Below are 71,213 nucleotides of genomic sequence, written 5' to 3' on the forward strand. Positions count from 1 at the left end.
AGCAAAATTGAGCTGGCGAGGTTAGTCATGTGACTTCACTGTAGTTTAAAACACTCTAAAGACAGCAAACAAGAACTGAGTAAAATACATGAAACCTACATACAAAAACCACAGAACAAGGACACAGAGGCTGCAGAACTAAGAAGCTCTATGCAATCTCTATGGTATGAGTCAATGTGAATTCCAGTAAGGTGGATATTGCAGACAATAGAAGGTTTGGCATGAAAAAGCATTTTATTGAAACAAAAAAACAACATATCACAATTTTTACTCTATTTTTCCTAAGTTTTTACATAATGGCTATCAAGTGAATATTACAGCAGTAGATATTTCTTGGATCACTCAATCAAATGTGATCCGAAAACTGCGTTCCTGTTCCTTTCGGCGGCTCTCACAAACCTTCGTCACCTCCTCCACTTTCCTCTGCAGCAGGGCTGTGGGAAGAGGGGAAAAAACATAATACACACATGAGGATCACATGAACATCATAAGAGCCAGCCCTAGGCAGTACAGGTCTGGAGGAGAGACGAGTGTCTCAGAAAGAGTAAAGATCAATGATTAAGATAGGTTTGGGAACAGAAGGGGAGAGAAAAACCCAACACAAGACACTGCTGAACTACAAAAGGCTCATTGGATGGCTTTGATGGGAGAAACTCCAGCAACACCCAGAAACAAGTGGACGAGCCCAAGAGGACATTTTAGACATCACACCAATCTTCCTTGCTGATTTATGTTATTTCATTTACATTTTCAACAAAAGTTTTACAAAGTTAGAACCTAAACACTTGCTGAACATGAGTAGTTGGAACAGGCTCCATATTTTGGAAATATGCAAATCACACACACACACAAGCCGCTCTGCCCTCTTCATGACCTATAATCCATTCTCAATTATTGTCTGTAAAATTTCTGTAATAGTTCTGTATGCTGTAGGCACTGCACTGAAAAAGCCTACTCTTTCTGAAAGCCTGTAAGTGACTCCTCCGGAATCATTTCACCAATCTTTATCATAAAGCTGCACTATGGGTCTGTATTACAGAGACATTCTAGTCCATTTAAGTTTTTGTAATACATCATGTGATATCAGAGTGTCTTCCAGGAGTACATTAAGTGACCTGACTAGCATTTGGGATGTTTTCTTTCTTCTTAAAGGGAAAATTATATATGGGTTTATTATATACACATTTTAATGAACGTAAGATACACTATGCGTTTTTGTAAATGAAGGCAGGTTGAAATGCATTTTGCACTTGGAATAGAAAGCAGCATGTTTTGTGTTAATACTTCGAGTCTGCAGGAGTTCATTCCAATCTTAAGTCAGACTCCAGGAAAGCCCTCTCCTGGACAAACAAGCTTTCCCTTTGCAGTTAACATGTATTAGAAGTGTTAAAACACATGCAATAGCCCATATTTTCAAGAACAAATAACTCAGCAAACTTAAATACCCTTTCAAAGCTCCATATTATGCAGGGCACTCTGTGTACAGTGAGTTTTAGCCCCACCATCAGCTACAAATATATGCATCTCAAAACTTAATAGTCCCATTACAAACAGAGCTCTCACCAGTGTCCGGTCAGCTATGGTAACCCTCAAACATTTAATAAGAGAAACAGGAAGAAAGTAAAATTCCGTGGAGTTATTTTGGCAAGAGGAGAGACTTAAGATTTTCTAGACTATACCCGTGTTCCGCCAGCTAAGCTCTTGTCATTTTAAGGTGCTATGATGGGCCGAGAAGGAGCAGACTCATTGGAAATGGGAAGCAGATTAGCCTAAAGGTGTGTTTACAGATCTTACCAATGTGAGAGTTTGGAATCTAGTAGGTGCCTGTTCCATATTTTAAAAAACCCACACATTTACTAGGCTAATACAGCTCTCTGGATGCAAATGTTAAAGTTACATAAGTCTTATTAAGAAACCCCTCAGACAAAATAACAGATGTAACTATTATCTAGAAGAGCTCCTTTGCTTTTATGAAGTGGCTCTAAAGGTGTTTTAAGGGAATGGGATTTAGAAACTTGTGAACAATCTATGTTTTACATTTTTAAAATCAAGAAAAATATAATCTTAGAAGCTCCACTTCTCCCAGTCCTGCCAATGGGACAAGCCATTCTGGCTGTTGCAGAAGGGGGCACATGATGGGGAAGTGTACATAAGAACAGGGACTCTTATATTTGCTAAACACCCTAAGGGAACAAAGGAAGCACATGAATCATTTAGGGAAAAAAGTACATTTTGTAACATCAACTGCTCCAACCCCTGCTTTAGGGACTAGCCCTGTCATACTAAAGTTGACAGGTTCCTCTTTGAAACTTGCATATCCCCTAAAAATAGACATTGGACTATTCAATTCATCTAGTGATCTAATTAACTGGCTGAATAGCCATGATTTACAATTAGGACCCTACCAAATTCAGCCATGAAAAACACGTCATGGACTGTGAAATCTGGTCTTGTGTGCTTTTACCGTATACTATACAGATGTCACGGGGGAGACCAGAGTGTCTCAAATTGGGAGTCCTAACCCAAAAGGGAGTTGCAGGGGGGTCACAAGGTTATTTTAGGGGGGAATCGTGGTATTGCCACCCTTATTTCTGCACTGCCTTCAGAGCTAGGCAGCTGGAGAGCGGCAACTGTTGGCCAGGTGCCCAGCTCTGAAGGCAGCGCCCTGCCAACAGCAGCGTAAAAGTAAGATTAGCACAATACCATGCCATCCTTACTTCTGCCCTGCTGCTGACGGTGGCTCTGCCTTCAAAGCTGGGATCCCGGCCAGCAGTCACCGCTCTCCAGCTGCCCAGCTCTGAAAGCAGCCACCGGCTGCAGCAGCATAGAAGTAAGAGTAGCAGTACCACAACCCCCACACCATTATAACCTTGCAAACCCTCCTCCCCCTCCCCAACCCCTTTCCCCCTCCTTTTTGGGTCAGGACCCCTACAATTACAACACCATGAAATTTCAAATTTAAATAGCTGAAATAATGAAATTTACTATTTTAAAAATTTTATGACCATGAAATTGACCAAAACTGACCATGAATTTGGTAGCGTCCTATTTGTAATACAAGAAAAATTCTCACACTGAGGGAACAAATTGCAACCCCTTTAATAATCATCTTCAAAAGAAACAGGCAACTGCTTTACACAAGGTTAACGTTTCCAGATACTTTCTGCAACTGGACCCACAGATCTGCTGCTATAGGCGACATCCCAGAAGCTGTCAAGTCTCATCATGATGACAAGCACTGGGTACTGAGAAGTTAACACCTTTTAGGAATCTGGAAGCCAAATACAGCTCTGGTATAAGGAGACACAAGTCTATTTAAATCAAGGGAGTTGTGCCTACTTTCAACAGGGATGAATATAAACCATGGGTTTGGGGACATTCACAGCTTTGCAGGAGTTGAGACTGCAGCAGAGCTAGTGTACCTGAGTCCTGGAAAGAGCAGCACCACATCACTCAACAGTGTCCCCTTGTGGCTAATTAAGTTCAGTTAAGGAGGGATGCAAACTAGCTAGAATACTCAGGATCCTTTACTGGGAGACAGATGGTTCCTGGTCATGAAAACTATGTGTAATAACTTTAGAAAAAGCAATTAAACCCTGGAAGCATCCCAATATTTTAGTGGGAAAAAAAACTAGTCCCTGGAGAGCAATCTTCCTTTCTAATACCAAGCATAACATCTGCTCAGTATTATCTTCTCAAAGTTACTTTGCAACTTCTGCAGTGTCCCTCAGAAAATGCAGTTACTGCACCTGCAGGGAAGGAACGTTTGACCTCAGCTAACAGTGTAAGGAGCAATCTTCCTGTGCTGAAAGTCAGGAGAGAGAGGGGCCACAGGATAGGTACTGAGGTAGGAAGGCCAATGGGGGTGACCAGAGCATTTTAAAAATTGGCATTTGTGAACCTCATAAGACATTTTCCATAAAGAAAAGGCTGATAACATCGTAAAAGCCCATGCTCAGGACTATCAATAGGGAAGCCATTTTCTATTGATAGTTTTAGAACACTGATTTTCCTAACATATTTAGCAAATGTCCAGGAACTTCATCCAGGAACTACTGAGTCTATAGGCCTTTAATGGAGCATGAAGACAGAGGGGAATCCAAATGACGATAGACTAGGTACTTGGGGAAGACGCCTCATGTATCTTTCTTTAGTGATCTATGGTCAAGAAACACACACACACTAGAACTGGAGTTAGTACTTTAACTTCATAACAAGTGATTGTTTTGCACAGTCCACTACCAGCACCAATCACTATTTAGCTGATCTCTCAACATTCAGTCCCTCCACTAAGCACTGAATAGAGAGGCCAGTAAGAGATTAGACTTCCCCTTCAAGATATCCAATCTTCCTTCCTAAGTGCAGTTCAGACCTGACATTTTGGCCAGTCTGTTTTTTTTTTTTACTTAAAAAAAGACTTCATTAAGGTTCTTACCAGAGTTCTGGTCAATCCACTGCAGTGAATCCATGTGTGCATTCAAAATTTTACAGATCTGCTGGAGCTGGAGAGAAATAGATGCAAGATTTTAGGTGTGAGTTATTGTGTTGTAACACGTGGAAATGAACAACAGTAAGAGAAATACCAGTTAGACACCAGTCTATCCTGGTCCCCAGGGCTTGCTGTAGCAGTCAGGGCTAACTAAGTATTCCATACATTTAGCAAGTCTATCAGTCACTTCACCCAGGTGAAGCTGGTACAGAAGTAGCACATAGTACAGCTGTATGGGGGACCCCTGGTTTGGAAAATATCCTTGTGGCCTGGGCTTTCTTAAGCTAACAGAGGTCAGATACATCATACCCGTAAAAGGTTTACTCTCAGGGTGGTGTAGAAGAGGCTGGGAAGTTCTCCACTGACAAGCCTACAGGCAAAAACCATGATGGAGATTAAAATCAAGTTGATTTGTAGGAGAAAGATGAGAATGCAGGTCTGAATTAGAAGATGAAAAGTACAACAGATGGAAATAATGTCAGATGTACATGGGACGGAGGAGAATTTTGATCCATCACAAGGAATATGCAAGCAGCATAATAGTAAGCAGGATTGCAGCCACACTATCTGTGTAAAACAAATAGTATTTGGTCCTAAACCCAAGCAAGAGATGGCCTGTTGTCCCTAGGGCAGCTGAGTGGTGCATACAGGATTATCCAAAGTTCACACCCAAAATCTGATAGGTCTGCAAAAGTCTACAATATGGTGGAAAATATCTTCCAGACTTCAAAAATATATTTATATAAGAGATAAATACAACAGGTGAGTGATTGTGTGGGGAGGTTTTGCAATCTCTCTGCAGGCAGCATTTATAATGTTCACGTGACCCTAGAGGAAGCATAAGGAAGCCACATTGGCTTGTGCTGGAACAGGAGTTTGGCCAACAGAAAAAAAAACCAGGGAGTAAAAGCTGTAAAATCCTCTTCAAATACTGAAAATACAAACGACGAAGAGTATTGAGAGCTACACAAGTTAAAATGGCCTATAAGAGATTTTTACCACGTTCACAAGAGTACTGGGCTCATACTCACTGGGTCACTGGTATCGGCAGGGCCCCCAGATGTGTTTAGGTGCTCGATGATGTCTTTGAGATCCTGTGCCATACGCTTCAACTGGGCATCTATGTTTTCAGCCAATTTATAGCTGCAAAGAACATAGGAGGAGATGTGGTCAGAGTGTTTCAAATCAAACAAACAGATATACCAGGTACACTGGGAGGAATGTTTTGCCACATGAACTAGGCAACACCAACATTCTTTCATAGGAGAGAGACATGTGAGGACACTGGGAGCAGAGATGTCTTCAGTGCTCTTTGACATTTAAGATTCAAGAGAATATTCTCCTCATACCCTGCCAGAGGAATAAAACAAACCAACTGGTCCAGATCCTGCAAGACATCTCTTGGGCAAGTCAGACACCCTCTCTGGTCGCCTTACTAGAATTCACCAGTCCTTGCCTTAAAATGCTTGCATGACTTGAATAATCACACACAGTGCTTCCCTGTCTCTAATCAGCACCCATGGGACTTCACTTTCAGTAGTAGTAGAGAGATCATTAATAGACTGCCCTCAAATAGCTAGTTAAGTCCACATCCCTCAAAAGAACTCCGTTGATGCTACCTAATAAAATATATTGACAGCTCTACTTCCCCATTCCTCTATCCCCACTTCCAATATGGGAAATGCAAGGCACTGGGAAGACTACGTTCCAGAAAAAGCTGTTACTAGTTTCCTCATCCTATAGCAACCCCATAGAATGCCCTGTAGTCCAAGTTTAATTCTCCCTGTTTGCAAATGTTACTACATTAGTTCTGCCCTATCATGTGCTTAACCAGAGTCACTTCCTTACGTTCGCTCCCGCTCCTCATCTGCGTGCTGCAAGTAGATAGTCCCACTCTGTTCCTTTACAGACTCCTCCAAAGGAATCAGCAAATCTTCCAGCTCCTTCTGTTGTGACAGAATGAAATCAAGTTCCTGATCCAACCTGCAAAAAGGCAAATGAATAAGTGTGCTACTGAAAGCAACTTAGGGGAGAGTTATATATGGTGTATAAACACTTCATCATCAGAAGGCTGCAAGGAGATGGAAAGAACACTATCCCAGGAAAATAAAACAACTCACTAAAGCACTCAGTCTCTCTTACCTCTTCTGATCCAGCTTCACTTTCTCCACTTCTCTGTGTAACGAAGTAATCTAAAACCAGACAGGAACACACAGCATTTAACAGACTGTAGTAACAGAATTCAGAAATCATCTGTCAGGATGTAGGGGTAGATGGAAAGGGGTGGGATTGAGAAAAACACCATGAAAATTGTGTACTAGAAAGAGGAAATAGTGGTATAAATATTTATAAAGAACATTTTAGATTTAGCACTGGAGTTACGGCCACAAAAGCCAACTCCTAGAAACAGGCTGGTCTAAGATTTCTCATCTTATCTGGGCAACTCTTAATCATGCTGGGTCAGATTTGTAAAGCTGTCTAAGCAGCAGATAGGTGCCTACTGGGATTTCCTTCTCCCCCCAAAAAACCCACCAATGGGAGTTTGGTGTCTAGGTGCTTTTGAAAATTCCACTGGGTGGCTATTTGCATCTTTTGGCACCCAAATACCTTTAAAAATCTGGCCCTATGTGAAAAGCAGGTTGATAAGGCATGCCATCTCACCTTCTCTCCATTCTCAATCAGTGTCCGATCCCAGGCATTGACCTGGGTAGCCTGATGAAGAAAATGTTTCTCCTGGTCCTCCAGTTCTAGGCTCCACTTATTAATCAGACTCTCCAGCTGAGCATAAGTCATCACTGGGGGAGCACTGGGGTTCAGGAAGTTGAGAAAGCATTAAGCATTAGAATGAATACAAGCTCAAAAATGACAAGATATAAAGCTGACAGCACAGTTAGGGTAAACCACAATACCACTGAATTATAAATAGACCCCAACAGAACATCCTTGCCAGGATATAGTATATCTAGGATACTCACTGTACTGCTGCATTCCAATCCAACCACAGACTCTTTGTCTGGAGTAGCCTATTCTGATTCCTCCACCCAAAATCCAATAAACTGACTACATCATGAATTTGAATACTCACTCTCAGTACTCAGCCACTGAACTAGGACACTTGGCAGTAACTCAATTGGCTGAAAGGACTCACCTGGTTGTTGTGGCGGTTATAGTAGCAGTAGAAGTCACAGCACCAATGGTACCAGTGGTGGTCAGTGGTTTAAGATTCAAGGCAAAGCCTGTGCTAGGGGCAGAAGAAGTGCCTGCAAGGGAAGATTTAGTGTCACACCACACATAAAAGGAGAGGAACGAATATAGAGGAGGAGAGGTCACCTGTGATTTAGCAGACTGGACGCAAGATTGAAAATTAGGAGACATGAGTTCTATTCACAAATGACCTTGACTGTGTGATCTAGATTAGCCACTTCACTTGAGTTTCTCCATTTGTAAGATGTAGATAACGCTTTGTAAGGTGTTAGGAGATCTTTAGAAAGCTCTATCCTGTATAAGCAGCAAGTGGTGTCTTATTTCTCTTAGTTTTCAAATTATATAGATATAGAGAGAAGATTGATTATAAATAAATCAATGTTGCTACAATGGACAGGGATGGACTGAAGATCCCCAATTTCCCTTCCAACCCAAGTGGCTCTATTAAAATGAGGGACTGAAAGCACGTATTTAACCAGGTAATATTGAGAAAGATGCAATGCAAACTTTGCACACATCTCTCTCAACCCAGTTCTGCAGGACCCCAACTACTATGATACTGGATCTACACATAGCTCTGCCAATGCATGCAATTTGTGAGCTGCATCACCACTCTTCTTTTGGAACTGGACTTCTTATAAGCAGAGCTGGTGAACAAAAAAATGTTTTTATGATGGTGATGAACATCTGTTAATAAAACTTGACAGTTACACTGCACCTTCTGTTCCAGGACGTCAAAACTCTTTATGAACCTTAAGGAAACAAGCCTCAATGCTTGTTCGGCAATACTACTATTTTACAAAAAGGAAAGCTAAGACATAGACAGGCAAGGATCACAGAGCAACTGACTGTCAGAGTCAGGAACAGGATGCTGGGTCCTGGATCTTGGTATTGTGCTATTATTAAGTCTAGACAAGGACTTCTCAACCAGTTGGGTGCAACTCAGAAGTGCGAACAACCCACTGGTTGATGGAAGTGGGGAAAAGGCTTCAAAATTCTGCATTCTCTAGGATCCAGGGCAGGGAAGAAGCTAGATGCTCCCTTTCTATTCTATTTCCACCCCATCCCAGTCACCCCAACTAATCCTACTGCAGCTCCCTAATCCTTCCTATTTCTCCCTCCCCTCTATCCCTACACAATGTTCAGCTAGATCCACAGCCTCTTGAAGCAATGCTATGCCTGCTGTGTAGGAAGGCTGGTGGCTAGAGAGGGAGATGCTACCCCAGTAACAGCAGCCCCTCACCAACCCTGTAAACCAAACTGCCAAATTCCAACAGCCCCCAGCCAAGACCACCTGTGGCTTCTTGCTGTGAACACAAGTCCACAATGACCACAAAGAATTGTGGGACCAGATGTATCATAACACAAAACAGTGGATGGTTTTCAGATCCTGGGTAGAAAGAGAATGAGAACCATGGGACTATACAATAGTGTTATCAGCATGACCATTCTCATTCTTTTCAGAATCTGGTCCTTACTGGTGGTAGTGATGGTTGCAGCAGTCGTTGTTCCAGGGACCTTTAATCCAAATCCAAGAGTACCCAGACTGGTTGCTGCAGTTGAGGTGCCACCAACTGTAAACAGAAGAGAATGAAACAGCTTCTTCTGTGTCCCACTGCACAAGGATCCCCTTTCGAAAGTTACTGTGCCCTGGTCCCTATTTTATCTGTACTAGCAATGAACTATGTAGGCTGAGGGAACATCCAGGCATCTAGGTGAAGAATGGCAGATTGAAACCATGAATACATGCAGAAGGCCTCACAGCTGTTTTAAGAGTTCTTCTCAATTCAGCTGCAAAGCTACTATTATATTTGGATAATTTGAAACATGCAACATTCAACAAGTACAAACTGCTAGAACAGGCAATAGGACCCAAACACCAGGCTCAAGATAGGTTGGGAACACAATCCTGGAAGGATAAGTTCTCAGAGGCTAAATGAGAGTAAGGATTGAGAGTAACTCATTATGGAAACAATCCACTGTATCAAATACAGCAACCTGGATATGGCGAAACTCAGAAGACTCTCATGCCAAATTTACTAAGCCCCACAGAGAGACACTTTGGAAAAGGGCTGCTAAATCGTAAGCAGAATGAAGGCAGTAAGCCAAATTCATTTCTGGTAGAACTCCACTAACTTCAATGGAGTTACACCAGGGACAAGTTTGGTCCCCACGAGGTGCATGATTGACTCCATACTCACTGAGTTTTTACAACATGTAATGTAATTTGGTTGGAGTGATCTGGCTAGGCTGTGTTCATAGGAACACAGCCTAAAGATCTCAAAATACTGCCTGGTTTCTTCTAATGCAAGTGAGCGGCTATTTCTTACTTCAGGTAGCCCAGTTTTGCATGCTCTCTCTGGTAACTTACATGGTTTCTCTCATAGACAGAAAATGAAGGTGATCCTGAAGTTACATAGCATATGTATTTACTGATGGACCCAACCTTCTGCTTTCATGTCCTAACACCTGAAACAGCTGAATAATATTAAAAAAACAACAAAATTACTCTGGTCCACAGAGTAAAGAAAGTGTCATCTATGGAAAAAAAGAAAAAGGGAGGGAAAAAAACCTCCACAAACAGTGCAGCCAAAATACAGGCCTTTATCTAAAAAAGGAGAGGACACCCGATTGTCGTTATCAAGCCAAAAGCCCTCCTCAAGCCTCTTTGAAGGGTAGGGGCAAAGAAAGTGAGCATTCTGGAGAGCTTGAGTCACAGCTGATTAGACCAAGAACAACCTTATCCTGAAGCTTCAGTATCTTAGAACTACATGTAATACTGTTGCAAAAAAAAAATCAAACATCATTCTGGGATGTATTATCAGGAGTGTTGTAAGCAAGACACCAGTAGTAATTCTTCTGCTCTACTCAACACTAGTAAGGCCTCAGCTGGAGTACTGTGTCCAGTTCTCGGCATCACACTTCAGGAAAGGTATGGATAAATTGGAGAAAGTGAAGAGGAGAACAACAAAAATGATTAAAGGTCTTGAAAATATGAACTAGGAGGAAAGATTGAAAAAAAAAATGGGTTTGTTTAGTCTTGAGAAGAGCAGAGGGGACAGGATAACAGTATTCAAGTGCATAAAAGACTGTTATAAAGAGGAGGGTGATAAATTTTGCTCCTTAATCACTGGAGGACAGGACAAGACGTTCTGGGCTTAAATTGCAACAAGGGAGATTTGGGTTAGATATTATGGAAAACTTCCTAATTTTAAAGGTATTTAAGCACTGAAACAAAGTTACCTAGGGAAGCTGTGGAATCTCTGTTATTAGAGGTTTTTAAGAACAGGTTAGACAAACACCTGTTCGGCATGGTCTAATACTTAGTCCTGCCACAGTGCAGGGGACTAGACTAGATGACCTACTGAGGTCCCTTCCAGTCCTACATTTCTGTGACTCTATGTTTTACATCAAGTACTTAGAGAAAAATCTGGTAAATTATTCTATTATTCATACAGCAAATACATAAGCTACTAAAAGTTACAGGTGAGCAATCAAAATAGATATTCCCCAGTAGCCAAAAGGACTGTAGTGCAATAAACCCACATTTTCACTTCTCCAAAGGACTTTTAAAACCTCTCTCTGGCTAGGTACAAAGTGGTGTTTTTCTACACAAATAGCTATATTAACAGCAGAAATCACCCCTTGTGGTAAAATTCTTTAGTCACGTTTGTTTCCCCGTTGTTGACTATGACTGTTAACACATTTATAGCCTTGGAAAGTGAGAGAGCAGTTGGACACAGGGTGAGATTAACTACCCTAAAGTGGGCAGAAGAGGGTTAATATTTCCTGGTATGAAGTAACTGACAGTAGCTGGCACATCTCCTACCACAAAGGAATTACTGAAATATGCAGCATATTAAAACCACCGAATATTCACATACACCCTTCCCCAAACCAGCACCTCACTTGAAAATAGAATGTGAAGACCTGACCTGAGCATCATAAACACTACTCAAAGATAACAACACAGGGAGGGAAAGCTACATTACAAAATTAAGTTGACTTAAGTTACATTGCTGTACAGTCACTGTAGTAATTAAATTACATTTTTCAGGTCCACACTCCCCTCCTGCTGTCAGCAGTGCACGTCCTCACCAGGTGCGCTTCCACCAATTTAAACTTACAGTGTGGGGCACTGGCAGCTCTGGGCTGTCAGCTGCCAGGAATTGACAGCCAGAACAGTTAATTCAGTGTTTATACTGACACTGCATCAACCTAACTATACCAACCTAAGCGCTACAGTTCTCGGGAAGGTGGAGTTATTAAGTCAGCCTAGTGCACGACTTAGATCAGCAGGAGCAACATTGTAATGTAGACACTCATAGAGTTAGGTCAATGTAAGTGGCCGTATGTCAACCTAACTCTGTAGCATAGATCAGGCCTGAGTTTAACATGCGTAATCATAGTCACTGGCATGTTCAGCTGTGATGACAATATCAGGACAGCAGACACAAAAAAAATCAGTTAGTTAAAATTGCCACTCTTCTCACATGCATTATGTTCTGGACAAAAGTTTCTATGCAATGAACAGGATACATCACTGACAAGATTTCTGTCCTGAAGCAAACAAAGACAAGCTGACACTATCAAAGACCAAAATAACTGTAGTTGTGCCTTATCACGATTCCTCCGTTTTAGTGAAAAAGCACCATCACCACAAACAGAGCCTGCCAACCTACTCCTTGACCATCTACTTGCCAATACGAGGACAGACTGTGAGGAAAACTGTCTGATACATGTTCTGTGACTTACGTGAGAGGCCTGTGGCGGCAGAGGAGTTTGGCGCTGAAGAACTTGCTATGGATGCAAACAAAGTAGGCCCAGATGAACCAAGAAGGGAAGCTGTGGTGGTAGGAGCTGTGGATGTTGCAGTCAAGCCTAGAACAGAAAAAGCCAAAACCCATATAAACATATCCTTCTCTGAAGCTTCAACACATACTCAGAATGAACAAAGCAGAGAATGGGACCTTTTGACACACCTTTTCTCCATTCATCTACACCAGCGGTTCTCAAACTGCGGGTCATGACCCCAAAGTGGGTTGTGATGCCGTTTTAATGGGGTTGCCAGGGCTGGAGTTAGACTTGCTGGGGCCCAGGGCTGAAGCCCAAGCCCTACCACTTGGAGCTGAAGCCTGAGGGCTTCAGCCCTGGGTGGCAGGGCTCAGGTTACAGGCCCCCTGGCCTGGGACTAAAACCCTTGGGCTTTGCCGCCCCCCACCCCGGCCCAGGGCGCAGGCTTCAGTCCCTCCCACCCCGCCTAGGTTCATGTAGTAATTTTTGTTGTCAGAAAGGGGTCATAGTAAAATGAAGTTTGAGAATCCTTGATCTACACTAATCTTCTTTCTATTGATGCAAGAGTCTTCTCCTCTGCAGCTTCTGTTTTCTAAAACAGTTTTCCTGTATTATGCCTCATCAGTACTACATATCTTTTCAAGTTTAATTTTAAAGTATCTCTTCCCCCCCTGCCATCACCTTTAAAAACTTCTCTTTCTGTTTAATTTTACCCCATAAAGAATTGTGAAATACAGTTTTCACGCGCAAAACTCTGTACAAAGTAAAATTGAGCTGTACAGTAAAATAAGGTGCTTAGAGAACTTACAGAAGGGTGCTTACCAAGGAGCAAATTCACTGTAAGACAAAATATAATGTGTCCACTCCACTCCTATTTTGATCTGTTCTCCACACCCCAATAAACAGAAGTACTTCAAGCAGGGTAGTCAGACCCCCTTCACCCTGACTCATCTTTCAGTCACCATGCCCCAGTCACCACCTACCTCCAAGTTTGGCTCCAAATGATAAACTAGGTCCCTGGATGGTAGTAGCTGTCAATGTTCCTGTGGGTGCAGAGGTGGCTGCTGTCGAGGCCAGTATTCCAAAATTTAAACCTGGATTAAGAAATACAAAAAGAATGAAACAAGAGCAAACAGTTCTCAAGCAGAGACTCTAAAATACCCGCAATTGCGGAGAGAGACTGAAAAAAACCCCACAATATCCTATAAGTAGAGCTAAGAGTATCTATTATCAGGTTAATATTGATCTCTCTCTGACAGACCTAGATCCAGCACTGTCAAAGGGATTCACTAGATCTAATACATTCTGTCCATAACAACTTTTAGGACTTGCTCTAATGCAGACTAACTGCAGCTGACCATCACCCACCCAGGCTATAGACTTTACCCCACTTTTTAATAGCTAAAAGACCACCACTGTAACTTCGTGCTGATGTGTCAAATTTGACTTTTTGCTGCTTCTACTTTGTCCCTGTCTGAGGTACTGGAACTATTCTTGGGCCTAGGCTACACTGTGGGGAGGTGGAGGTCGAACTAAGATATGCAACTTCCGCTACGCTATTCGCGTAACTGAAGTCAAAGTATCTTAGTTTGAGTTACCTGGCCGTCCTCACGGCGGCAGGTCGACCGCGGCGGCTCCCCCATTGACTCTGCTTACTCCTCCTGCCGAGGTGGAGTACAGGCGTCGATTCGGGGATCGATTTATCGCGTCTAGACGCGACACGATAAATCGATCCCCGATAGATTGATCACTACCCGCCGAGCGGGTGGGTAGTGAAGACGTACCCTTAATGGCCTGGGAAGTACAGTAGTGGCTTCAAACCCCGGCACACAGTCCACTGAGCAACTGACTATAAATGCCCACATACAGATCTTCTTTCTAAAGAGAAATGATTTTACAAATGCAACCACTTTTCAACTTGCTGCCGACACTCAGGATGTGGCAGAATTTTTTCAGTCCTTTGAGGTTGAAAACCAGCACATACGGAAAACACAGTTCTAATAAGAGATATTCATCTATAACAGTCACAGTACTATGGTACCAAACCCTTTCCACAAAGGTTTTTGGAACTATGATTGCAAAGACGTTCCAAGCCGTGCAAAATAAAGATCAGATGATCCCATTGTCATCTCTGCAGTTGTTTCTTTCTAAACTCTTATTTCATCCCATCATCTGAGTGCGTCTAGATACTCAGACACAAGACATGAGTAAGTCAGTAGCCCAAGATTTAATGAGATAAGCCTGCAGACCACTCATCACAGCATTATGGCCCTTAGATTGGAGTGCTATGAAAGATAAATTTGCTCTGCGAAATGGCCTACAAAAGAGTCCAGCTTGGTTAACAGGCAACTATCTAACTAGGCCACAAACTGATTTGTTGACTCAGTGCATGCTCACACTCTGTCACTTCCCATTACAGCATCTGCAGCAGCAAACAAAAACACTCCTGCTAAATTTCAGAGTAGCAGCCGTGTTAGTCTGTATTCACAAAAAGAAAAGGAGTACTTGTGGCACCTTAGAGACTAACAAAATTTATTTAAGCATAGGCTTTCGTGAGCTACAGCTCACTTCATTTCACTCCTGCTAAGGTTCTACTGTGTATATTTTCTAAATTTCATATTATCTGTCGGGGATCAAGAAAGAAAAGCTGACTATCAACATTTAGGGTACAAAGTATACTCTGTATTTCCGTGACATTATTGAGACCATCCATAAAGATGCCATCTTAAAGACTACATGAAAAAATGTTACAGGTAACTGGTGACTTCGGGCAAGCATATATTGGAAAATGCTGACCTACAGCACCAATTCTATTTCACACCAGACAGAAACAGCAGACTTCAGTGTCCATTTATCAAACAAATCATCAATGCATTATTAGAACTTTTAATAGGTAAATACCATTTCATTTACATAGTTTCAGAAGTCAGCTGACTGAAGGAGCTTTAATACGAATATGGTACTGTTAACACTTGGGCTTCCAATTCAAGATTGATACTCACCTGTGGACTGTCCCCCAAGACTGAAGGCAGTGGCTGGTTGTGCAGTAGTTGTTGCAATGGTGGCAGCAGCTGGGGCTGCTCCAAAGGTTAACCCTGTAGGTGCTACTTGCTGAGTTGTATTTCCCACAGAGCTGATATTAAAGTTCGGGGTTCCAGTTTGAGCTGTTCCGCTGCTGGCGAAGTTGAACCCTCCAGCTGTCCCAGCCTGAGCAGTGGTGGTGGTAGCAGGGCCAAAAACAAAGCCAGAAGGAGCTGCTACCTGACTTGAAGGCACACTGCTTGGTATAGAGCTGGTAAGGGTGGTACTGTTAGCAAGTCCAAAACCCCCAGTGATTCCTGTAGTCTGAGTGGTGCCACTGCTGCCCAAGTTTAACTTTGGTACATTTCCCCTAGACAGAAAAAGAATAGCAAGGTGAACTGCCCTGTTTATAATATAGTCCAGCAAGCTGCTGAAGGGCAGGTTTTTATAGATTATCTTTAACATTTTAGATAAGCAGAGTTTCAGGAAGGTCAGCCCTTTACCAGATTCCTTTGTAGAACATCGGATTTAATCTCAAAGAGATAGCTCAGTTCTAACACGCTATACTACAACCCGTCACATCTTAACTCCACTTACCTTGAGGCTTCCTTAATTACCTCCTCTCAGTAAAGTCTACCTTTTCCACACCACTTGGTATGCCTGGGACAACCGCTCTCCTTCTATATGTCAAACATCTTCCCCATCTTCCTTCTTCTGAATCCCCCACAAGACTTAATCTATCAGCTAGCTTTCCACTTAGATTCTCTCCACTCCCACACACAATGTATTTTTTAAAAATTTACAGAAAAAGACAACTCAATTATGGCAACTCATGAGAACAACACGAACAGATGCTTCCTCTAGTTAGTTCTTACCCTAACGAAAATACGTTTCCTGCTGGGGCTGCAGTTGATGTGGCCGGTGATCCGAAAGTGAATCCAGAAGCCTGTGCAGATGTAGCAGGGGTGGCCAGGGAGAACAGACCTGTAGACTGGGTGCTTGCTGGGGTCTGAGTTGGTGTCCCAAAACTGAATCCTGCTCCACTGCCAGTTGTGAATGAATATGCTGTTGGTGCTGTGGTGGCTGCTGTCTTTGGAGTGCCAAAGTTGAACCCTCCCCCAGCAGAACCAGATCCAAAGTTAAACTGACTCATTATGATTTCTGACTCTGAGAAGAAAAAGAAAAAATAAATTAAAAAACCACCCAACTGCTCATCGCACTTTGTGCCACCCTAATTTGACTGACTGACTAAGGAATTCGGCTTTTCTGTGCATCTACGCACTGTGAGTAGGTAATGAAATACAGTTAGTGTGATTCACTTGCAAAGTGCTACTGAGCTCTACCTTGCAGAGTAAAAAATATTTCAGTGCTTTCATTTTCCTCATGAACATTTCTACCAGCGAAACATTAATTGACGACAGTCACCAAAGGCGACATAAGACATATGTTAACTATAAGAATTTGCCAGTCACCAGTGCTACAAGGATGATCACTAATGAAATTGGCCTTAACTTCTATGAAATCTACAAAGAAAGGCAGAGGCTGCCATCATAACCTGGGGCACACTGAAGGCACATGGCAGCACCCCTTGGGAAATGCGCTACAGCAGGGTACAGATATCCCTAACTGAGCTGCAAGGCTGTGCCACGAGATGCCAACAGTAGCTGATTAGGGGAAAGATCACGGCAGGTAGCGCCTGCCTGGGGGTGGATCTTAAACTTCAGCAGGCACCACGGAGAGCACCCACCCCCCCACACACAATAAACACCCCTTCACCCCGAGAAGCCCCGTGCTGGGCCCGTAGCACCCGGGGACAGGGCAGAGGAAAATGTTCTAGATCCCAAGGCCAGCACCCCGCTGGGCTCATCTAGTTTCAGCTGCTGCATCGCATAGGCCATAGACGCCCGCTCAGTGAAATATCACTGAGCGGGGGGGATCGGGATGCGCTGCCCGGGGCGGGGCAGGTTTCACCCGCGTGCCGCTGGGAGGGCGGCAGGACACGGGGTCCGAGAGGCACGTCAGGTCACCGCCCCGCCCGAGCCCGGGCAGCGGCGCAAGGCCCGAAGCGCCCCTCAGGGACCGCCGAGCCCGTGCACCTGCGCGGGCCGCTATCGCTGCCCCCACCCCTCAGGGCAAAGCGGCGCGGCGGGCGGGGCCGCGCAGGGCCCGGGGGGAACAGGCGCCTCCTCACCTGGTCACTCAAGGCCCAGCCCCGCGCCACCGGTCTTTGCCTTACAGATCGCGCGCCGGCCCTGACGGCGAGTAACGACGGACAACGTGCGTGCGTGCGTGCGTGCGACGCGTACGAAACGCGAAGGATGGTGGGCCCACCTTCCGCCAATCACTCGCAGCGTTAAGGGGATCTAGCATGTTACTGACTGAACTTGCTGCCATTCCGCCGTGCTCTCGCGGGATTGGCTGAGAGGTCGAGATCCCGCCCTGCACCGGCCGCGTCGGGAGGGGGGAAAGGCGCGCCGCTGCCATGGCAACGGCAGACGCTGGAGACCGCCAGGTACCGAGCCTGGGGAGCGAGGCGCCGGCACCCCGGGCGGGGGGAGTCGGGGAGTGGGAGGGACCCCGGGGGATTGGGGCGGGGAGCGCGGGGGGCCAGGGGGTCCCCCCGGGAAGGGGACGGGGACTCGCGGGAGGGACCGGAGCGGAGGGGTTGAGGGCCGGGGGTGACGGAGGAGGGGCCAAGACCCAGGGGAGGCCTTGAGGCGGGAGCTGGGGAGAGGAGGGGGAAAGACGCGGGGCAAGCACGTTGCGAAGGCGTCGGGAGGTGGGACAGAGAGCGGGATCGGGTCGGGCGGAACCCCCGGCGTGCCGAGTAGTACAAGGGGCATCGGCCGCATCGAACCACTTGGCCCCCGTGGCCGCCTCCGCAAGCTCCTGGCTGCCTTCGGGGGGTTCCCCCCCATGCCCCCTGCATTTGGGGCATAACGTCCCCCACCACCACCACCAGGAGCCGCTCTGTGTGTCGAAGAGTCGAAGGTGTGAGCAGGGGTGAGGTCCATAACCTTTAGCCTGTGGCAGACGGCTCTGAGACCAGGTGCTGCAGCAAAGCTGGAACTATACAGCTGAGACAGTTGACCGCACATGGTTTGAAGTTCTTTGGGAGAAGAAAGAGCAAGATGAGGGTAGTGGGCAGATGCCTGTGCTCAGCCTTGGCCCTGGAGCCGGTGTAAAGAAGGAAATGGGACCTAGTGAGAGCAAAAAGGGGACAATGTTCCTAAGAAAAAGAGGAGAGATACCAAATGCCCAGGCCTATGAGAAATAGTGTAGTCCCAGAATCAGCCAAAGTGGTCTCTTTTCCACACAACCCCACCATCCACCATACGTATTGCCAGACACCTTTGAAAGAAAAAGAAGCATCTCCGAAGGGGATAGAAAAGTTGGAGGCCTTGTCTGCACTAACATTTTGCTTCAAATTTCCCACTGAAACATTACCACTGTTTCAGCTCTGGCACTGGTAGCAACAGTGCAAGCATAGTTTAGATAGGCAGCCAGACAGTGTGTTAACTCTGTGGCTAAGAATTTCAAAGGTGGCTGCCAATTTTGCTTGCCTCAATTTTCTGGTGCTCAATTTGAGATATCTTAAAGAGGTCTGATTTTCATACAGTGCTGAGCATCCACTCTCTGAAAAACAGGCCCTTTTAAGATGTCTCAAATTGGGCACCCAAATATTAAAGCACTCAAATCGACTAGCCACTTTTGAAAATCTTGTCATAAATTATCTGTACCTTCTCTGTACAGGACTAGATGACACAACAGTTAAAATAAAGTGGCTGGTTTACATGAGAGCTGTGATAATGACGGCAACAACTAGATATTTCATGAAAAACAGTCTAGTACAGCTATAGCCTTATATCCTAGGAAAAGGACAATTGATGGAAGAAGAACAAAATGATTCTGTTTGATGCCTGTAGAAAGAGTTTAGGATTAGGTCTCACAGGCTGCGTCTACACAAAGGAATGGAACCATAGGTAGTTGATGCAGTGGGATAACACCAGCATAAGAACCATTGGTATTATGCATCAACATTAGTTGTGTTATTTTGTGTGCCATTTTCCCCCTGTGTCCTAATTAGTGCTGTACTACATTGCTGTAGTTGAGTTGCCCCTTGAGTAGCAATCCCACAGTTCCTGGCACAGCTAACTGAAGCAAAAATTTATGGGAGATTTTGAAAGACCTTCTGGGATCCCAAGGGGATTCTGGGAGAAGAGGACAAACAATCATCGTTCACTTCATAAATAGAGCCCTGCAAACCTGTGGCTATTCACAGATGATGTTTTCAGACCACAGATCAGCTGTGGATACAATTTTGAATCCATGCAGGGCTCTACTCATAAGGTTTAGAGTTGGAGGCTTAGAGAATCAGAGAGTTCGGAAGATGCTAAGTATTTCATCTTCCATAAGATAATCTTTAATATTTTTATGTTATTTTTATTGGTTTTAGGAACCATCTAACTTTATTAATACTAGCAAGTGATTATATCTCAAAATAATTATACATAAGTAAGAACAACTGAGAAGTCAAAGTCATCTCCTTATCACAAAAGCCTTCAGCAGATTACATCAAACAGAACAAACAAACTCACCAACATTCACAGTAAGTTATAAGACCATATAACTTAGCAATTTTCTCACATCAGTAACATCTCTGTAACAGAGGTTGACATCTTCTCTTATACAGAGCTAGCTGAAATTTAATCCCAATTCCGTAAGGTGTTTAGATGCTTCTGTGATCAATATAAAGAAAGGGGTTAGGGCATGAGGCTACAACTGGGAACACCCAGGTTCAAGTCCTTGCTCCACCACAGCCTTCCTGCGTGACCTTGGACAAGTTGCTTAGTCTCTCTGTGTCTCAATGCCCCATTTGTAAAACGGGGATAATAGCACTTCCTTAGCTCACAAGTGTTTTGTTAGGATAGCTACATTAAAGAATATGAGGTGTACAGATATTTTGCTTTTACCCCTATTGGTTTGTCTGTATCAATCTTATGTCTTATACTTAGATTGTAAGCTCTTTGGGCTGTCTCTTTGTTCTCTGTTTGTATCGCATGTAAGCACAATGTGGTCCTGGCAGGGCCGGTACAACCACTAGGCAAACTAGGCGGTTACCTAGGGCGCCAAGTGGTTGGGGGCGGCCAAAAGCGCACTCTGGGGAGGCGGTGGAGCAGAGGTGAGCTGGGGCAGGGGGGCGCAGGGAGGGCCACCTGCAGCAAGTAACGGGGGGCGGGGGGCGCACAAGAGAACCGCTCCCCGCCCCAGCTCACCTCTGCTCCACCTCCTCCCCTGAGCATGCCGCCCCGCTCTACTTCTCTCCCTCCCAGGCTTGCGCGCTAAACAGCTGATTGGCGCCACAAGCCTGGGAGGCAGGAGAAGCAGCGGTGTGCTTGGGGAGGAGGTGGAGCAGAGGTGAGCTGGGGCGGGGAGTTGCCGCACGCGACTCCCCGGGCCGAGGGAGGGGGTGGCGGGGAGCTGCCGCGCGGCTCCCCGGGCCGAGGGAGGGGGTGGCGGGGAGCTGCCGCGGGGGGGCACCTCAGGGCAGGGGGGTGCGGAGCTGCCGCAGGGCTGGCGGGGGGGCGGACGCAAGGTGGAAGTTTCACCTAGGGCGCGAAACATCCTTGCACGCGGCTCCCTGGGCTGAAGGGAGGGGGCGGCGGGGAGCTGCCGCAGGGGGGGCACCTCAGGGCAGGGGGGGTGCGGAGCTGCCGCAGGGCTGGCGGGGGGGCGGACGCAAGGTGGAAGTTTCACGTAGGGCGCGAAACATCCTTGCACCGGCCCTGGGTCCTGGCCCATGAGCGGGGCTTCTTGGGGCCACAATAATAATAAATAATGAGGCAATAGGGGCTAGATAAGTACCTTAGAAAGTTTTCTAACTATCTTGCTTCATAAATAGTAGGATCGGTGTGTGTTTCTGCCCAGAAATGATCACATCTAGAAAACAAACAAAGTGCTTTTGTATTGTTATTTAAAAAAACAAGGAAAAAGTAATTGTTCTTTCTTCAGCTGTTATGTTTGTTTCTGTACACAGGTGAGCAATAGATATGGATCTAGACAGCGTTTCCCAATTCTCTTCTCTGGAAGCTCTCGCTAAACTGCTTGCTGACCCTCAGGAAGAAGACAATGAAGACAATGACCTTGGGGTGAGTACCTGACAAGAAATAAGGAATACTGTAGTCGCATGGGGCAAAATGCAGGTCTGGTAGAAAATGCTGCAACTCCCTTGGAAGTCAAAAGTCCAAGGGCCTGATTCTCCTTTCTCGCTGGTTTTACGTTGGTGTAACTCCATTGACCTCTATGGAGTGATTTTAATTTAATGTAAAAAGAGAATCAAACCTAGAAATCTTTTCAGGTGCTAGACTGATTGAAACAGGAGGAAAATTATTGCAGGGTGGCATTCTACGGAGAGGGAAAAGAAGAAATAGTAGGAAAGCTCATGCTCCTGGGAACAGGAGAGAAATTGAATGCTCTAGTCAAAAGGAAATGAAAACTAACCTCAAACGCAGACTTAGCCCTCCCTTTCCCCACAGTCTGCTATAGATGAAGGCATTTACTCCTAGAGACAAATGGCTTCATAGGAAGGGATAAAAAGATGCAGTGCAACTTGAGATTAAAGCCTGTGATAATTAGGAGGAGACTCAGTGTACTAATTATGTGTGTCTCTGAAACATTTTAGAGATAACTGATCTTTGGAGGGGTTAGAATTGGGAGAGGTGAGTAAGCATTGCAAGATGAAAAATTTGGAAACCAATGATTAAGGAAAGAAACATCTTTGCGTTCTTTTATCTAGATGACAGTTATGGTGTCTGTAAAGTGTACTCTATGCCCATACTATGTTATTGTCACTGTTGTTGGTATTTTCTGAGTGTGTGTATCAGGGGAGTTACATGTCTGGCCCTGTTTAGGCCACAACAGGCTAAGCAACCTACAGTGGTCCAAGGAGTCTTCACAACTCTTTGAAAAGTCTGATAGAATCTTGTACATGTTCCGTTATGGGATAAATAAAAATGACAAATGTCTCAGTCCTCTTTCATGACATCGCATCCACTATAGGAGCCAACTGGCTGGCCTTAGAACCTTCTTGTGTAGTAGTCTTCATTTGGGGTTGGATGCAAGTCCCTTAAGATCTACCTCCAATAGCGGGAGGATATGAATCCTCCACACTCCCTAATCATCCCTCAATTCTTCTATATCTGCCTTTGAAAGTTATTATTATGCCTTACTATCTTGTCAGAAAAGAAATCTCGATCACTTGTTTATGTCTTATTAATAAAATGAATAACACTTCTGTGTCAGCAATGGAAAATTGCCCTCAGTGATGCCCATGAAGTCTGTGTCAGTCTTCTTGTATGCTGTGTAGCTGTAGCCATGTTGTCTCCCAGGACATTAGAGAGACAAGGTGAGTGAGGTAATATCTTTTATTGGACCAACTTCAATAAAAGATATTACCTCACCCATTGTCAATCTTCTTGGTAATTTGGAATATTTGTTTTATTTATTGTCCTCTGCATGTGAAGTGCTTTTATCAAACCAAGAAATTTTTAGAAAACATAGCAATAGTTCACACTCACTGCCTATTAGCATTACAGTGATTCATCATTTAAAATAAATGTTATTGCCTTGCATGACTGCTGGCGTTAAAAAGATTCTAAATGCTATGATGGGACTGCATGTAGTACACAAAATTGGTATGCAGCATTGTCATGGCGGGCAAAGTGGGGCAGTTTTCCCAAGTGCCCCATAGGAAAGATCTCTGAGGCCTGGTCTACAGCATGCGGTTATTTCGGAATTAGCCGAGTTACTTCGAAATAAAACTGATTCCATCCACAAGAACAAACCAGTTTTTTTGATTTAAAGGGCTCTTTAATGCAATTTCTGTACTCCACCTCAGCAAGTGGAGTAGCGCTAAAATCGAGATCGCAGTTCCAGGTTACAGGTACTGTGGATGCAATTCGACGTTATTGGCCTGCAGGAGCTATCCCAGAATGCTCCCTTGCGACCGCTCTGGACAACACTCTCAACTCCGATGCACTAGCCAGGTAGGCAGTAAAAGCCCCAGGAACTTTTGAATTTCCTGTTTGGTCACCATCAGCACAGGTAACCATCAGCACAGTCCACCATCACAGGCGACCATGCAGAGTCCACCATCACAAGAGACCACACAGTCCCGGATTCGCAGACAAGCTCCAGCTTGGTCTGAACAGGAGGTACTGGATCTCATCGCATGCTGGGGAGATGAATCTGTTATGGCAGAACTGTGTTCCAAAAAAAGAAATGCAAATACGTACATTAAAGTCTCCAGGGCCAATGCGGAAAGAGGCTACTCCAGGGACACAGAGCTGTATTGTAGAAAAAGCAAGGAGCTCAGGCAAGCGTACCAAAAAGCCAGGGAGGAGAACGGGCGCTCTGGGTCACAGCTCCATACATGCCGCTTCTACCGTGAGCTGCATGCAGTTATGGGGGGTGACGCCACCACTACCCCACCACTGTCCGTGGACACCTGCAAGGGGGGAGTAGCACAGAGTGAGGAGGATGAGTTTTTGGAGGAGGAGGAGGAGGACAGTGCACAGGCAGCAAGTGGGGAATCCATTTTCCCTCCTAGCCAGGAACTATTCTTAACACTGGAGCCAATAGTCTCCCCCCACTCCCAAGGCATGCTCCCAGACCATGACCCTGGAGAAGGCACTTCTGGTGAGTGAGAGCTTGATCAGAGCCACACGGTGATGGGGTGGGGGAAACCCAGCCACGCTGGGCTGTTCGTGTTTAGTTTAAAGGGCTCATCCCTGCTCAGAGCCTCATCGAAGCCACGCGGTGGGTGTGGGGTGGAGGGGACGGTGTTGTGTGAAGCAATCATCCCAGACAGCCCACAGGCCCTCGTTTTATATGGCAAATCCACCAGGCATTGCTTGCTATGGGAAAGGGGGCCCTGCAGTTTGAAAGCATTGAAATGAATGCGGAAGAAGCAGAACCCCGCGGGCCCCCAGGGCTTACCATGGCTGCATGCAAGCTGAATTCTGTTGCCTGGCCGCATGTGATGGCTTACTCACACCAAAGTGGCAGGCACTTCAGTATAAGAGGCAAAATGCGACTTTGTACAGAAAGAACATGTGCTGTGTACTATGAATTGCCTGTTTCACTGAGAAACAGTGTCCCCTTTGTTCTCTAAAATGTATCTTTTAAAATACTACCCTCCCTTTTTCTCCTCCTGCAGGAGGTGTAAATGTTTCAACACGGCCCCTATCTACTCCGTCCCAGAGGCTGGTCCAGATTAGAAGGCGGAAAAAACAAACTTGGGACAACATGTTTGCTGAGCTCATGCAGTCAGAGAATCATAGAATATCAGGGTTGGAAGGGACCTCAGGAGGTCATCTAGTCCAACCCCCTGCTCAAAGCAGGACCAATCCCCAATCAAATCATCCCAGCCAAGGCTTTGTCAAGCCTGACCTTAAAAACTTCCAAGGAAGGAGATTCTACCACCTCCCTAGGTAACGCATTCCAGTGTTTCAACACCCTCCTAGTGAAAAAGTTTTTCCTAATATCCAACCTAAACCTCCCCCACTGCAACTTGAGACCATTACTCCTTGTCCTGTCCTCCCGCACTGATAGCGCCCAGCTGAATGCATGGAGGAAAACAATTGCAGAGTCGCATAAAGCGTTACATGAATACGAAGAGAGGAGGGACATGCACGATGAGAGCAGGCAGGATGCTATGGTCAAGCTCATGGGGGAGCAAACTGACATGCTCAGCTGTATGGTGGATCTAATGTGGGAAAGGCAGCAAGACCACAGACTGCCACTGCAGCCCCTGTATAACCACCCTCCCTCCCCCCCAAGTTTCATAGCCTCCTCACCCAGACGCCCAAGAATACAGGGGGCGGGAGGCTACGGGGACTCACACAGTCAACCCCAGAGGATTGCACAAGCAGCAGAAAGCTGGCATATCCTAAATTTTGATTTGGTTTCTGGACTTGTCCTTCCCTCCTCCTCCACCCCCTTAATCCAATACCCGCCCTCCCCTGTTTAGCTTCTGATTTCTCTCAATGTTTTGTGCAATAAATAATAAAGAATGGTTTTTAAACAATTGTGACTTTATTTCCTTTCATATATATAGGAGGCGGGTAACTTTAAGAGAAACAAACACAACTCTCACACCGTACCCTGGCCAGTCATGGAACTGGCTTTCAAAGCTTGTCTGATGTGCAGCGCACCCTGCTGCGCTTTTCTAATCGCCCTGTTGTCTGGCTGTGCGAAACTGGCCACCAGGCGAGTTGCCTCAACCTCCCACCCCGCCATAAATGTCTCCTCCTTACTCTCACAGATATTGTGGAGCACACAGCAAGCAGCAATTACAATTGGAATATTGGTTGTGCTGAGATCTAACCGAGTCAGTAAACTGCGCCAGTGTGCTTTCAAACGCCCAAACGCACATTCTACCACCATTCTGCACTTGCTCAGCCTATAGTTGAACTGCTCCTTACTACTGTCCAGGGTGCCTGTGTACGGTTTCATGAGCCATGGCATTAAGGGGTAAGCAGGGTCCCCAAGGATAACTATAGGCATTTCAACATCCCCAACAGTAATTTTCTGGTCTGGGAAGTAAGTTCCTTCCTGCAGCTGTTCAAACAGACCAGAGTTCCTGAAGATGCGAGCGTCATGCACCTTTCCCCCATCCCACGTTGATGTCGATGAAACGTTCCTTGTGATCCACCAGTGCTTGCAGCACCATGGAAAAGTACCCCTTGCAGTTTATGAACTGGCTGCCCCGGTGTTCCAGGACCAAGATAGGGATATGCATTCTGTCTATTGCCCCACCACAGTTAAGGAACCCCAGCGCATTAAAGCCATCCACTATGGTCTGCACATTTCCCAAAGTCACTACCCTTGATAGCAGCTGGTCAATGATTGCATTGGCTACTTGCAGCACAGCAGCCCCCACAGTAGATTTGCCCACTCCAAACTGATTCCCGACTGACCGGTAGCTGTTGGGCTTTGCAAGCTTCCACAGGGCTATGGCCACTCGCTTCTCAACTGTGAGGGCTGCTCTCATTTTGGTGCCTTTGCACTTCAGGGCAGGGGACAGCAAATCACAAAGTTCCATGAAAGTGGCCCCACGCATACGAAAGTTTCTCAGCCACTGGGAATCATCCCATACGTGCAACACTATGCAGTCCCACCAGCTGTGCTTGTTTCCCAGGCCCAGAATCAGCGTTCCATGGCATGAACCTGGCCCAACACCACCATGATCTCCCAATTGCCACATGCCGTGCTTCTAGGAATGTCTGTGTCCAAGTCCTCATCATTATCGTAATCGCGCTGTCGTCGCTTCCTCAGCCAGTTTTGCAGGTATTGCACATACTGCTGGATAATGCGCGAGGTATTTACAATGGTCAAAACTGCAGCGGAGATCTGAGCGGGCTCCATGGCTATGGAGCCTGCATGGATAATCCTGGAAAAAGGATGCGAAACGTAGGAGAGCAGAGTGGCTGTGGAAGAGGTGCTGTTCGGTTCACGGTAGCTGAAAAAAGGCAGGAAATGGTTGTCTTCTGTTGCTTTCACGGAGGCTGGAGCCCAGGACAGACAACATGGAGAAGCTCGGAAGCGCGGCAATAGTGGGAGAGCAGAGTTGGCAGCGGAAGCTGTGCTGCTCGGTTCACGATGTCCAAGCAGAGTTGGCAGCGGAAGCATTCAATGAGGAAGAGTAAGAGTAGATAGTAGAGATTACATAGGAAGATGAGAGGAAATGAGAGGTGGATTTATAGTAGCAGGAGAGCAGCGGTGCACCGTCTGCTGAAAGCAGTATGGCATCTGCACGCCAAAAAGGCGCAAAACAATTGTCTGTCGTAACTTTCACGAAGGGAGGAGCAACTGATGACACACACCCAGAAACACCCAAGAGAATGTTTTTGCCCCATCATGCACTGGGAGCTTAACCCAGAATTCCAAAGGGTGGTGGGGACTGCCGGAACTGTGTGATAGCTACCCACAGTGCACCGCTCCGACATTCAATGCTAGCCTTGGTGCTGTGGACGTACTCCGCCGAATTCACACGCTTTAGTGGGGACACAGAAGACCAAATGTATAAAATCGCTTCCGAAAATTCAAATAGAATAATTTTGAAATAATTTCGTACTGTAGACGTACCGTTAGATGCTAGCACATGTGGCTATAAAGCCATAGTTATGGGGTTCTTGTTTAAATGTAGCACATCAAGGCCATGGTCTCATTGGTGAGAATGAGGTGGGAATTGTTACATAGTGGTTAGAGCAAAGACCGTGACACAAGACTTTTCAGTATTGCCATTGATTTGGACAAATAATTTAACTTTTCTGTGCCTCATTTTCTCCATCTCTAAAATGGGGATGATAATAATGCTTACAGGGAAGTTGTGAAAATGTAATTAGTTTGTAAAGCATTCTGATATAGATAGCTATTGTAGATATCCTTTGATGAACAGTGCTCTGTAAATACAAAGTATTATTGCTATTAATTGTTTATTATTATTACTGAGGTGGGCTATGAGAGCATTCATTTCAGTTGTATTTGGCTTTTTTTAGTCACATTCTTCTACTGTTAGCGCCGTGGGTCCTGGGAATATCGGACCAGCAAAGAAAGCAGAGCCTACAGGTAAGTTGAGTTGTAATAGAACGGTGTCAGCAAAGACAGAGATCCACCATTACACTACCACAATAAAATAGCTGTAATAGCAGCTGCCTCTGACATAGCTTGTCTCAGCTATGACTGAGGGCGGTTGCTTTCAGGGCTGGCCCACAACATTTTGGCATCTGAGGCAGGGAGCTCAAATGCCGCCCCCCAATGCCGCCTCACTTGGGCCCAAACTTTGAAAGGTCTCAATTCTGCCCTCTTCCTGTTCTACTCCTCTCATGGTACTGCTCTGCTACCTACCCCAATAAAGGAGAACTAACAACTTAAAATGCCTTGTTCAAAAATTTTAAGTAACACTTAACTTTCAAATGCCTGAACAGCAAATGTAACTTTTCTTGTCTGCATAGTAAACACTGGCATTTTTATCTGTTTTAATAACCAAAGTGGTGCTTTCCGTGCCTTCTTGGTTGCAAAGATTTGAACTGCTTCCTGCTGAAGGTCCTCAGTCTGTGCCAGCTCATGCTCTATTGAGATGGTTGCAAGCCCGACCAGCCTCTCCTGTGTCACTGTGGACCGTAGATGTGTTTTTATTAACTTCAGCTTGGAGAAGCTGCGTTCTCCACTGGCAATGGTTATAGGAAGTGTTAGAAGTATGCGCAGAGCAACAAAAGCATTTGGAAAGAGGGTGGTCATCTTATTTGTGCACATATATTCCAGAACAGCCTTTGGAGTTGATCCTGCTGAAATGTATCTTGAAAGGGCTTTCAGTTCATCACCTAAATTACTCACATCAATATCGCACATGTCATCATGTGTCAACACTGTCTCTAGTGCCCTGCATTGCTGGTGTAGGTCTTCTTCAGCTACAGTGAGGAGTTTTGGAATATCCTACAACATCCCAAATATACTGCTGTGTTCCTTGAGCTGCATGAAAAGTTCTTCAACTGACTGTATTGCACAATCTAGCACCTGGTTAAAGAATTCAACTTTGAATTGTTGTTTGGGGTCTCTTATGGGATTATCCCGTTACTCGTTATCAAAATGTCTTCTTCTTCGGTGACTCTTGTATTCTTGAAAGGGTGGAAAAATAGCTTCAGTGTGAAGTTCCTCTGCCAACTTCTGTGCACTCTTCAGAACGTTTTGAAATCCCTCATCTGACCGGTAAGACTGTAGGTATGACTTTGCTTTATCCAGTTGTTCCATTGCTCCAGATATATCAAGGTCAACACCTTGGAGTCTCTTGCTTACAACATTTATTTCAAACAGTATGTCATGCCACTACAGTAAGCCACACAGAAATCTGAAGTTAGGTATGTTTCTAGTGATTCCATTTCCCTCTGCTACTATTCTCCCATGAACAGTTCCTGGCATAGCATTATCCTCCATAATGGCAACTATGGCATCATCTGTCTTCCCAATTTGGTGTTTGATAGGCTTTATTGCCTCCACTCGACTTTCCCATCATGTGGCACTCAGTGGTTTCAGTGTCAGAGAGGATGTTCCCAGATGTTGTTTCAAAATTTGCCATCGATGAGTTGATGCAGAGAAAAATACACAGATGCTTTGAATTACATTAAAAAATTCAGCAGCTTCACTAGAAGCTGATTTTGCATCACTGACCACCAAGTTAAATGAATGAGAACTGCATGGGACAAAAAAAGCTCAAGGGTTTAACTCTCGGATCCGTGGTCTGCACTCCTCTGTTCTTTCCTCTCATGTTGGCACCAGTATTATAGCCCTGATCTCTCATGTCAGCTATTGCAATTCCCATATCTTCCAGCTTTTTAAGAAGCACATTTGTCATACCAGCTCCTGTAGTATCATCAATGTCAATAAATTCTAGAAAATGCTCTCTGTCAGTCACCATTGCAGGGACATTTTCACTAGGTTCTGTTGTTGTTACAAAACGTACCATTAGTCATTTATTCCACATGGCTGATGTCAGGTGTGCAGTCCAGAATAACAGAGTAATATCTTGCTGACTTCAGATCTGCCACAATCTTCTGTTTGACTTTTGTTGCCAGTAACTGTATGATCTCATTTTGAATTTTTTTCCAAGGTAGTGGTGTGTGCAGATTTCGTGGGTGGTGACTCTTCTTAGATGCTCCTGGAGTACAGCATCAAACTCAGCCATCAGCTCCACAATTTTAAGGAAGTTTCCATTGTTTGGCACATACAGCTGATCTGAAGTGCCTCGCAGTGCTAGGTTTTGGGTAGCAAGCATTCTCTCAATAGCAATGAACCTTTTCAAAACATTTTGCCAGTAAAGAGACTCCAATGCAATCTTCTCATGATGCTGATCATCTATGGTGGCCTTTAACTTTAGTTTCATCTCAAGCTCTTTCCACCTATGGAATGCTCTCTGGTGATTTGCTGCCTTCTCATGGCATGCCAGATTTCTAGCCAGATTTTTCCAGTCCTTTGTTCCTGTAGAACCCAATGCAACTGGAACATTAGACTGGAAGAATTTGCAACAAAAACAGGATGCAGCACTCTGGTTTTTTGCGTACATAAGCCATGGGCTTTCCACTTTGTCACCATTGGGGATTTCACGCCAGTAATGTGTTGGGTGGAAACTTCTGTTTTCATTGTCTTTGAGGAACATGAAGTTTTTCACTTGCTGTGGCCCATGCAATACAAGGAAGTCCCTTAGGCTACTGCTCAAGTGGGTCCACAGTCCTGGATCATCTAGACTTAAGGAACTAAACTCAGCAGCAGCTGTTTCTTGCACCTCCACCACACTCTTCTCTGATCTACACTTTTTTTTCAGGAATGTGCATGGTTACATCCATTTGAGATGGAGATATGGATGCTGCTGTAGCTGCCAGGTCACCTGCACTCTGATTAACTGGAAGATCAGGCATCTCCTCACCACTCACATCCTCACTGGGGCCGGAAGGCTCACCATGAACATTTGTGTTTATGTATCTTAGGAGAGCTCCTTCCTGCTTAAATAGAAAAGCTTCCTTTGCTTTCTTTCTTTTTCTGAATGCTGCCCCAGAGGGGCATTTTCTTCTTTCACTCATGACTCCTGTTCTGTGCCAGCTATAGTGGCTCTCAACACTCAGTTGAAGGGGACAAATGAGCAGGCTGGTAGCAGAGCCTGAGTGAGGGATGATATCAGTGTCTTAAGGGCCTAACTGGCTCCTACTACTTCAGTTGACTGCCTGTTCTCCTCAAGTGGGTTCAGGGAAGCAGCAGGAAACAGGAAGCTCCCTGAGAAGCTAGTGTTAATCAGTCCAGGCTCCTGGGGGTGCTAGAGAGGTACATAAGAAGCTCCTCCTCCTCTCTCTTCCTGCAGCTCCTGCTGCTTTCTGTTATTCCCTCCCACCTTTTCTCCTGTCTGTCTGTTATGTCTCGTGCCCTCCTTCCTCCAGCATAGCACTCCACCATCTCTGTGCATCTAGAGCAGAGAGAATACATATGCACCAGCAGCAGACACAATTTTCTACACTCTGGGTCCTAGTGGTGCCCTCTCACAGTCTGGCACCTGAGGCGGTCGCCTCAATTCACCTCATGGTAAGCCCAGCCCTGGTTGCTTTCTTCTTTGTTGAGAGGGGAACAATAATATTTTACGTGTACATTATATGGCACTTTTTAACCTGAAGGGTTGAAACACTTTATAAACTCTGTACATACAGTGCCACTGAAATGTAGCATATCTGAGATGGAGCGTGTCTGCCACAGAAGACAGCACACTGCCCTGTTATGGGACAAGGGGAAATATTGGCAAACACCTATTCTTACAAAAAGTGCTGTGGAATCTTTAATGTTCACACAAAGCAGACAAGAGCTTGGTTTTTAGAGCTCATCTTCACATAAACTGCATGGAACTCAGTTTATCCACCCAATAAGGAGGAGAAGCTACTACCCCACCATGAAACCATAGACACCTTCCTCAACACCTCCCCCGCCCCCAGCCCTCCGCAAAAGTCACACAAATCCATTTAGGAAAAAGCTTGAGAGAAGAACTGAGCCTTAACTCTGTGCCCTGAAGATCAACAAACTCAAACTGTGCCAGAGCAAGGGGAAAGGAAATTCCTCATTCAAGGTACTCCTCATAGAACATGCTGCCTCCAGTCCTCAGTTGGGAAATTGGAAATTGCAGCACAAGTGGTGACAACTCCACTGGTCACACGTAAAGAGAGAGGCAGGCTCTCAGACAGCTGGAACCTAAGTCCTCTAGGGTCTTATGCATTAATGTCAACACCTTGAATTACATCCAGAAAAAAAAAAAAAAAGAAAGTCAGTGCAGTCTTTGCAGAATGGGTGTAGTATCCTTCCTGCTGCTAACACTATCAGACAGTTGGGCAGCTGCATTATCCACCAGCTGTACCATTTGCATAGTCTTCAAGAGTGGCCCAATAGTAGTGACAGGTTTCAGAGTGGTAGCCGTGTTAGTCTGTATCAGCAAAAACAATGAGGAGTACTTGTGGCACCTTAGAGACTAACAAATGTGTTTGGGCATAAGCTTTCGTGGGCTAAAACCCACTTCATCTGATGCATGGAGTGGAAAATACAGTAGGCAATTATATATACACAGTACATGAAAAAATGGGAGTTGCCTTACTAAGAGTGGGTCAGTTCTAACAAGATAATTCAATTAAAGTGGAAGTGGGCTATTATCAACAGGAGGAAAAATCACTTTTGTAGCGGTAATCAGGGTGGGCCATTTCAAACAGTTGACAAGAAGGTGTGAGTAACAGTAGGGGGAAATTAGCATGGGGAAATTAGTTTTTAGGTTTTTTTCGTGTACTGTGTATATGTCTCTGCTTACTGCATTTTCCACTCCATGCATCAGATGAAGTGGGTTTTAGCCCAGGAAAGCTTATGCCCAAATACACTTGTTAGACTCTAAAGTGCCGCAAGTACTCCTCGTTGTTTTTGCCAATAGCAGTGAGTCATTCCAGAGATCACAATGACATGGAGAACTGCAGTGAGAGCTGTGTCTAAAAGAAACAGTTGCAAATATAACAAAGATGCTTTTAAACACTGTTTCTGCTTAGGAATCCAGAAACAATCAGGGAGCCAAAAGAACCCCAACTTATATACTGGATGAAGGGAAGACACGTCCCCTCAATAATAGGGGTAGATACCATCTCTGCCATATTCCCTATATGCTTTTTCCCAGTGTACATCATCACCTTTGTTTTGCATATCCCCAAGGATTTATGAAAAGGACTGTGATATATTGTGCTGTTTATAAATGAGAGGAGAAAGGGGATCCCTTTACAAATCATTTCTGTTCACTTAAAATCCTATTTGGAGAAGTCTCAGTATCCTGTAATCCCTTTAGATTTCACCCATCCCAATTTGAGGAATGCCTGATGTTTTGTGACGTGGAGCAGAATGTTCCCTGACTTGTTCCACACACAGGGTGGGCAAAAGAGAGTAAAGTGTATGGAAATAAAAAATCGCCTCTTTTTCTAAATCTCCACTTAGATTGTGGCTAGGTATATCCTAGGGAGACTAGGAATACCGTGAAATATCTTTTATCAAACAACCACACCATGGTTAAACACAGCAACCCTAGAAAGACAGACCTATCCTAGAAGCTGACAGTATCAAATTCTCTCTTTCATCCACTCTCCTAGTCACCCCTGATGTGAAGTCTGGAAATAGTAAAGATATCTGGAATACAGAGGAGGTGCCAGAAGGATCAGAGTTTGATGATATCTGGGATCCAAGGGAACAGCCAGAGTAAGTGTAACAGAGCTAAAACTGTGTGCATGGGTTTTGTGTAGCTGAAATACAAGCATGTTCTGCATAGCATATATATTGTGTTTACAACAAAACACACACTACTGAAAAGCTTGTGTCATGGAAGGGCAGAAGGGATGTACACTAGGGGTATGTTTCACTGCAATGTAAGCCCAGGGTTAGTGGGTCTCAAATCAGCTGACCCATGTTAGGGAACCTTGGGCTTTGAGGATCTACACTGTGTTTTACCCCTACGTTAAGTCTTTTCCAAGTGATGCGTGACCCTTGGGCTCTGGCATCCACATTGCAGTGCACAGACCCAAGTCAAAGTAACCATATCCCAGGGTCCCTAATGCCCCCAACTCCCGCAGCTCTAGAACTGTGGTGCGGTGTGGGAAAACTTTACTGCCCACCCTGCACATTACTAGGAAGCAGCTTGCTTTGCAAAAGGCTGGATCGGTTTGCTCTCCATTGCAAACCCAGGAGACTCTCTGATAGTATGCTTGCAGTTCGGTGATCAGAACAGAATGGGTTAATGCTAACCTGAGCTGCTGCTATTTGCAAAATGGGGGTGGCTTCTGTTTTGAGTAGAGTGGATTGTAAACTGTTGGAAATTGTCCCATGGAGTTGTGGGATACTGACTCCCATGACCCGAGTCAAGTAGGGTTGTATCAACACTGCAAACCAACAGGGCTCGGACCTTGGGTCTTGGCTTAACTCAAGCTTGGACCCTTCAGCCCTGCAGGGTCCTGGGACCCTGGGTCTGAGCCCTAGATTAGCACAATTGCAGTGTAGATGCACTGTAGACATATCCTGATGGGCTTTGCCTCCAAAGCAGCAACAATTAAAAAGTGACTTTAATCTCTTCTGTGGAGGAGACCTTCTAATCTCATTACTGAAATTTGGAGTCTGTTATCCCTGTTATAAGATTATTCCCAGTGTCAGATGCTTGTGTAAAGTAGGATTAGGAGGGAAAGGAGGCCAGTGCCAAAATTTATTAGCCTTCATACATGCCAAGTTTGTATACAACATTACTGAATTTACCTGCTGCTTTTATGACAGTAAGTGAGAGTTCCATTGTTTTGATAATGCTGTACTGTATGGAGGGCTTTGGATTTATATTTATATTGCAGGGAATTAAGCGCTTTAGAGGCAAATACCTGCTGTTGGAGCAGTATTTTACAGGCAATGTTACTTTTCTAATGGATGGCATTCAGTCAGAGATGGATTGTAAGAGGACAGCCTAAAATACTAATAGACTTCTTCCTTCCCCACCTCAAATAAAGCATTCTTAAGTAGATGCTGTCATGTAGTTTAGGTTGGGAAGTGCTCTGAAGTGCTCTGGAAAATTCTCCAGCTCCAAGGGGTCAGCTAATCCAAAAGGCAGCCTTTACATTTATTATCACAAAATATTGCACCCCTGAGGGTCAGATCCTCCGTTGGTGTAAATTGGAGTAGTTTCATTGAAGTCAACCGAGCTACACAGTGTATACCTGATTGAAGATCTGGCCCAGAATTTCCACTTTTCTCTGTGCATAAATACAATTAGCCACTCAGTTGCCTGATCTAAAAACTAGGCTGATTTTTCCCCTTTAAAATTAGACCTTAAAAATGAACATTTTTGACAGTCCCCTATTTAGCCTCCACTTATGCACCCACATACATTTGTGCACACATTTTTATTTAAAACTATGACTTCTATTGTCCTGTCGAGGTAAGGTAAATTTGTCCAATGCTGATATGAACTAAACTCTCTGGACTCATTCAGTCTCTACTGAAGGAGGTATATCTTTTCTTTAGCCCTGAGCAATTGTGTACTGTGTAGCACAAATAAAATGAGAGTATAAATCTTTGTAATAGTTCATCAAATTAATGCATGGAAAAAGCCTTGAAAGATAAATCTAGAGCTGTTATTAGATAGATTTTACACTGACTGAGAGACTAGAATTGTGTTACATGCATGCATGACCACTGGAGATGAAAAAAGAGCTTCTTTCCATACAACCTTTCAACAGTCTGGAGAAATTGCTCTATTTATTTTGCTCAATTTACTAAGAGTGTTACATGTTCTAAATACAATCTTCAGTTGTGTTTCCTCATTCATTAAAGACCAACAGAAAGAGAACATAGAATTCCAGATTTTGCTGCATTCTGAATTAGACAGACTGATTTGGAGAGAAAAAAATCAATGTATGTAAAATGGAACATCATTAAAATTAGCAGAGAAAGCTATATTATTTTTGGGCTCCAGGAGCCAAATGATGGACAGAAAATTGTTTGCAACTTAATTACTTGACTGCATCCTTTTAAAAATTTTCCCCCAGGGGGCTATCTAGGAGATCTAGGAGATAAATATCACATCCACATGGTTCAATTTCCATCCCCAGTGTCTTATTCCCTGGTCCTGCAAAGGTTGATTGTGCTGTGGAGGCAGCATGCCCAGCATCTGGTGACAAGTGAAGGGTGACTTATTGTTCATCATGAGCCCTCCAGCCAACTATGAGAGACAGTGATAGTTATGAATAGAGTCCCAAGCCAGGTGTCCCTTTGAAGGGAATGTAAAATGCAGGAAAATGGGGAATCTCAAGAGTGCCAGCAGAGATAAAAGGACCTATATTCCCAGAAGAAACAATATTATACTCTTCTTCTCCTGCCCTCCCTTAACATGGAGATTCATACAGGGTTTGATGACCAGTTTTGTCTCTGCTAGGTATGAGATTTTATTTAAGCAACAGGTGGGAGCGGAGGACATCTTCCTGGGGATGAGCAGAAAGGACCCTTCCACAGCCTGTTGCGAGGACATGCTGGTGAGCATGAACCACATCTCCAGTCCCTTCTCCTTCCCCTTTCCTCACTGTCTCCTTCAATGTAGCACATACCTACACAGCAGCTCTATTACTGTCTTTGGAACTATGCAGGATCTGCTAAGTAGCTTTCAGTGAATCTGCCATTGCCACTGCCCTGAGTAGTCATGCAGCTCCTTGAGAGCTGGATATATTCTGAAAATATACAACCTGCCCAGTTCTGTTGGCCAGGTTCAGACCTGGTGTAAGTGGATGCAGGTCCAACTGGATGTTACACCCACTTACCTATAACCCTGTGTGGTTGGGGTTTTTTTTACACTTGCATAAACTCATTGAAGTGATAGTGCAGTTAAAGAATAGACTGTGTCACAGCCAGGTCGTGGGTGGCCAGACCTATTAGAGCCAGAGTCCACAGTCACGAGACAGGAATCAGCTGCATCAGGATACCAGGAGGTCAGAAGCAGGATACAAACTGGAGATCAGCAACCACTAGTCAGATGCCAAGAGTCTCAAGCCAGGTTAGGGTGTTAGAGGAGCAGGAGCAGGATGGAACCCAGTTGTTCAGACAACTTCCCGTTCCTGCTGCTTGCTTAAATAGGACCAGTGGGCCAATCAGCTGCTCTGGGACTCCACCAGTCAGTGCTCAGGGGCAGAGCCTCATACTAGGGCTGGACTTCATGTGGCCCAGGTAAGCTACTGTTAGCAGGCTACCAGTGGGAGGGTTGAGTGTGGCTGCTCCAATGAACCCTATGGGCCTGGATTTGAGAACTGTGGGTCATGACACTGTGTGAAGTAGTGGAACATTACAACATTGTGACAGCCCTCAAAGTCACAGGTATCTGAACCTCTCACCTTACTGTATATGATCAGTGACCTCCTTCATCTGCAACATTCATGTGTATTTTATTCTAGTTGGTATAAGGTGCTCCAGGCCTTTACCAGAGCAGGGGCTTTCAGTGACTTCAAAATATCTTTCACGTAGGCTTTCAACTCCGGATTTGTGTAGAGGGTAGTGGTATCTGCAGACTTCATGAAACCATTGAAAGAAATTATTACTACTGCATCTTTCTTCTGGTAGAAATCACCTCTGCTAAATGCTGGCCCTGATCATCTATAGACCATAGTACTGCAAAGCTCATCCCAGCTTCCAGTGCATCTCTAGATTCCCCCTGCCATTACCTCTCCCACACTTCTGTCTTACTTGTACCTGTCCTTTCAGATTAAAATCAAACTGCCAGATACAAGGTCCTTGGACATTACACTTGACATCCAGGACAAGATTCTTGACCTTCGAACCCCAAAAAAGTAAGTGAAGCAGAATTGTTATAAGTTTTCTCTGTAATGGAATTTAACAAAGGCTTTAGGGGAATGCTCAGCAGCATGCAAAGGTGATGATGCAGATGTGATTATTTAATTGAAAGGAAAAATACAGATAGATGGAAACCCAGCCATTATTAATTTGTTAGATTAATAGTGGGCTGGGTTTGGGGCCCCTAAGACTAACATCTCTGGAAACCTCTATAATCCTTCTCTGACAAGGATAGCTTTAAAACAGCAAACCCTATGGGCCAAAATTGTAGTCTACAAAATTGGGCCTGCAGTTCTGAATGCCTACTTGGTTATTTGGCCACAAATGCCAAGTGTACATGCATACAGCTGTGCACACACAAAGATGGAGGGCCATCTGCAAGTTGATCCAAGAGGTGTGGTCTGGATTAAGGCCAGAGGAAAGTTGTCCCTAATAGGCTAACTATATAATACCACATGAAGGGCCAGCTTCATATCCTTCCAAAACCATTTCAAGCTCTGCATAACCTTTTATATACAGAGATCAGATGTTTTCCCTATCTTCCACCAACACGAAAGTGTTTTGGGTATTCATGATTAGCAGGTTGAACATATACGCACAGCTCATATTCTTCCCATATTGAAAAGATCCAAACAGCTCCAATGTTTATTTTTAAGTTGATGCACAAATACACAGCGCTTCAAAGCACATATTTTGATAAATACTAAAGAAAAATTTTATTTTAAATATTAAAAAAAATAGGAATTGCCACACGGGAAACAAAAGTCCATAGGGCCTTCTGAGCACTGTTCAGACCCACTGAAGCCAATACAGTTATACCAGGCATGAATTTGACCAAAAGACCTATGAATACTGGAAGGTCACACTAAATGTGGCCACCAAATTTTCCCTTCTGAAATGCAACACTAGTCTTTGGAAGTGATGCCAGTCAAAAAGCAGGAGAAATGCATGTTAAGCCAGCAGCCACTAGCTAGGCAAAAACCCCTAGTTGGCAAAATCAGACATCTAAGTATAACACTGCAGCTGTAGGGAAACCTCAACATGCTGTTTCTCTTGTGATCCAGTTTCATTAGTGAGTCAGGGATTTGCCATATCTTCTTTGCTTCGAGACATTGCAAGTCCTGAATCCAGCAAATGAAGAGATTCTCAGTAAATCTAAAGGCTGTATAGGGCACTATCTGAGCTAGTGTTGATTTCCCAAGTGTAAATGCAATTCCTTGCACTATGAAAGAAAGTAAGATTTTCAGTCCTATATCTTCGAATGCATCCAGTAAATGCTGGACACAGCTGAAGTGGGGGAGCACAAAGGAACTGTGCGCAGCTTTCTGGTCCTGGGGCTGGTTCTGTGTCAGTCCACTGTAAAGCTGCTTTAGGCTGCTCTGAACTATGCCAGCTCCCAGTGGCCCATTCCAGCAGCCAGGGCACAGGGAATTCGGACTACACCCCTCTCCCAGCAACCCCTACTACTGCAGAGGGCCTGGAGGGGCATGATGTAGAACTAACATAGCTTAGAGCCTTGTTTAGAGCAACCATGAGACTTCGCTGACTCTATGTAGCCAAGGATTCCCCCATGCTTGAAGTAATCCTTGGCTAGCCAGATCCCTTGGGATCACGGCCTCTTGTGTCATTGGGGTGGCCAAAGCTTTTAATCAGGATGCTCCTATTATTTTTCCTTCATTGGGGAAGCTAGGTTACTGCTCCCTGTGCTACATTTTCTTCAAACACATATTCAGACTGTATGCATTATTCAGATTTTTACCACTGTGACAGCACTGTGGATGTGAGTCATTCTCACTCTGCATCGAAAATGCACCACTATGCAGCAGCAAGAGCTGTGAGAGGCCCGACAATCCATTACTGGAAATCTTTGTCAGAGCACACAGCCAAGAGTGTGTTGAGAGAGAACCAGATTTGGAATAATTCGAGGGCCCAGTGGGGCAGAGCCCCAGTAGTTCAGTGAGTCCCACCACCTCACACTGTCCCACCACCTCACACTAAATTAACGTGGCCCATCACATTCTGGTTTCTAAATAGCAAACACTAGCCTGGCACTAGTAATTTGCATTCCCTTCTCTAGTGCCTACTTAGGGCTGAGGCTGAAAAATCCCATTTCCTGTTTTCTAGGAAGCTGCTACTGCATCTCCCCCACCCTGTGGACAGCAAGAATGGCAAAGCTTGTTTCATCTCAGAAAAGGAGACCCTGGAAGTCACCTTGAGGATGAAAAGAGAGTTTGACTTCATCAACTTTGCCTAAGGGAAAATGGGGAACGTTTTCAAACAGTGATCTATATGGCTACCTGTTTGATAGCCAAACGTTGGCCTATTCCCCTTGGGAATGGTTCAGGAAGGATAGATCCTTCCACTGCAGCTCCTGGTTGTGCAGTTAGGCAGTGTAATGAACCACCCCATTTGTCTATTGGAGGTGAATAGGAATCAGAGATGTCTCTGAGCAAGTATAGTATAGTATTTCTATCTCTGTGCAATTCTATCTCTGAGCTTGGGATCCCAGCCTTACCATATAAATTCTCAGAACCTCTGAATTTTCTCTGAACTCATCTTGGTGTGTGAGTGTGACCCAGAACACCAGCTGTAATGGCCAATGGAACAGGACTGCGAGACACCTTTTCTGCCTCCTAGATAAAATCCTGCTGAGTTCATGGATGGAGATGATTCCATCTTTAGCCTCTCATGGAACTCAAGTGTTTGTTGTACGGGTTTCCCAGGTTAAGCTTGATCTTCCCCTGTTAGATAGCACTCATCATTCCATATCTCAGAAAGGAGATGCCTGTGAGTATGTGTTTTGGAATAGAAGCCATGGATCTGATCCAAAACCCATTGAAGACAATGGAAACACACCTAATGACTTCACTGAGCTTTGGATTAGGCCTTAGATAGTGCTGCATCACTTGGTCCAGAGGGCAGGACCTAGACCAGACATATGTATTTGGTTTGAATTATTTGTCACTGGGTTGCTGCTGTTAATGTGATGCTGTAGTCTACACTCCATGAATAATTAAAATGTTACTGCTATCTAACTAAAATGCTTGCATTGACACCTTTTTGGGGAGATCAGGCCCTGAAACCAAAACATATAATGACTGGGGAAAAATGGGACAAATTTACTCGGTCAGTTTGGTTTCCAAATCTTGTAAAGAGCCATCATACCGAGGTTCAGTTTTAATTTACAGATAGGTTGATTCATTATAACAATGTGCATATTTGTAAAGCACCATTACAGTTAAAAATAGAAATGTAAGTGTGGAAACAGGGTTAAAGGATTTAAATATAGGCCTCTTAGTTGTAAGAAACAGAGCAACTGTCATGCTAAGGCTTAGCCTAATATTGCGGGACCTGTAGAAGCAGGGCTCACGTCAGAAGCGGGTGGGAAGACAGCAGAGTAGAGTCAGCGTGACCCCGCCTTGAGATAGTGATGTTTTGAGAACAGAAGTGAGAAAATACAGGAATGGGCAGGACATAACATAAACAAACTGCAGATGTTTTTAATTAATGCATGCCACTAAAATGTATAAACGGTTGTGTGATATTGCTTGTACTTTGAAGAAACTGAGGCAGAGATGCTCCTGTCAGCTGTATTCTTCCCTTGCAATTGCTCAAATAAAGCTGTTTCTGATTTTGTTGCTTCTAACCTGAGAGTGGAGTTTGTTTTCTTCCACATAAGTAATTTCAATAAACAGATCTGAAACATGCATAAAGATATAAAAAATATTTAGGAGAGTCATGCAGTTGGCGTTAATGCATTTAAATTGGGAGTATTTTGATGAGAGAGGGACTTAAAATACTCCACCGGGTAAGATACAGTATACTTTCTATGTCCCAGATTTAGAAGGCCTCTTCATAGCATCTGTTCCAAATAGGAAAACTGGCCAATCTGCAGTATTTAAATATATATTTTCATGTATACTATATGTGCAACAAATGTCATTATTTATAAAATGAACACACGGAAAATATATGGTGTCTTTGTGGCTGATGCCACATAATAAACCCTCAGTTATTCCATTCCTCCGCTTAGGCCAGGAATGGAGAGGAAGATGCAATGGTGGTGTTAAACCATCTGTGCTTCCTGTGTTCTGGGGCTTTGCAAGGGGCCTGCCTGATGCCCAAGCAAGCTAGAGCAGCCTCGGGGTTCCTCTAATTGACAGTCTTCTTACCATGGTCCCTGAGAATCAGAGAAGAGTAGATTATAAATTCTTTGGGATGGGGTATCTTTTTCTCCTGTGTTTGTTCAGTGCCTAGCACAGTAGAACCCTGGTTCATGAGAGGGGCTCCTAGGCAGTAGTGCAATACAGATGAGTAATAATAGTGTAGTGCCCTCTGGCCACACCTCCAATTACCCTCCAAATGCCCTCTCCCTGAGGGGCTGGGAGTGGGCTAGCACGGAACGCTTATTTCAGCTCTCCTCTTGCCGTGTAGGCCTTCTGTGCTGTAGGGGGCCATTTCCACCAACTTCAAGGCCCCTGGGAGCTGGCAGGATAATGTAGCATGCACTTTATTCTGACTGCTGAACCTCTTGGCTTTCAAGAACAGTTTACTGAATTGTGTGGTGCAGTGTTAGCTACCCACCCTGCCGTGCCTCCACCTCTACCCTGATCTGTCTTATTAAACGAGAGTACATGCTGTATTAATTGTGCCGATCTCCTCCTACCTCTACCCCTCTCCAAAGTGGATCCTGAGAGACTTCCTGTAAAAAGTAGTACTAGGGGAAAGCTTCTGTAAAAAAGCGTCACTTTCCAGAGGGCCTGAGGCATTGCAGAGGTTCCTCTGTGTAACCCTGGAGTACCTTCCAGAGACACAGCGGTATGTACCCAAGAAACACTCCTCCTTCACTAGCAGCCAGACCAATAAATCCTCATAACACTCTGCAGACATGCACTGGAGTTAATCATCCAAGAAGCAAACAGGTATCTGCTCCATGATTAGAGTGGAGAGAGGACAAACTGGACCTGGGCTTTGATGGATTGGATATGTTTAACAATCAAGATCTTGTAATCAGTTTAACAATACAATGTCTTGGGGCTGCATGAAAGTGGAGGAAGGAGATTGACTGGCTCCGCTGTGACCAGTGCCCATGCAGCTAATTTCATGACAGGTTGTAAAGGGGAGATGGATCCCTCATGATGGAGATGACAGACTGCCAATGATCTCCCACGAGAAACATTTTCTGTTGGATCAATGACAATTTGCAGCCTTCGGTGTATGTCTCTATTAGGCTGCGTCACATCCTAGGAGAAACTGAGGTGTGTCAAGGGATTTCAATTGGTCCCTTTGCTGAAACCCAGGTAACAGTACCCACTGCTATAGTGTTAATATTCTGTCTGGAAAACAAAGGAAAATTGCAGTTTAGAGCATCTTAACTTCTGGCAAGGCCTAAAGGCCTCCTGAATTTTTATTTGCCAGAGGACTTCAATAAATCATACCACGCACTGGCTCCAACTCTGAGATTCAATGCGGAAGGAGATTGTGCTGGTGTATGAGAAAGCTGAAATCATTATTTCTGGCTGAGTATATACAGGCTGCTGCTTCCAGAAGTTACAGCACCAGCCCTTCTTGGAAAAAGACTAGCTTTGTGGTCCTGTTACATAATAGGAATTGGGTTTATAATAGGGCTGTCAAGCAATTCAAACAATTAATCGCGATTAATCGTGTGATTAATTGCACTGTTAAACAATAGAATGATGTGTATTTAAATATTTTTGGATGTTTTCTACATTTTCAAATATATTGATTTCAATTACAACACAGAATACAAAGTGTACAGTGCTCACTTTATATTTATTTTTGATTATAAGTATATGCACTGTAAAAAACCAAAGAAATAGTATTTTTCAATTCATCTAATACAAGTACTGTAGTGCAATCTCTTTATCATTAAAGTTGAACTTACAAGTGTACAATTATGTAAAAAAAACAAACAAAAAAACCCTTACATTCATAAATAAAACAAAGTCCACTCAGTCCTACTTCTTGTTCAGCCAATCACTCAGACAAACAAGTTTGTTTACATTTGCAGGAGATAATGCTGCCCACTTCTTGTTTACAATGTCACCTGAAAGTGAGAACAGGTGTTTGCATGGCACTGTTGTAGCCAGTGTCTCAAGATATTTACCTGCCAGATGCACTAAAGATTCATATGTCCCTTCATGCTTCAACCACCATTCCAGGGGACATGCATCCATGCTGATGACAGGCTCTGCTCAATAACAATCCAAAGCAGTGCGGACCGACGCATGTTCATTTTCATTATCTGAGTCAGGTGCCACCAGCAGAAGGTTGATTTTCTTTTTCGGTGGTTCGGGTTCTGTAGTTTCCACATCGGAGTGTTGCTCTTTTAAGACTTCTGAAAGCATTCTCCACACCTCATCCTTCTCAGATTTTGGAAGGCGCTTCTGATTCTTAAACCTTGGATCGAGTGCTGTAGCTATCTTTAGAAATCTCACATTGGTACCTTCTTTGAATTTTGTGAAATCTGCAGTGAAAGTGTTCTTAAAATGAACATGTGCTAGGTCATCATCTGACACTGCTATAACATGAAATATATGGCAGAATGTGGGTAAAACAGAGCAGGGGACATGCAATTCCCTGCCCCCCAAGGAGTTCAGTCACAAATTTAATTAACACATTTTTTTTTAAACGAGTGTCATCAGCATGGAAGCATGTCCTCCAGAATAGTGGCTGAAGTATGAAGGAGTATAGGAATGTTTAGCATATTTAGCATGTAAATACCTTGCAATGCCAGCTACAAAAGTGCCATGCAAATGCATGTTCTCTCTTTCTGGTAATATTGTAAATAAGAAGAGAGCAGCATTATCTCCTGTAAATGTAAACAAACTTGTTTGTCTTAGCGATTGGCTGAACAAGAAGTAGGACTGAGTGGACTTGTAGGCTCTGAAGTTTCACATTGGTTTGTTCTTGAGTGCAGTTATGTAACAAAACAAAACAAAATCTACATTTGTAAGTTGCACTTTCACAACAAAAATTGTACTACAGTACTTATATAAGGTGAATTGAAAAATACTATTTTTTTATTTATCATTTTTACAGTGCAAATACTTGCAATCAAAAATAATATACACTTTGATTTCAATTACAACACAAAATATAATATATATGAAAATGTAGAAAAACATCCAAAATATTTAATAAAATTCAGTTGGTGTTCTATTGTTTAACAGTGCGATTAAAACTGCAATTAATCGCCATTACATTTTTTAATTGCGATTAATTTTTTTGAATTAATTGTGAGTTAACTGCGGTTAATCGACAGCCCTAGTTTATAAGAATGGAATGTAGCCCCGAATATATACCCATTTGGAAGCAGTCACCTTGTTTCACTCTCCATGGTCTTAATTACAGAAAGCTCCACTATTGAAGGCTTTACCCTTTTCCAGGTCTTTTCAATACATTATAGCATATTGACAGCCCGGAAGACTGAAGCTCTCTATCCACCAGGATGAGTATGGTATGAGCAGCAGCTTTGTCAGTTTGCCCTACCACTGTGATTTAGTGCTGACCTGGAGGAACCAGCTCTAGCTGGCCCATAAAAATCCATAGCCACTCTGCTACGACTGACAGCAAGGGGGCGGGGGCAGTTTTGATCGTCCCTTTTGTGATATCAACACTTGCTTAGGAGGATCAGGGCTGAGAACCACCAATTCATTTCAGAGATGCACTGAAGATCATCCAGACAATAAAGGATATTTGGCCACTGCCACCATAGGGCAGATTTGAACTAGTGTTATCCCAAAGCATCAAGTTCTACTTAAATCATTGATTTACTGGTACATTTGTTATTAATAACCTCTTGGAAGCTCAAGACTGCTTTCAAATCCATGAGATGAATCTGGCCCATTGTGTTTTAATTTCCTTTATTGGTAACAGAGTAGATCCCTCTTTGTCTGGAGGCCTCTGTGTACAGTTTATCATCCCAATCAAGTGCATTTCCCTAATTCTGAACAGAAACTACTTGAAGTGGCTCTCAAATTCTCACATCCCTCCCATCAAGGGTGACAGAGGCCTGCCACTGATAGAAGGGATTTTTCCAAAAACTGGGCTGAAATGCAATTGGACTGGAGGGACAGAGGTGCTGCCAAGTCTCTGAGAACTCTTGGGCTGCTGTCCACCTGAAGAGGTTAACTTTAAGCAAGGGCATTATCGAAGTTTTGGTTTACTGAACCAGCACCTGCAGAGATCTTTCAGAAAGGACACAAAGCATTATTTGCCTCTGAACATCACAGCCACTTACCACTTCAGCACCTGTAGGCATCCTCATTAACCAAAATTACCAGCCCAGTCAAACAGCAGCCCTATATCATCAAGCTTTATTTGGCTGCTTGAGAAAGTTAAGAATATAAGAGCTGCTATACTGGGTCAAATCATGGTCTATCTTGCCCAGCATCCTGTCTTCAACAGCGGTCCATACCAGAGCTCAGGATTAAGTGTGTCTGTGAAAGAGTGTAGTACCCCATTAAGGGACAGGCTGGAGCCTACAACCAAGACAGCCTAGGTATAATCCTGGAGGCTCTTGCCCACCCTGGGGCTGGGCTATTTAAACAGGAATAGGAAGCTAAGTGAGAAGAGGGGACTAGAAGCCATGCAGGCTGTAATGGTTGCTGTCTAAGGCTCCTGGAGACTAGACTGAACAGGGTCAGAGATTTTGTTTTGTGGACTTTAGGAGTGCTGAACCAGGGTCCTAAGGTGAGGGCTTTATAAACTGTGGTTAAACTGTTCCTTCTCTGAAACCTTATTAACGAGGATAGACTTACGTTCTTAGTTTGTATTCTGTTTCCCTTTGCCCGGATCCTTTTAAGTGAATTTATTGGTGCCCCAATTGGGGAAATCAAGATGGGGCACACCCATAGTGCCACACCTGACTGCAAGGGGGCATGCAGGGATGGCAGATGCCTCTTCTTTCTTTCTTTCTATGCACACTCTCAGGTGCATAGGGTAGCTGCCAGTTTCTGCCATTTATTTCATCTTGCGCTGGTCTGTTCAGGCTTCTGAGTGTCATTCTGATGGATTTGCTTCTTTTCCTCTGTTGTTCTGCATAATATTTCTCTAGGTTGCCCTCTGTTTCTCTTCCCAGGTGGTGTCCATATTATTGTTTGACATGGAAGTCATGTTGGTGATATCTTAAAACGTGTCCTAAATATGTCTATAATTGTCTTCTTACTACAGTTGATGCTCTAGATTGGTTTGCTCTGATGTTACAAGAAACTCTCTCCAGTGGACTCTGAAAATATTCCACAGGCATTTGCTTTGGAATGAGTTGATCTTATAAATTTCTGTTGTACATGTACATGACTCTGCTCTGTAAAGGAGGACAGACATAATGTTGGTTTTAAAAATTTGTGGTTTTGTATCAATGCCAGTCATGCTATTTTTCCAAATCTTTTCCAAATCTTATGAAAGTTGTTTGCTGCTTTTGATATTTGTTGCTTGACATCTCACTCCATAAATAGGCGAAAGGATCTTACATCTTCTAGAAAAAAGAAAAGGAGGACTTGTTGCACCTTAGAGACTAACAAATGTATTTGAGCATAAGCTTTTGTGAGCTACAGCTCACTTCATCGAATGCATCCGATGAAGTGAGCTGTAGCTCACGAAAGCTTATGCTCAAATACATTTGTTAGTCTCTAAGGTGCCACAAGTCCTCCCTTTCTTTTTGTGGATACAGACTAACACGGCTGCTATCTGAAACACATCTTCTAGAGTTTCTCCATCTCTGATGGCTGCTTTTGAGACATTGATATATTTTGTCTTCTCCTTTCCCCAACTAAGTAGATTGATCTGTGATTGCAAAAATAGAAGGGAGGCAATTTGCTATTACATTCTGCTACTCCTAATTCACAAGCATTGACAGGTTGCCCTGCTGCCTTGACTACACATCACTTCCTGAATGTGTATTATTATGTGTGCTCACTGAATCACTGTTTTAAACTACACCTCCCAGCTTGAATGATTCCTACCGTGTCTCTCTATGAGACTCTTCTTTCTGCCAGTTCAACACTGCCCCGAGCCCCTCTCAGCCACAGAAAGAGTGGATCTAATTCTGAGTTCAGTGGCATTGGTGTAATAACTCTCTATTTGAGTTGTTTTAGATCACGCTCAGTGATAGAAAGCTCATTCCATCCTCTTCTTCCTGGGCTGCCTCTCTTATTTAATGTGGAATTTTTTTGTAAGTTCTTGGACCTTTTGCCCTGTTGTGGCCCTCTCCTGGTCATGTGCACTCTCCTTTGGTTTGTGTTCCTGGGCCCAAGTTTGACAACAGCTTTGCAGGCAAATTGATTCCTGACTCACAAGTGGCTGTCTGGTGTTGCAAGCTTCCAGAGGGCTATCACCACTCGTGAACTGTGAGGGCTGCTCTCATCTTGGTATTCTTGCGCTTCAGGGCAGGGGAAAGCAAGTCACAAAGTTCCATGAAAGTGCCCTTACGCATGCGAAAGTTTCGCAGCCACTGGGAATCATCCCAGACCTGCAACACTATACGGTCCCACCAGTCTGTGCTTGTTTCCCGGGCCCAGAATCGGCGTTCCACCGCATGAGCCTGCCCCATTGCCACCAGGATGGCCAAATTGCCGGGGCTCGTGCTTTGAGAGAAGTCTGTGTCCATGTCCTCGTCGCTCTTGTCACCACGCTGCCATCGCCGCCTCACCTGCTTTTGCAGGTTCTGGTTCTGCATATACTGCATAATAATGTGCGAGGTGTTTACAGTTCTCATAACTGCCGCGGTGATCTGAGCGGGCTCCAGGCTTGCCGTGGTATGGCGTCTGCAGGAGAGCAGGGTTGCAGGGGAAGCAGTGGTTGGATGACCAGTTTTGCAGACATACTGCACTGTCTGCTGCCAGGACACAACAGCTGAGCGGGCTGCACGCTTGCCGTGGTATGGCGAGACAAGAGCAGCCGAGTAGAGTTGCAGCGGAAGCGGCCCTGCGAGACAACCAGAAGAGCAGAGTGGCAGCGGAAGCGGTGGTTCGATGACGACGGTTAGCAGTCCTACTGCACCGTCTGCTGAAAGCAGTACGGTGCCCGCACGGAAAAAAGGCATGAAACGATTGTCTGCCGTTGCTTTCACAGAGGGAGGGGCGATTGACGACATGTACCCAAAACCACCTGCGAAAATGTTTTTGCCCCATCAGGCACTGGGAGCTTAACCCAGAATTCCAATGGGCAGCGGAGACTGCAGGAACTGTGGGATAACTACCCACAGTGCAACGCTCCGAAAGTCGACGCTAGCCTCAGTACTGTGGACGCACTCCACCGACTTAATGCGCTTAGTGCATTAGCCCTGGTCTACACTAGGACTTTAGGTCGAATTTAACAGCGTTAAATCGATGTAAACCTGCACCCGTCTACACAATGAAGCCCTTTTTTTCGACTTAAAGGGCTCTTAAAATCGATTTCCTTACTCCACCCCTGACAAGTGGATTAGCACTTAAATCGGCCTTGCTGGGTCGAATTTGGGGTACTGTGGACACAATTCGATGGTACTAGCCTCTGGGAGCTATCCCAGAGTTCTCCATTGTGACCGCTCTGGACAGCACTCTCAACTCAGATGCACTGGCCAGGTAGACAGGAAGAGGCCCACAGACTTTTGAATTTCAATTTCCTGTTTGGCCAGCATGGCAAGCTGCAGGTGACCATGCAGAGCTCATCAGCAGAGGTGACCATGATGGAGTCCCAGAATCGCAAAAGAGCTCCAGCATGGACTGAACGGGAGGTACGGGATCTGATCGCTGTATGGGGAGAGGAATCCGTGCTATCAGAACTCCGTTCCAGTTTTCGAAATGCCAAAACCTTTGTCAAAATCTCCCAGGGCATGAAGGACAGAGGCCATAACAAGGACCCAAAGCAGTGCCGCATGAAACTTAAGGAGCTGAGGCAAGCCTATCAGAAAACCGGAGAGGCAAATGGCCGCTCCGGGTCAGAGCCCCAAACATGCCACTTCTATGATGAGCTGCATGCCATTTTAGGGGGTTCAGCCACCACTACCCCAGCCGTGTTGTTTGACTCCTTCAATGGAGATGGAGGCAACACGGAAGCAGGTTTTGGGGACCAAGAAGATGATGATGATGATGATGATTGATGATGAGGTTGTAGATAACTCACAGCAAGCAAGCAGAGAAACCGGTATTCTCGACAGCCAGGAACTGTTTCTCACCCTGGACCTGACACCAGTACCCCCCGAACCCACCCAAGGCTGCCTTCTGGACCCGGCAGGCGGAGAAGGGACCTCCGGTGAGTGTACCTTTTAAAATATTATACATGGTTTAAAAGCAAACATGTGACAGGATTAATTTGCCCTGGCATTCGTGGCTCTCCTGGATGTACTCCCAAAGCCTTTGCAAAAGGTTTCTGGGGAGGGCAGCCTTATTGCGTCCTCCATGGTAGGACACTTTACCACTCCAGGCCAGTAGCACGTACTCAGGAATCATTGTAGAACAAAGCATTGCAGTGTATGTTTGCTGGTGTTCAAACAACATCCGTTCTTTATCTCGCTGTGTTATCCTCAGGAGAGTGAGATATCATTCATGGTCACCTGGTTGAAATAGGGTGCTTTTCTTCAGAGGACACTCAGAGGTGCCCGTTCCTGCTGGGCTGTTTGCCTGTGGCTGAACAGAAATGTTCCCCGCTGTTAGCCACGGGGAGGGGGAAGGGTTGAGGGGGTAGCCACGCAGTGGGGGGAGGCAAAATGCGACCTTGTAACAAAAGCACGTGTGCTATGTATGTAATGTTAACAGCAAGGTTTACCCTGAAAGAGTGTAGCCATTGTTTTATAAAATGTGTCTTTTAAATACTGCTGTCCCTTTTTTTTTTTTTTCTCCACCAGCTGCATGTGTTTCAATGATCACAGGATCTTCTCCTTCCCAGTGGCTAGTGAAGATTAGAAAGAAAAAAAAATGCACTCGTGATGAAATGTTCTCTGAGCTCATGCTGTCCTCCCACACTGACAGAGCACAGACGAATGCGTGGAGGCAAATAATGTCAGAGTGCAGGAAAGCACAAAATGACCGGGAGGAGAGGTGGCGGGCTGAAGAGAATAAGTGGCGGGCTGAAGAGAGGGCTGAAGCTCAAATGTGGCAGCAGCATGATGAGAGGAGGCAGGATTCAATGCTGAGGCTGCTGGAGGATCAAACCAATATGCTCCAGCGTATGGTTGAGCTGCAGCAAAGGCAGCTGGAGCACAGACTGCTGCTACAGCCCCTGTGTAATCAACCACCCTCCTCCCCATGTTCCATAGCGTCCTCACCCAGACGCCCAAGAAAGCGGTGGGAGGGCCTCCGGCCAACCAGCCACTCCACCAGAGGATTGCCCAAAAAACAGAAGGCTGGCATTCAATAAATTTTAAAGTTGTAAACTTTTAAAGTGCTGTGTGGCATTTTCCTTCCCTCCTCCACAACCCCTCCTTGGCTACCTTGGTAGTCATCCCCCTATTCGTGTGATGAATGAATAAAGAATGCATGAATGTGAAGCAACAATGACTTTATTGCCTCTGCAAGCGGTGACCGAAGGGAGGAGGGGAAGGTGGTTAGCTTACAGGGAAGCAGAGTGAACCAAGGGGCAGAGGGTTTCATCAAGGAGAAACAAACAGAACTTTCACACCGTAGCCTGTCCAGTCGTGAAACTGGTTTTCAAAGCTTCTCTGATGCGTACTGCACCCTCCTGTGCTCTTCTAACCGCCCTGGTGTCTGGCTGCGCGTAACCAGCAGCCAGGCGATTTGCCTCAACCTCCCACCCCTCCATAAACATCTCCCCCTTACTCTCACAGATATTGTGGAGCACACAGCAAGCAGTAATAACAGTGGGAATATTGGTTTCGCTGAGGTCTAAGCGAGTCAGTAAACTGCACCAGCGCACCTTTAAACGTCCAAATGCACATTCTACCACCATTCTGCACTTGCTCAGCCTGTAGTTGAACAGCTCCTGACTACTGTCCAGGCTGCCTGTGTACGGCTTCATGAGCCATGGCATTAAGGGGTAAGCTGGGTCCCCAAGGATAACTATAGGCATTTCAACATCCCCAATGGTTATTTTCTGGGAATAAAGTCCCTTCCTGCAGCTTTTGAAACAGACCAGAGTTCCTGAAGATGCGAGTGTCATGTACCTTTCCCGGCCATCCCACGTTGATGTTGGTGAAATGTCCCTTGTGATCCACCAGAGCTTGCAGCACTATTGAAAAGTACCCCTTGCGGTTTATGTACTCACCGGCTTGGTGCTCCGGTGCCAAGATAGGGATATGGGTTCCGTCTATGGCCCCACCACAGTTAGGGAATCCCATTGCAGCAAAGCCATCCACTATGACCTGCACATTTCCCAGGGTCACTACCTTTGATATTAGCAGATCTTTGATTGCGTGGGCTACTTGCATCACAGCAGCCCCCACAGTAGATTTGCCCACTCCAAATTGATTCCCAACTGACCGGGAGCTGTCTGGCATTGCAAGCGTCCACAGGGCTAGCGCCACTCGCTTCTCAACTGTGAGGGCTGCTCTCATCTTGGTATTCATGCGCCTCAGGGCAGGTAAAAGCAAGTCACAAAGTTCCATGAAAGTGCCCTTACGCATGCGAAAGTTTCGCAGCCACTGGGAATCGTCCCAGACCTGCAACACTATGCAAGTCTGTGCTTGTTTCCCGAGCCCAGAATCGGCGTTCCACCGCATGAACCTGCCCCATTAGCACCATGATGCATGCATTGGCAGGGCCCATGCTTTGAGAAAAATCTGTGTCCATGTCCTGATCACTCACGTGACTGCGCTGACGTCACCTCCTCGCCCGGTATTGTTCTGCCAGGTTCTGGTGCTGCATATACTGCTGGATAATACGTGTAGTGTTTAATGTGCTCCCAATTGCCAAAGTGAGCTGAGCGGCCTCCATGCTTGCCTTGGTATGGCGTCCGCACAGAAAAAAGGCGCGGAACGATTGTCTGCCGTTGCTCTGATGGAGGGAGGGGCGACTGACAACATGGCTTACAGGGTTGGCTTACAAGAAATTAAAATCCACAAAGGGGGTGGCTTTACATCAAGGAGTATTTCAGGCAGGATTTCACGGAGGGTTCCAATAAGAAATGGTGCACCTAAGTAATTGTTCTTATTGGAACAAGCAGCTTGGTCTGGCCTCTGATTGATACATGGCTAGATTTACCTCGCTGCACCTTCTCTGTGAGTGACTAGAGGAATGAGTCCCCTAGACGGGTGGCGGGGGCGGGGGAAGCAAATGAGTACAAAACAAATCTGGTCTATTTCTTGTTTTGATCCACTCCATCTATCTTTTACATCTTTGGCTGGCAGCAGACAGTGCAGAAGGACTGCAAGCCATCCACATCTCATGGCTGCTCGGCAGAAGATGGTACAATAGGACTTCTAGCAATCCGTATCGCCTGCCTGCTCACCATAAGATGATTCAATAGGACTGACTGCAGGACTAAAGAGAATGCCCTGGTCAAATCACTTCTAATGTAGTCCCTGCACCCATGTCTGCCCAGGCGCTCTTAGCCGATGTGGCCAGGAGCACCTCAGACATGACGATGATGGCTATCAATCCTATTGTACCGTCAGCTGCCACAAGGCAATGGGTTGCTGCTGCTGTGTAGCAATGCAGTACCACGTCTGCCAGCACCCAGGAGACATACGGTGACGGTTACCTGAGCGGGCTCCATGCTTGCCGTGGTATGGCGTCTGCACAGGTAACTCAAGAAATAAGGCACGAAACGATTGTCTGCTGCTGCTTTCATGGAGGGAAGGAGGGAACGGGGGCCTGACGATATGTACCCAGAACCACACACGACAATGTTTTAGCCTCATCAGGCATTGGGATCTCAACCCAGAATTCCAATGGGCAGCAGAGACTGCGGGAACTGTGGGATAGCTACCCACAGTGCAACACTCCGGAAGTCGACGCTTGCCTCGGTACTGTGGAAGCACTCCGCTGAGTTAATGCACTTAATGCACTTAGAGCATTTTCTGTGGGGACACACACACTCGAATATATAAAAACGATTTCTAAAAAACCGACTTCTATAAATTCGACCTAATTTCATAGTGTAGACATACTCTCAGTGGGGGGCACACACAATCGCCTGTATAAAATCACTTTCTAAAAAATCGACTTCTATAAATTCAACCTAATTTCGTAGTGTAGACAATTGGTCTCTGAGAACAAGCTAATGCAAAGGCTGCACAGATCTATCCAGTCAGGAATCCTCCCTTCCCTAGGAGCCCATCCAAGATAACACTCAGCAACTACCCCAGCCAACACTGGAAGAAAAGGGGAATTCTGGAAACAGCCTGGAGAACAGAACTTGTGTGTTCTGAGAAGATGGGGGCTTGGAGGTAGCGGGCCAGAATTCATGCACTCCCCCAACAAAAGCCCTGCTTAAAGCAGCTTGATTTTCTGTGATGTCCTCACTCTTTGTATATTTTTCTGTCCTGGTCAAATTCATGTGTGAATTGCACAAGCCTTGTGGAAGGGACTCCCCACTACACTAGGGCCAATGGATAGTTCCTGGGTCCTAGAACCATAGCCAGGTGCATCCTATACTCTGTTCTCCTTTCCCCATTGAAAAAGGACCTTGTGAGGCAGGTTTGAATCCAATGGTTGAGCACTGTGGGAGCAGCTCAATTCTGAAAGTATGTGAAGACAACATTCCCCTCTGATTTCTGCAGAAAGGAGCTCCCTGCAAATCAAGATTGGGGGAGTCCATTGGGAGAAGAGTGGGTGCTTGAAGTCCAGTACAAGATGGACATAGCCACTGAATTTCTCTCTCACAATCAGGGAGGATCTTCCAGGCTGGGGGTGGGCCACTGCTGTGGCAGTGTGAAAGTGAAACTCTGGATTGATGCCTTGATCCATAAGCCCACTGAAGTCAATAGAAAGATTCCCATTGACCATTTGCCTTGGTTCAGGCCCTGACTAGAGAGTGAATTCCTTTCTCGCCCTGAGTGAGGACCATTGGAAGGCAACAGAGCACAATCGCCTCCATTCTCTCTTTAACGCTGAGATCTCTGGCTCCCGCTCTGTGAGTTTAGTTAAATCAGACCTTTGCCATTATTGGCAAGCAAGTTTGTTCTTTTGAATAAAACATCTCCCCCAGTGCTGTCCCCCTGCCCGAGCCACAGAGAAGAGGCATCTCGGCCTACCCCTTTAAATCAAGAGAAAATTATATGTGTCTTTGGAGGCTGGGAGAATAACAACCAAAGAAAGCCAGGAGCCACAGGAGGAATTCATTTGTAAGTTAATGAAGATTGTGCAGAGGAGGCGGGACGAGGATAGGGACTGTTTCTGGGCAGTGTTTGCCAAGCTAAGCCTCCTTCTGTTGGCACTGCATTCCCCATGGAGATATGGCTGGACGGTTTAAATACCACTTGCGTAACTGAGGGGCAGATGATAATGAAACATTTCTTTACACGACGACATCCGCTGTGTCTCAGGGGGGAAATCCAGCACTACAGGGAAGAAGGGATGGGGGGAAATGAAGAGGGGGAAAAAACCCATTCCCTAGTTTTGTGCCATGTCATAAAAATCAGCCATCTGTGTGATATTTTTCATATAGTTTGCAGTTTGTCGCATTGAAGCAGATTCATCCCTCATTGAAGCCCAGTGAAGCTGATGGCGGTGCACAGGGGAGGAGTTTGGTCTGCACCGTGCATTGTGTGTGCAATCCATTGTATGGAACACAAAACATCTGAATGGGGTGGAAGTAAACATGCCCCTGGCATTATGCTGCTGGCCTCCAAGCAGGAGGGAGGGGCCAGCAGAATGGAGGGGAGGCAGGAAGCAGCAGCTCATACTCCGGATGGGGGGGAATGTCTCAAAGAGTCTTTTTTCCAGGCGGTGTTTGGTTCAGATGACGTCACTGTGGGCTCCGACCTCGTTCCACTACTGCAGTTTGTGCAGGCTGCTGAAGGGGGCCGAGATTGGGTGTCCAAAAGCTAGTTGGTCTTTTAGAGGCAGTAGAATAAGTGCCTGGGTGCTGTAAACTCTTGGGTTCGACTCCCAGTTCTGCCACGTCCTTGCTGTTTGGACTTAGACAGTCATTTACCTGCTCCAGCCCTCAGGTTCCCTATCTGTGAAATGGGGATAATAATACCACCAGCTCTTGTCTGGCTGCTGTGCGGATTAGTTCATATCTGTACAATACTTCACGGCACAGACATAGTAAATACAGCATTTCCCTCACCCACCCGCCCTGCCAATTCAGGAAGAATGAGTGCTAGCTTAAGAGACGCTGTATAATAAGAGATTTGCTAAGGTGTGTACATGTGGCCTGCTCTTATTTGGACATCTGAGCTGATGGGACTCGTGTGCTGTCGACAGAGAGAGAATAAATATCCATCAATAACATTAACCCATAGCCCCGGTGCACACATGGCCCTTCAGACTAGAGGGACAAATACCTCTGCAGTAGCGCTTAGCACCACCTAGGTGGTCATTATCGGCCACGTGAGTCTGCAGAGAGAAAAGCGGCAGTGATAGGGCGACAGTGGCTTTAATAACAGGGGAAATAATAGCTGCATGGAAGGCATTACCCCCCACAAATGAGCTTCAGTGCAGTCCATGTAACCAGGCACTGGGCGTTGAGGGAGAGAGAATGGACAGGTTGGGGAGGGAAAATCTATTATTAACTGCGGTTTACTGGCAGCGGAGACACTAGAGAGATTGCTGCTGAGTGAGGGAGAGAAAGGGGATATGTCACACTCAACTGATCCTCTTCATGCAGTTCCCTGATTAAGGGGCAGCAGAGGATTCAAGTACTGCTTAGTAACAACTTCGCTTTCTCCAGGCAAGAAAGAAAGAACCTTGCCCAGAGCCTCAGCTCTTGTAAATCGGAGCCGTCCTGCTGAAGTCAATGGCGCTGTGGCGACGTACGCTGGCTGAGCATCCGGCCCGTTCGCTCACAGGCTGAACTCTTCCTATGAACGAGATGCAGACTTCATTTCCTTTTGTTTCCTGGATAGACAACCCTGGAGTCTCTCTTAGACCACAGGGCAGTCATGTAAACTTTCCCCAACAAACCACCCTCTTTATGGATGTGCCTCAGCCTTCACTGTTGGAGATTGAACCCCATCATCTGACAGACAGAGAGACAGAGAGATGACGTGACTTGCACAGGGTCATACAGCTTGGGGAGCCACTCTTCTGACTCCCAGTCCAGTGCCATACCAGCCTCTGACTGACCTGGAGGGACCATCTCAAACAGCAAAAAGGGTAGTTCACTCTTCAGGACCCATTCAGTGCTTGGTACCTCTTCAGAGTCTAACAACTAATCACAATGTGGGAATGGTTTCTGGGACGTGAATACCTTTCCAACTGGAGAGGAGGGACAGCTCAGTGGTTTGAGCATCAGCCTGCTAAACCCAGCATTGTGAGCTCAATCCTTGAGGGGGCCATTTAGGGGTCTGGGGCAAAAATTGGGGATTGGTCCTGCTTAGAGCGGGGGGGTTGGACTAGATGACCTCTTGAGGTTCCTTCCAACCCTGATATCCTATGGAGGTGGGCTCATTTCACAATGGTCACTAAACAGCCATCAGGTGGCAACCACTTGCAGTTGTTAGCAGCCTGGCTGGGTGCTACACAGCACATGGTGAAAGTCTCTTTTTCCCACTACTCAGTCCCTGAACCATCTATTCCCCCAGATGCAGTCTTACATCTTGCAGTGAAGTCAAATGTAGATTGGTTGACAAGAAGGGAGGGCGGGGCGTGGGAGAGGCACCATGCACAAAGAATGTGAATATTATACGCACTGCCACCCCCTTTTCTGCCTCTGTAGGGTTTTAATGAGGCTTCCATTTACTGTCTTGGGGCTCTACTAGATGGGTAGGGAACACAGGCTCTTGGCTTAGCATGCAGGGGAGCTAGGAGGTGTGCAGGTTCCATGTGATTTTACTGACGGATGCTCATAGTGATCATTTGGCTGGTTAGATCACATCTTACTTTCCAAAAGCCAGTTTCCATGTGGGCTAATAAGCTTTCCCTTCACCTCAATTGCTGTGTAGGGCTGTCCGTTATAAGATCTGATTGGCACCGCTGCAGATAAATAACATTACACGTAGTGGGAGTAGCAGTGTGAGCCAGTTCTGACCCCGTTAACTTGTTTTGGCATGATAGGGACTAACAGAATCAATTTGCCCTTCTGAGATGGAGATTTTCCTTCTTTCGCTGTGCCTGATTTGGGGAGATGACTGTTCATTCAGATGGCAAGGACAAAAGAGGGGCTACAAAGTTCATCTTTATGCCAGAATGTGTGTGTGATTTAATCATAGATATGCCTGAGTTTTTCAATATATGTATGCATTGGCCACGTTTATATGTGTAGGGGAGCTAACTGTGCACTATTTGTTCTTTATATGAAGTGCCATGGGGGTATGATTCTGTACACATATGTGGGGGTTATCATAGATACAAGTGTGGTTTTAGATCAAGTGTTTGGGTGGACTGTGTACATGGAACTGTGTATGTACATTTGGATGGGCTGTGTACACTGTGTGTGTATGTTTGGACTGCTTAAGTGCATAGGTATGCCAACGGATCATGCACTTGTGAGGGTTAATCATATACATATTCTTCTGCAAGTGGTTCACATGTGTATTGCACTCAGGTGTACACATGCCCAGCGTGCCCAGAGACAGAGAATTTTCTGTACCACTACTGGTCAGGGAAGTACATGCACTCCGTGCCTCCTGCTGGCCCCTCCCAAGGCTATTTAAGGGCACCACCACCCTGACCCCCCCTCAGTTCCCTCTCACCACCCCAGCCTGATTCGGAGCTCCCTGTGTGGTTTACCTCATGATTAATATGCAATTAGGGATTTTTTTTCTCTTACCTGCTAGTGTTTGTTAGTTTGTGTAGCGGTAGCAGTAGTACCCAGTAGCTAGTGGTAGTTTAGGTAGTTAGTTAGGTTAGATCAAAGGCTGGTGGCATGCCATCACCAGGCTTCAAACGTTGGCTATCACATGGGGTAGCTATTTTTGACAGTGATCCCCACTTGTGCTGCCTCTAATGCCTCGGCGAGGGCATATTAAAGAGAGCTGCAGCACTGTCATTCCTTCACAAAGAGGACGCAGATTATGTAGAGACTTACACCTTAAGCAGTACCTCTTGGAACAGGCAATGATGCCTGCATGCCTTGGCACTGGAGCCTTTGATTCTTCATCTGGCCCGTTAAGCACCATCCAAGGCTTGGACAGCCCCCTGGACTCAGACTCCTCTCCACACAGGAAGAGAGGTCAATTTTCTTCTCCGGGCCCTCCATGTGAGAGGGCCCATGAGACAAGCAGGAGTTCCAGGTCCAAGAAAGGTTCCCCCTCTTTGTCAAAGAGGGATTCCTCAGGTGCACAGACTAGAGCCGGGCCCTCATCCTGTCTCTCCCCAGTACTGAGAAGGGACTGTACTGCCGTGCTGTTGATTCCAGATGGCCAGTGGGTCCGGTACCAACAGACTCAACCTTGGCACCAGTCTGTGGTGCCAGTCCTTTCGGTAGCGTCTACCCTACAGGTGTTTCAAGCAGCTTCCAATCTGCTTAGTCTCTTGGTCCCAAATTCTCCAATGGCACATGAGGACCTACTTCCAGCCATGTCAGGTCTGTCGGCATTTGTAGCCTTGATATGGAATCCACTGATGGTATGGATATCATCATCGACTAGGCGGGACAGTAAGGGTGCTTCCTCAGTTCTGACTTAGGTACCGTCACCTCCAACTTCCATGATGCCAGCACCAGTAGAAAGGCCCTGCCTGGCAGCGACCATTTACATAGCCCCTTCAATATCTCGGGGTACGTTTCTGGTACTGACCCCTGTACTGTCATCATTACTGACATTGCCACATTCCCACTGGCTTTTGGACTCCTTGGGACGTCATATAGCTCCCCCGGGCTCAGCTCGTCTGCTGACTTTGGCAAACTCAGAGAGTTCCTCAAAGTCTGGGTCAGAATCTTCCCCCTCCTCTCCCTCAGCGTATGTCAACAAGAGCCTCCAGTTTACCTTCTAAAAGGCAGTGTTGGTACCGAGAACAAAGACTGCTTTTGGTATGGCTACAGGCCATCTTGTCTGAGTCCATACTGGCCCCCAATTCCATAGGCCTTGCCTTGATGGTCTTACTGGAGACCTTGGGGGTTCCCAAGGCTTCAAGGTCATGATCATCAACACATTTTAGGGAACGGTCCCCAACAGTAAGTCGTACCCCACAGCCAATCTTTTGAGAAAGGTCAGCCAGAGAGCAATTAGCTAAAGTCTCAAATGGAGGGCCCATAAAAGCTCTGTTTAAGTCCCACATGGGAACGGGATAAGAGATCAATAATACCTGTGAGGAACCGACCCAGCATTGGATCAGAGAACAACAACTTTCCCTCGAGTGGAGGATGGATCACTGAGATTGCAGCTATGTGGACCCACAGGGAACTGAGAGAGACCTGAAGACTTGAGGTGTCATAAGTACTCACGGGTATCCTGAACCAGAGCTGGGTACCTTGAGCAGCTGACCAGATGGAAAAGTGCTTCCATGTAGGCAGGTAGGTGGACTTAGCAGGTGGTTTTCTACTGCTTAGCAGGACCTGTCGAACGGCAGTGGACCTGTGCCTGGACTAGCCATTCAATAGCCCTGCTGTGAGGCTCGGGTTGCTCAAGTTCAGGTGCCATATCTGACCATGGTGTTGCAACCACAGGTCTGGAAGAGCCCTGGGGGCCAATCAAGGGCCTACTTACGGGATGTTTCTATTCTAGTCCTGTGTAGGGCTGTTGTGTGGTCTCCTGTATGTCCCTTCCTCAGTACTGTGTCATGAGGACTGCTTTCAGATCTGATGCAAGTTTTGAGAAAACAGTTTTGAGTTGCTATTCAGGTAGACTCTGAGCCCTACCACCTATCCAAACATCTTGGAAGTCACCTGAGTGGAATACACCTGTGAACCACTCAAAGAAGAATGGTTACTTACTTGTAACTGTCGTTCTTTGTTTATTCGAGAGTCCACCCTCTGTCCCCTCTGCACCAGAGTTTCTAGCCTCGTATTCCAGTGCAAAGGAACTGAGGGGATTTGGGTGAGAGGGTGCCCTTAAATAGTCTTGAGAAGGGCCACAAGGAGGCATAGGGCACATGCACTGCCTCAACGGATTCTGCTACACAAAATTCTCCAGCTTCGGGCGCGCTGGGTGTGCACACACCTGAAAGGAATACACGTGTGAACCACATCTCAAAGAACAACAGTTTACAGATAAGTAACCGTTCTTTCCAGAGAGAAAGAATCATAGCCATGTGAGGGTCTGTCAGGGTGTGTCATGTACACACGTGGACACATCAAGTACATGTAGGGTTGTATGGAGGTGGGTAATGTATAGGTTGTAAGAGCCAAATATATACCTGGTACAATCAGCTGCAATTCCATCAAAATCAAGAGTTGCACCAGCAGGTCCCCAGGATGAATTTTGTGTCATATTTGGGTTGCCACCTGTGAAAACAAGCAAGGCAGTCATGTACATGTGTGTGCCTCACATACATGTTTGTAGGATAATCCTGTGCACATGAAGCTCCATGTAAATAGCCTGGTTTATTAGACAGGGCACTGGACTGGGATTCAGGAGTCTCAGTTGTGTTCCCAGGTCTGACATTGACCTTGGTCTGTGGCTGTATTTCCCCACCGGCCTTTGTTTGTCTTGTCTATTAGACTGTGGGCTCTTTAGAACAGGGAATGCATCTCACTAGATGTTTGCACAGTGTCTGGCGCCATGGGGCCACCCTCAGCTGGCTTTTGTAGGTGCTACTGTGGAGGTTGTGGTTTATATATCAGAACGTGTGAGAAGGTTCACTGCAGGTCTGGCACAAGAGTATGGATCTGTGTGACCATGAGTGAGAGTCTGTCTCTGCAGCTATGCTGCACCAGCGCTCCTCCAGGCGCACCAAAGACAATGGGGGTTGTTGGCTCTGTGGAGGGACTGCAGATCATATGGTGTCAAAAGAACGACTGCAGCTGCAGCAGGACAGTGAAAACATCCTGGACTCATGGCCAAGGCAATCTGTGTGTGAAGAGCTGAAGACAAATCAAATAATTATCAGTGAAGCTGTCCAAAACAGAAAAAGGGGAGAAGGCATTTTAAATGAGAGATTAAAAGATGCTGTGTGGAAGATGAGATACAGCCCCTCCCAACATCCTTAATTCCTTTTCTTTCTCTTTTCTGCCCTCCTTAATTTCTGTCCGGTTCAGTGCCCTCCCACTTATTAGCATGCAGCATGGCAAAGGTTACAGTATTGTCCCCAAGGCAGGCAAAGCTGGTAATGTTGATAACAGATGGATTATTTTGTTACAGAATTAAGTGGCAGCATGATAATCGGTATGTGTGCAGCCCCCATCTTTGCACTCTCATGAGTCATGGAGAAGACCAGACCCACTAGGCTTGTAACCTGCAGCTTTATCTCATCCCAAAGTAGGCAGAGTGGCGTAGTGGACAGAGTGCTAGATATGGCGAAACCTGGGTTCTAGACCTGGCTCTGCCATCGGGCTGCTGGCTGGCCTTGGGTAAGTCACTTTGCCTTGCATCAGTTGCTGGAATATTCAAAGCCTAAGGTCTGTGAATGATTAAGATTTCAAGCTACTTGGGGCAGGGACCATCCTTGCAGGTGTGAGGCCAAGCACAGTATTGGCTTTCAGTGAAAAATAACTAATAGCAGAGCCGGTTTTTGGGATCCAGCGGAGGTTCTTCTTCCTTTACCTGTTTATATAATTCAGCCAGGCTTCTGGTCTAAAGGCAATAAGGGTCAAACCACTGTCATCCTTCCTCCGGCAAAAATGAGGCAGCACCTCATTTTGTGACCTCGGTTTTATCCTCTGCCCTTCATTAGCACCACCTGTCTCTGTCCGTTTGATAGAGGGCTGCTAGCCTCTCCACATTGCTGGGACAGTACAAATAGTGCTCAATTAAACTGTAATGTTCCAAATGTAATTATTCAATTAACACTGTAATTGAATTATTTCAGTTTAATTACTCCATTAGGAATTGTCTCTCTCTCTCTCTCTGTCTCAAGTCTCTGTCTCTCCCAGTGGGATGGCTGCACAATGCAGCATCTGGCCTTGAGAGGAGAACTGGTCTCATTCAGATGCTGAAGGGGCACTAATTAGGTTCAGAGAATTCTGACACTGCTGAGACACGACTGATTTGCTCACGTCCCAGCTGAGGTGAATGCACTGTGATGGTATTGGAGGCGCCTTTCCTTTGTTCTCCTTCAGCAAGAGCATTTTGACATGCAAGAACATTTGTGGGAAGAGAAAGAATGGGGAATACTCATGCGACTGTGTACTTGCATGGGAATCGGTGCCAGATATGTTTGGCAGCCATCTTCTGGGCGTGGATGTCATCCAATAAAACATCAGACACAATGTAATCTCTTCTAGATGACCAATCACACAATGCAACTGTCAAACCAGGACGAGTGAACGCTCAAAGCAATGGTCGCTAGGATTTGTTCATGACGAAGGTATCGCTCAAGACAGCAGCTGACTAATTCCAAATAATGAACCCATCTGTGCAAATGGAAGTTTCTCTGTAGATAGTTTACAAGCAGAAGAAGGAACTATGGCTGGGATTAGAAAGGCAATAGGAGTTGGGCGTCTAATTCCCTTAGGCCCCTTTTGAAGATCCCAGCCTAAGTGTGTTGAATGAATTGTCTGCTGGGATTAGTTTTCCCAGCTCTCCTCAAGACATTCCTGAGGATGGGACTGTCCTAGCCCCCTTCCCCGCCCCCCAAAGCACTGCCATAAATATCCCAATAGATTAGCTCCCCAAATTTCCCCTTCATTCCCAACTTTCTCCTGAGCCCTTGTTTGTTGCTCTTGTGGTACACTCTAATTAACGGGTACTTCAAAGCAAACGTCCTTTCTCTCTCTTCTGACCGTTGTGAGCTTTTTAAATTCCAGAGTGTTGAACATTTTGACTCTCATAGCATTGCCCCTGGCTCTTACTTTTGTTAGTCCTTGGTGCAGTCTTGGCTCAACAGCTCAGGGGTTCCAGTTCCATGGACAGCCCTGGGCTTATGCTGAACGGAGAGGGTTGGTATTACACCATTCTTCCAAGGGATACACTGAGGTTTCTTTGGCTTGTTCCTTGTGGGAGTGAGGAAGAGGAGGAGTTACCAAGTATCCTGACCAAGGTTCCCTCCCAGTGATACTGGACCTTTGTGTGAGGCCAGGTTGAACACAAATGGGCTGCTGTGTTTGCCTGCACCCACTCACCTCCCTTATGCCTGTGTCTAATTCATTAATTAGAACAGTACTTTGCCTGGGAATTCCCTTAAACTTGGGTTAAGATCTGCTCAATGATAGGGTTCCCTGTAGCCACTGTACATCCCCACACCCCACTGCACCTCCCCAAGTTTGTCTTCTGTGCAGTCTTTAAGCTGTGGGAGGCATCCCACCATATGATGCCTCAACAGCTGCTTGCTTCACCCTGGGTTGAGTGCTTGGTGGCAGGAGCCTGGAAAGTAGATTTAGCAGGGGAGAAAAGGTGACCCAGTGGTTACAGGGTGCTAGCTGGAGACCTGGGTTCAATTCCTTGCTATGTCACACACTTCAGTGTGCCCCTGATTTCTAGAGGTATTTAGGCACCTAAAGAAGCAGATAGGGGCCTAGCAGGATTTTCAGAAGTGCCTAGCTGCTTCTTTATATGCCTTTAAAAACCTGCCCTTAGTCCTCTGGGCCTCAGTGCCCCACCTGTACAATGGGAATAGCAGCACCGCCCTACCTCAGAGGGGTGCTATGAGGATAAATACATTACAGATTGCGAGGTGCTCAGATACTAGAGTAATGGGGGCTGTGTAAGAACCTGAGATAAAGGGCAGGCTTGAGCATGATCCCCCATGTCTTCCTCCTGCCCCTCAGCCATGCTCCTCAGCTCCCGTTTGTTAAGCAGTAAACAGTTCCCTCCACAAACTTCCCAGTCCAAACCAAGGCAGCAGATGGAATAACTTTTGGAGTTTCTAGACCAAGCCAAATAGAGTCAGAGGGGTATTGAAGAGGTGAGATTGTCCTATTGTTAGACTGCTCACACCAACCTGCTTGGGCCTCCCACCCAGGGTGAGCTCCTTCGCACCTGGCTGCACTCTCCAGCAATATTATATTGTCGTATGTTTCTCCAGTGCCTTCCACCTGTAAGGGATCCCAAAGCCACTTACAGGCTATGGACCAGCTTGTGGCTGTCTGTCTGCGGGATTCAGGAGGCGGCGTGGAAGAAGCATTGACCCTCATGCAGGGGCCAAGCACGTTGCAGTGCCTCGGCACGCCTAGACACAGGAACTGCTCCCTGACAGCTCCCCCCACTGCACTAGCTACCCTGAAAGGGATGTGGGGGAGCATCGCACCAGATAGCTGTGCTGGCTGTCTAGGGAGGAGAGCATGCTCTACGCCCTCCCAAGGGGTGGAGCTGACAGCAGCAGTGCTCCCACTCAGCCTTGGGAGGTATGGTGCCTGAGGTACATGCCTCCCATAGTTCCTGCGGGGGCAGGGGATGAGGGGTAGCTCCCACGGCCTTTATTATGGGCGTGTACCTATGTGCTTTAGGCACTACTGAACTAGAGCCCCCTGGAGAGTGGAAAGCAGCAGTGGTTAAAAGGGACACAGTGTCAACCCTGCACAAGAAGTTAGAACAGGAAGTGATGAATGCCATAACCAACTGAAACCACGAGGTGGGGAGGGGGGAGCAAGTACAGCAGCTGGAATTCTGCCAGTGAGCTGATGGACAATCGCTCAACACTTCCAAATGAATGACATGGGATTATTGTTTTAAAAGTGCCTGTGCATTGAGGTGTTGCTGAAAGGGACTGGCCTGATAGCCCTGGAGAGACAAATCCTGCACTTACACCCAGAACGAGTAGTGACAAGAACACTGCCCCCCTTGCGCCTCAGTCTCATCCTGTGGGGTATCGCCATGGCCCATTGTTTCCTTGGCCTCTCTGCTGAGACAGCCACTACAGCACTGCATTACTGGATTGACTCCAGCAAGCTCCTTTCCCCACAAGATCTCTCATGACCATGTGCGATCAGGGCCCCTGTTTTACATCGCATCTGCAAGGAGGGAATACACTGGATGAAAAGAGCTAACATCTCCACTCATCATGCAAAATGCATGGCGTAGAATTGCAAAGTACCATTCAAAATACTTCGAAGCAGGGCAGACTGCAGTACGTTCCAAACAGATGGGGCCAAATCCCCCCTTGCTGTAACTCCAGTGGCATGGCATCAGGGATGCATTTAGCTCCTGGGGCCAGGCCGTGTATTTTAATCTACAAGCTGTCTGATTTTATATTAATTTCCATATTCCTCTATATTACAGTTCCTTATGGGCTCCCTCAGTCACACACCTCCCATCCGCTCTCCCGCATCTATGACCTGCAGCCTTGTTACTGTTCTAGAGCCTTTATCCTATCAGCATTATCTTCAAAGCACTGCCTTTTCCAATTTAACAGGGAATTGGATTTCCTTAGCCTGTGGTATCTCAGCATCTCTCCTTTCCCCACTCCTCCTCTCCCCCCGCAAGCACACTTTATTTTTATATTCACTATATATCAGGGATTCTCAAACTTCATTGCACCGCGACCCCTTCTGACAACAAAAATTACTGTGTGACCCTGTGACGGGGGTGTGACATTCTGTATCTTGGGGGAGCACCCTGTAACCCCCCCATATTCCTCATCTGTGTATAATTGTGATATTACATATAAAGCACGCTTTGTAAGGTAACGGGGGAAAGGTTATGATCTGCTGAAAGTTATTTCTCTATCTATATATGTGTGTCATTAGTGCATATGAAGTTATGAGAATTGTGTTGTATGGTGGTCACTAAAACATGCTGTAAATTGGGGAATCAGCCAGATATTAGCTCCCCAGAGACAACAGCAAAGAAACTAACCAACGCCCAGGCAGGGTGTCAAACAACCCATCAACAGCCATTGTCCAGCAAGGGAGCTACAATGCAATGACTCACCTGCATGAGGCCACAACAGGGGAACTGCTCAACCATGCCTGAGGACTCAGCAGTGCCCCCCAGACATGCCTGGACGTGTGCTCCCCAAGCACATGGACTGAGGGTATAAAACCGAACACAGGGGGCCCATGCTGAGCTTTTCTCCTTTACACACCTACGCTGCAAGCAACAAAGACACTCTGAAGACTCCAACTGGGGGAACTGGCCCAGATTTCAAGGGTGAAATCTGTGTACTATGAACTGCAATATCCAGTGGGGTGAGAAAAACTGCTTAATCTAGAGATGTTGCCCAGTCTAATAGGGTTGAGAGTTTAGACTGCGTGCTTATATTTTCTTTTCTTTTGGTAACTAACTCTGACTTTTTGCCTATCATTTAATATCACTTAACATCTACCTTTTGTTGTCAATACATTTGTTTTACTGTTTATCTTTACCAGTGAGTCTGTATGAAGTATGTGGCAAATCTGCTCAGGTTTTGCAAAGGCTGGTGTATGTCCGCTTTCCATTGATGAAGTGGTGAGCCAATTAATAAATCTGCATTGCTTGTCTTGAGCAGTGCAAGACAGTATATTCCTGGGGTACAGTACTGGGAGTTGGGGGATCTGGCTCATTCCTTTCCCTCTGTGATTCATGAGTAGCTCTGGGAGCATTTATGCAATCTAGCTGGCTGTGGGGCTCCACATGTGGTTGTGATGAGTGATAGCACCTGGAGGGGTTTGCTGCTGGTCATTAGCAAGGCATTGTGAGAGACAGCCCTGGCTGGACAGAGTTCAGGAGGCACAGCGGTCCCACAGTCCCAGGCTGCATCCCAGGGATCCTGTCACAGGGGGACTGAAGCCACAGTCTGCCTGAGACCCACTGCCCCAGGTGGGGGTGGGGGAGCCAAAGCCCAAGCCCAAGGGCTTTAGCCCTGAGTGGGGGGCCCTTGGGCTTCGTCCCTGGGTGGTGGGGTTCGGACTTAGGCTTTGGCCCTGGCAAGTCTAACGCCAGCCCTGGTGACCCCATTAAAATGGGGCCCCAACTCACTTTGGGGTCCTGATTACAGTTTGAGAACCGCTGCTATATATGATGGCTCTGCCGCTTTGGAGGAGCCTTGTCATTGCCCTGCACGTGAGTTAGGTTCTTGGGGCCAGATTTTCAAAGGTATTTAGGCACCAAAAGATGCAGTTAAAAAAGCTGCTTTTAAAGATCTTTTGGTGCCTAAATACCTTTGAAAATCTGGCCCTAGGGGACTAGAAAAGGAAATGTACAGGTTGCTGTGGTGGAGGATTCACCGCTCACTGCCTCTTGTTTTACCCTCATCTCTCTCCCTTCCTCCTTTCCTCTCTCCATCCTTTCCCTTCTGTGCACTTTGTTCCTCAGTCTCTTCCTTTCCTTTTCTCTGCCCTACCATCTCCTCCATGTCTTTGACTTTACTAACTAGTGGCCTCTTCCATGGGCCCCATTGGATCTTAAGCTCTGGCAGACAATTCTGCACTCCATCCGAAGGAATAATAATTTCAGTCTTCTTTCACCTATTTTACTGGGCCTGATCCATCACCCACTGGACTCTATGGAAAGACTCCAGTTGAACAGGATGGGCTTTGGCTCAGACCTGTTGGTTTTGATACATCTCCCTTAGGCAACCAACAGAAGCCAATGACACCTGCAAGTGCATAGACATAATTGTCATGTAAGAAAGGTGCCTTCAGAGTCAATTTAAAGCAGCATATCATAACCCACGTACTCTGCAGCAACCCAGCCCTGAATTCTGTGCAAAGGCGGCTGGTTTCTACAGCACTCTACCACAGTAAGGCCAGTGGTTAGGGTACTAGTCTGGTGCTTGCAGATCAGGCTTTGATTCTCTGATGTGCCACAGATGCACTGTGTGACCTTGGGCAAATCACTTCCCCAACTGTAAAATGGGGGTAGTACTGCCCTCCCTCAGAGAAGCACTACATTAAAAAGGGGGGCACCCCCATACTACAGCAATGGGGGGCACCTAAGAATGGAAATTCTGTGGCAGCTCCAGAGAAATTAGCAAATGGAATGTTTAATTTAATAGAAAGATGAATAATACAAGCAGGAGAGATTTCCTTATGTGATTAATGATGAGCCAGATTCTGCTCATTGTTACTCATGCTGAGTAGCATCTTGCTGCACAGATATTCCCCACCAACTTCAGTAGAATTATTCATGGCGTAAGGTACCATATTCAGTGTGATATCAGAATGTAGCACTTTGATGTGAAATTCAATTCCTTTGACTCTGTCTTGCATTTTAGTTTTTCACCATATTGGGCAATGTATTACTGCACTGTAGAAACCAACAAGGCAAGTTGGAAGTTTTTGTAATTGACATCAATAGGCTTCAGAGTTAACAATTATTGAGCTAAATGGGACAATTAATACATTGGCTTAATTCTGCGACTGAAGCCTACTGAGTTCATGGACAAGACAGGACAATACTGAGTGCTTTTGAAAATTCCACACATTTTTAAATTTTATTTATTTATTTATTTTAAATCAGAGCCTTGCTTCTGGGACCCAGTTCTGTGGCAAAGGTTGGATTCTGCCACAAAGTCAGTGGCTGTCGACTACACAGGGCCTTGACTCAAAACAAGAAAGGTGGTGCCTCCTGCCATGAAGAGCTTCCACAGTCTACAGAGACGTCAATTTAAAAATCACTCTTCTGTCTGGAAATATTCAGTCTCCTCTTGTTGCAGGTAATGCCTAAGGTCACCATGACAAAGAGATTACAGAAAGTTTATTTTTGCATTTCAGAGTAGCAGCCGTGTTAGTTTGTATCTGCAAAAAGAAAAGGAGGATTTGTGGCACGTTAGAGACTAACCAATTTATTTGAGCATAAGCTTTCGTTGAATTGATGAAGTGAGCTGTAGCTCATGAAAGCTTATGCTCAAATAAATTGGTTAGTCTCTAAGGTGCCACAAGTCCTCCTTTTCTTTTTGCATTGTTTTCTAGTGTGTTTCATTTTGGGCCTCTGGCAGCACTTTGTGCACAATCCACCTCACGCTTCTCCCCTGCTGTGGTCAGTCAGTTTCCCTTGTTGGTGTGGGTCTTTCACACACACAGGAGAGAAATCAACTGTTAAAATATAGGAGAGTAGGAGCGTAACACTCCAAAACCTGGCAGGGAGGCTTAGGGCTAGGGCGCTTGGTCTAAGACACAGAGTCTGTGGGTTCAAGTCCTTGTACAGCCACAAACTTCCTGCTGGACCTTGGACAAGTTAATGAGGGGAACAATTCAAAAGTGTATGTGACTTAGGAGCTTGTTTCACTGAAAGTCAATGGGATTTAGACTCCTAGAGGCCAGAATTTTTAAAAGGTGTTTAGGTGCCTAGAGACCCAGCACTTAGGCACCCTACTCCCATTAATTTCAAAGGGAGTTAAGGGCCTAGGTGTTTGAAAATCCCAGCAGGCACCCAGCTGCATCTTTAGGTTCCTAAAGGCCTTTAAAGATCTGGCCTTTAGGAGTCTAAATCCCACTGAGTGAAACAGGCTCCTAAGTCACTTTTGAAAATGGCATTTAGGCTCTCGGTCACTAAGGGTAACACTTAAATCTCTCTGTGCCTCAGTTCCCCATCTGTGAAATGGGCAAATAGTACTAGCCTCTCTCACAGGGGTTCTGGGCGGATGAATCCATTCATGAGGGTGAGATGCTCAGAGCCCATGGTGATAAGCATCGAGATCAATAGATTGTGTTTCTCACCAACAGTTATAGCCTGTTTCTCACCTGAAATCAATTTTTATTCATTTTTTTAATTGATTTTTTGTTTACATTCTGGGTGTCAAGTCTCTTTCCCCTGCCCCCCAGCTAGAGGACCCAGTCTTGCAACCACTGCTCCTACTGACATCAACTCACCAAAGAAAGGCTTATTCACGGGAGTACGGATTGCAGGATCAGGGCCCAAGTCTTTGAAAGGCACTAGAATTGCAAACAAATCTGCTCTGCTCCTGTTCCAGCCACAGGGAGCCTGCACACTAAAACAAGTGTCCAGAGTCCCTCTGTATTTGTGATTGTCTCACAGACGCTACTTCTGGTTATTCTTCAGCTCCTTTCTTTCCTTCCCTGCTTCAGTCACTATCACGTTTCTTCATCGCTGTAGATTATTCTTTCCAGTCTCTTCAAGAGCCTCCTCTCGTCTCTTAAGTCTTTTCATTTCACCTCATTTAAATCTTGCAGCCCATTCCAAAACCCGATAAGGCCAAGTGAGATGAAGATTAGGTTTTAAATAAGTGTTCAGAAGAAAAGCTTTCATTCTCCCCCCGGAGGTGCTGAAATTATTTTAAATATGGAGGCAGGATTGTTAAAGGGA

At 45.6% G+C, this 71,213-nt stretch overlaps 2 protein-coding genes across 5 annotated transcripts; one reads left to right on the forward strand and one right to left on the reverse strand.

Moving 5' to 3' along the window:
* Positions 1–215: 215 nt before the first annotated feature.
* Positions 216–17,835, reverse strand: NUP62CL (nucleoporin 62 C-terminal like). 2 transcript variants are annotated; one of them, XM_037908853.2, is made up of 13 exons: positions 17,700–17,835; positions 16,384–16,675; positions 15,490–15,878; positions 13,471–13,581; positions 12,449–12,574; positions 9,172–9,267; positions 7,638–7,749; positions 7,151–7,295; positions 6,632–6,681; positions 6,338–6,472; positions 5,521–5,632; positions 4,436–4,502; positions 216–434 (listed from the first exon to the last, which is right to left on the reverse strand). In XM_037908853.2, the coding sequence occupies exons 2-13, from the start codon at positions 16,659–16,661 to the stop codon at positions 343–345; spliced, it is 1,713 nt and encodes a 570-aa protein (XP_037764781.1). In that variant the 5' UTR covers positions 16,662–16,675; positions 17,700–17,835; the 3' UTR covers positions 216–342. The 2 variants fall into 2 exon arrangements, with proteins under 2 accessions (XP_037764781.1, XP_043378323.1); XM_043522388.1 differs by lacking the exon at positions 17,700–17,835 and adding an exon at positions 17,285–17,612.
* Positions 17,836–17,887: 52 nt separating this feature from the next.
* DNAAF6 (dynein axonemal assembly factor 6) lies at positions 17,888–41,576 on the forward strand. 3 transcript variants are annotated; one of them, XM_037908854.2, is made up of 8 exons: positions 17,899–18,020; positions 19,965–20,117; positions 21,546–21,657; positions 28,069–28,138; positions 33,712–33,817; positions 36,528–36,624; positions 37,841–37,926; positions 40,055–41,576. In XM_037908854.2, the coding sequence occupies exons 3-8, from the start codon at positions 21,559–21,561 to the stop codon at positions 40,182–40,184; spliced, it is 588 nt and encodes a 195-aa protein (XP_037764782.1). In that variant the 5' UTR covers positions 17,899–18,020; positions 19,965–20,117; positions 21,546–21,558; the 3' UTR covers positions 40,185–41,576. The 3 variants fall into 3 exon arrangements, with proteins under 3 accessions (XP_037764783.1, XP_037764782.1, XP_043378324.1); XM_037908855.2 differs by lacking the exon at positions 19,965–20,117 and having other exon boundaries at positions 17,888–18,020; XM_043522389.1 differs by lacking the exons at positions 17,899–18,020; positions 19,965–20,117 and adding an exon at positions 18,255–18,499.
* The last annotated feature ends 29,637 nt before the right edge of the window (positions 41,577–71,213 follow it).

This window comes from Chelonia mydas, chromosome 9 (assembly GCF_015237465.2).
Source record: "Chelonia mydas isolate rCheMyd1 chromosome 9, rCheMyd1.pri.v2, whole genome shotgun sequence".
Classification (NCBI taxonomy): domain Eukaryota; kingdom Metazoa; phylum Chordata; order Testudines; family Cheloniidae; genus Chelonia; species Chelonia mydas.

What these genes read in the sequence shown, in the direction of transcription:
- NUP62CL (XM_043522388.1), bottom strand. Translation starts at nt 17,375, where the DNA reads ATGAGCCCAGCGGGGTGCTGGCCTTGGGATCTAGAACATTTTCCTCTG. An exon ending in TGCAACCATCACTACCACCA is followed by an intron (nt 7,750 to 9,171) that starts GTAAGGACCAGA and finishes CTTCCCTTGCAG; the next exon opens with GCACTTCTTCTGCCCCTAGC. An exon ending in ATAACCGCCACAACAACCAG is followed by an intron (nt 7,296 to 7,637) that starts GTGAGTCCTTTC and finishes CCTGAACCCCAG; the next exon opens with TGCTCCCCCAGTGATGACTT.
- DNAAF6 (XM_037908855.2), top strand. Translation starts at nt 21,559, where the DNA reads ATGGATCTAGACAGCGTTTCCCAATTCTCTTCTCTGGAAGCTCTCGCT. An exon ending in CCTGTTGCGAGGACATGCTG is followed by an intron (nt 36,625 to 37,840) that starts GTGAGCATGAAC and finishes CTGTCCTTTCAG; the next exon opens with ATTAAAATCAAACTGCCAGA. An exon ending in GACCTTCGAACCCCAAAAAA is followed by an intron (nt 37,927 to 40,054) that starts GTAAGTGAAGCA and finishes CCTGTTTTCTAG; the next exon opens with GAAGCTGCTACTGCATCTCC.